The sequence below is a fragment of the Toxotes jaculatrix genome, chromosome 10 (genome assembly GCF_017976425.1).
Source record: "Toxotes jaculatrix isolate fToxJac2 chromosome 10, fToxJac2.pri, whole genome shotgun sequence".
NCBI classification, from domain to species: domain Eukaryota; kingdom Metazoa; phylum Chordata; class Actinopteri; family Toxotidae; genus Toxotes; species Toxotes jaculatrix.
Window position 1 is genome coordinate 19,661,359 of NC_054403.1, and position 72,089 is coordinate 19,733,447.

The 72,089-nt window shown below is 41.4% G+C and overlaps 1 protein-coding gene across 4 annotated transcripts; it reads left to right on the forward strand.

Moving 5' to 3' along the window:
- The first annotated feature begins 2,665 nt into the window (after positions 1–2,665).
- On the forward strand, positions 2,666–55,939 carry pcdh19 (protocadherin 19). Of its 4 annotated transcripts, none has more exons than XM_041048459.1 (5): positions 2,666–5,911; positions 8,495–8,840; positions 31,209–31,267; positions 33,026–33,198; positions 53,282–55,939. In XM_041048459.1, the coding sequence occupies exons 1-5, from the start codon at positions 3,765–3,767 to the stop codon at positions 53,839–53,841; spliced, it is 3,285 nt and encodes a 1,094-aa protein (XP_040904393.1). In that variant the 5' UTR covers positions 2,666–3,764; the 3' UTR covers positions 53,842–55,939. The 4 variants fall into 4 exon arrangements, with proteins under 4 accessions (XP_040904393.1, XP_040904395.1, XP_040904394.1 ...); XM_041048461.1 differs by having other exon boundaries at positions 8,495–8,627; XM_041048460.1 differs by having other exon boundaries at positions 8,513–8,840.
- The last annotated feature ends 16,150 nt before the right edge of the window (positions 55,940–72,089 follow it).

A 72,089-nucleotide genomic window follows, 5' to 3' on the forward strand; every position in this document is an offset into this window, starting at 1 on the left:
AACCAGTTTCTTAAGACGTGAAAAAGGCCTGTTTTCTATGAAAATTACATGATTTTTCTTATTCAGTTTTGCATAAACTGAACTTTTGTTATTTCTTTTTTTTTTTTTTACCTTGAGTGGTTTAACATTTACCTTTGTGCCATTTGAGGTTATTCACTAGACTTGAACTGATTAAATTTCATTAAAACCTTGAAAAAAAATAGGGGTGCTCTAAAACGTATGAGCAGTAGTGTACATTAACAGTAGTGTCCATCTCTTTTTATGTAACTTTTTTCACTTATGCTCTTGTTAATATTTTGTAAATACTATTATTTATCTATTTTATTTTACTTACAACGTTTTGTATGGCATTCTGGGTGAAGAGCAAAGTAAGAATTTCATTGTACAGGGAAACCTGTTTCCTTACTGTGCAAATGACAATAAACCCTTTGAATCTTGAATCTTGAATCTAGTGCCCTAAAATAAGCATCATGAAGCTACTATTACTGATCCTGTGGCGTTTATTAAACAGACACAGGTTAGGTTTTGTATTAAATAAAAACATAAATAAATAAGGTAAATTACTTGCTCGTATTGGGCAAAAATGACCTTATTCTCCTTTCCATATACAGTTCAATCACTCCTTATTGATTAACAATGATTGGATATGGCTCAGAACTAATTCACCTCTTGGACGGCATATTAATTGTGGTCAAACTGCCGACTTCTATTCCAATATAAAGAGGAAATTGATTTGCCAGTGTTTCATTGTTATTCTTGTGCCGCGCTGGTGTTTTTCATTGGGGTGAAGCAGTCTGGGGGTGAAATGGACAAGCTGGAAAAACAGAATTGAGCGGCTACTGCGGACGCTAGATGTCACCCTTGTGACTTTGAAATCGGCCTGCTCTCGACAGGATGTGGCGGCGGTTGTGCGCGCTGGTGAGATGCAGGCAGGCAGACTGGCTGCATGGGAAGAGAGAGAGAGTGTGTGTGTGTGTGTGTGTGTGTGTGTGTGTGTGTGTGTGTGTGTGTGTGTGTGTGTGTGTGTGTGTGTGTGTGTGTGTGTGTGTGTCGGGGGTAGGGAGGTGGTACCGGCTGCGAGCGAGTGTCGCCTCTATCTCAATGAGAAGAGTGAGATTACAGGGAGGGTGATGAGAGTCTGTAACGTGGAGGGCTACCAGCGGAACTTTACATTCACCCCCTTATTCATTGGCAGAGTGCTTTCCTCACTTGTGTAGCTCGACATGTGACAGGAATGAATTGTTCGCATCATAAGGAGCCTCGATATGATGTCGGTCTGAATTACATGGAGATAAGGGAGAAGGGACGCACCGAATAATAGCTAATAACTGATTTGTTGTTCCTTTTCTTATGATGATTAGCGACAGGGTGGAGGTCATAGTCCACCCACATCATTATTAACCTTCATAAATACGGACTCTGCAGCTGACAAACTCAACCGATTTAAAAAAACAGTGAAGGCAGCTTATTAATTCTCATATGATAAAACTATTTCTCTGTTATTAAACACACCACCTTTTAGGCTGACGTCCACTGGCGAGATGTTCAACCAAAATTACTGAGATTAAATTCAGTCCATCATTAACAGTAACAAGGTATGAAACAGACTATTGCTTGTGACCTTAGATAAACTGGAATCAATTACCAACCAACATGTAGTCTTGACATTTTAAAGAATATATGATATTCGGCTCTGTGCCTCCCAGTGTGTTTTGTGTAATTGTTTAGAGTGCTCAAGGGCAATATTTAGTCGGAAAACCTTTATGAGTTTTATTTTCGTGACAGCCAAGAAGAAGAAAAAAAAACGTGAGTAAAGATGCATTGATTTAGCCTATGGCAAGGTTTCTTCCCAGCATGTTGCTACATGGAAACCATAATCTATAATGTTTGTTCATTATTGGGAATTGCCTCACCATGGTGCCTGGTGTTGCCTAAGCTCAAACAGAGCGCACATTAAAGGCAAGAGTCACGTTGGGGTATAAATGATGTAACACAATGCGTACAGTTGCAGCGGCTGTATAGATCAACAGGCCAACACTTGGCTTTAAAATGTGCAGTGTAAGTTAGCGGGAAAAGATGCTGTTTGGTTGTGATGCCATCTGCTCTGACACGGGGGTCACCAAACTTTGACAGGTCACTGAGGATCATACAGATCCATAAAATTCCGCAGATCCCGTTCAAGATCCACACTGAGGTCTGCGCTGTAAAAAAAAAAACAAAAAAAAAAAACTCTTACTTGTTACCTATCATTGGCCGCTGTAGCAGAGGAAATAAGGACACATGGGTGAAAAGTTATCCTTAGCATCTCTTCTCTGCCTCTGCTGGGGAAAATTAGCCTGTTACACTTTTTTTTTTTCTGGTGGGAACCCTCTCTAAGCCCCCCACGGGTCCCCCAGACCACAGTTTTAGAACCGTAGCTCGAACGATCATCAAATACACAGCTCCGTGTTTCAACTTGTACGCTGTAATCGCCCGTTGAGTCGTCCATCTGCAGGAGAACAGGTAGTTGGCCGTGTTTCTTTGCTGTACTTTGCCCCACCCACCAGCAGCTCCAGCCCTCCTGTGTAACCCCTGATTGGCTGAGGGGATTGCGGGTCCTGAGACTGAGCGCTCGACTCGGAGCTGCGCGTCCGCCAGTGTGCACCAGTGAAGCGAGTGGAGCGCTTGTTGGAGTCAACTAGACAGCCTACTGGCAACGAATGATTTCTTTTTTTTTCTGCCTCAACCAGGCTGGATAGGCTTCTGTGCTTCTACTTTGCTGCAGCCCAACATGAAATGCGTTTTGTACATACAGTAGGCGCTTGCTTCGTTTCCTCCCACTGGCTTTTGGCTACATTTTCAACGGATTTTTGTGTGTTGCATGGACTAATGACCGGGATGTGTGCAGCCTTTTCCAAGTGAGATACGAGGAAATTAATTAGTAAGTAAAAGCCTCAAGACTTGCGAAGGGAATGAAAGACTAAATCTGCTGGAAATAAAAAGGTAATCGGGACTTCAGTGATGTGATGAGACATTACAGCAATTGCACCCTTGTTCTTTAGGCAAAGAGAGCCGGACTTAAGCTGTTGAATAATTTTGTGACTGCAGATCCTTTTAGATTTTTTTTCCCTCAGATGTGCAGTTTGAAAGCCAATAGCTGCCGTCCGAAGAGGAAATTTTATCACTGCTTGTAATATATCACGCAGAACAACATGCTTATCCAAAATGCGACTTAAATATTTGCTGGCATCAAGGCGGAGAATTTAACACGGACTTTTGAACCCCATTACTTCATCTGCAGGGAAGATTTAATTTTTTCCCCCTTTTTTGTGGACTTGCTCACAGGAATTGTCATTTTGTGTCTATGCAGTTCCAGCATTTTTTCCTCCTTTCAGTCCTCTTGAAAATGGACAGTTCCTCATATGAGTCATGTGTAAGACCAGTTTGCCGCTTGATAAGAGCCGCACGGATTTACACGGCTAAATCACTGTTGTGAGAAGATTCAGCATGTTTTCACAGATCTGTCGTCCCCAATGTTTCGTCCGCTGCAGTAGACCGGAGGATGTGCTCTGCCTGAGAAGAGTAAAATAGGCTAAGGCACTTGTTAGAATTATAGCTTTCACATCATGATATAATTTGCATACACAAGAGCTATTCGTCACCCAAACACTTTTCTGGACATTTCAATGAGATGATTCATTTGGAACATTTTTGCTCTTTTCTCGTGCATTCTTGTGCGTAATTATCAAGATTTTTATTAGGCAGAGAAAAACTCAACAGGTACAATGCAAACCAAGGAAATGGAATTAATACAATTAATTGCTGTGTTCCTTTTATTTTGTGTCGGGGCTGAGGCTGTAATCAACCTGAAGTATGGAATAAACGAGGAAATGAAGCCCGGGTCAGTGATTGGAAACGTGACAAAGGACGCACTAAAGCAAGGATTTCAGATTGCACCGCAGCCCCCGTACTTAAGGGTGATTTCCAATTCAGAACCACGATGGGTGGAACTCAGTCCAGCCGGAATCCTTACAACCCAAATGAAAATAGATCGGGATGTAGTTTGTCGCCAGAACCCGAAGTGTATTATTTCCCTAGAAGTGATGTCAAACTCTATGGAGATCTGTGTCATCAAAGTTGAAATTGAGGATCTGAACGATAACGCACCCAGATTCCCAACGAGCCACATTGACATTGAAATTTCTGAGAATGCCTCCCCTGGTACCAGGTTTCCCCTAGAGGGGGCAAGCGATCCGGACTCGGGGATCTTTGGAGTGCAATCGTATTCCATCACCCCAAATGAGCTTTTCGGACTAGAAATAAAGACCAGAGGGGATGGGTCCAAAATTGCTGAGCTTGTTGTGCAAAAATCGTTAGACAGGGAGACACAGTCCCACTATACATATGAAATCAGTGCAGAAGATGGAGGAGACCCTCCAAAGATAGGCGCGGTCCAGTTAAATATCAAGGTAATTGATTCTAATGACAACAATCCTGTTTTTGACGAGCCGGTGTATACAGTTAATGTGATGGAGAATTCCCCTATCAATACTTTAGTCATAGACCTGAACGCAACGGATCCTGACGAGGGCACTAATGGAGAGGTTGTGTACTCGTTTAACAGTTACGTCACCGAGAAAACGAGGGATGCGTTTAAAATTGACCCCAGAACCGGGATCATCACTGTCAACGGTGTTTTGGATTATGAAACAACGCAGATATACGAGATCGACGTCCAGGCCAAAGATTTAGGTCCCAACTCTATCCCAGCTCACTGCAAAGTCACAGTGAATGTGATGGATACGAACGATAACCCACCTGTCATCAGTTTACTGTCGCTGAACACAGAGATGGTGGAAGTTAGTGAAAACGCGCAGCGTGGATATGTCATTGCGCTAGTCAGGGTGTCAGATAAGGATTCTGGGGCAAATGGCAAAGTGCAATGCAGGCTGCAGGGGAATGTGCCGTTCAGACTGCAAGAATATGAAAGCTTCTCCACTATACTAGTTGATGGCAGGCTGGACAGAGAGCAAAAGGACACATACAACCTGACCATCCAAGCGGAGGACAGTGGCATCCCTCCTTTACGCGCCACAAAATCCCTGGTAGTCAAAGTCACAGATGAAAATGACAACCCTCCTCACTTCCTCAAGCCACACTATCAAGAGATGGTGATGGAAAACAACCTCCCTGGTTCATGTCTGCTGGCAGTATCAGCTGAAGACCCAGACTTGGGGATGAATGGCACAGTTTCATACTCCATAGTCCCTGGTGAGATTAAGCACATGGATGTAAACACATATGTCAGCATAAACCCATCAGGCCGCATTTACTCCATGAGATCATTCGACCATGAATACACCAGGACATTTGATTTCAAAGTTTTGGCCAGAGACAACGGTAATCCCTCTTTATCAAGTAATGCCACGGTGCGTATCGTGGTGTTGGATGTCAATGACAACACACCTGTTATGACAAACCCTCCTCTGGTTAATGGCACAGCGGAGGTTTCAATCCCAAGAAACACTGGGGTGGGTTACATGGTGACCCAGGTGAAAGCAGACGACTATGATGAGGGGGAGAACGGGCGGCTGACCTACACCATCTCAGAGGGGGACAGGGCTTTCTTTGAAATCGACCAGGTGAATGGAGAGGTGCGCTCCACCAGGATGTTTGGAGAAAATGCCAAATCCACCTACGAGATCACAGTGGTGGCGAGGGACCACGGCAAGCCCTCCCTCTCTGCCTCGGCCTACATCGTGGTGTACCTCTCATCAGACCTGAACGCACAGGAGCCTATTGGACCTGTCAACCTGTCCCTCATCTTCATCATCGCCCTGGGCTCTATCGCAGCTATCCTGTTTGTGACCATGATTTTTGTGGCGGTAAAGTGCAAGAGGGATAATAAGGAGATCCGGACATACAACTGCAGGTACTGACCAAATCTTGTGTGTGTTTTTGTGTATGTGTGTGTCCCTATGAGAGAGAGAGCGAGCCTGTGCGTGTGACCGTGATCGTGCCTGAAACTGCGAGTTGACAGTGCATTGCTTTTGTCATGCAGCATGTAGAGGCCCTACTGTGAGGACTGCAGATTTGGGTTTTTTTTCCCCCTACAGCTGAAACTGTGATAGACCTAAATAAACCCGACTGCTTTAAATCAGACACATTATGCTGAGACCCACTGTTCCGTGTTAGGGAAACGTGATTGATTGATTTAATCCTTCCATTGTAACCAATTGACTCATAAATATGACGGTTCAACTGTCATGTTCAATTTGCTGGTGTGTTGCCGGACAATTAACGTCCCACTGGTTCAATAGCAGTCCCAGACATTTATTATTTAACGTCCACCATGGCTGATTGGCTGTTATCAGCTTTAATCTAGTGTGATTATGGACAGTCCTTCAGGGTTATTCAGATTTACCTCTGTTTTCTTTTCACCAAAGAATATCAGGAACACCTACAATAAAATCAAATAAAATAAATATTTATATATATATATATATTTTTGCAGTTTTTGATTTATAAAATCATAGGAGTCACATTATAGTCATTAACTACTTAGCTATTTTACTGGAAAGAAGCAGATTATTATTTTCAGGACATTGCATATTTTGTTTTGTTCATCAATCTGAACATCAGTTCTGGCTTTGATTTCCCTGTGCCATATTACCGCTATAAATTTACATATAGATTGGATTTGAGAATTTAACCTGAAGCTATAATCATATTTTGCTCCAGACATAATTTTGTTGATTTGAAGTTAAGTTAGGCCGTTTTTCAAGCGTGTAGTCATAAAAAAATATTCGAAAACTCCCCCAGTATTGCTCAGATTTTTGTCTCAGCATTGTTCAGGTATTGTGTTTTTTATTCCGATGTAATGTTTGTTTGAAATGCTTGAAGTGCTTTTCAGCATTTTCTTAATTACATCGCTTGGACATTGAAATTAATTGTGGTTCTCTTTCTAGTAGCTCTGAGGAAAATCCTGTCACACAGCATAATTACTCCAGTTTCAAGCATCACTCTACCTTTAGATTGTTAACAGTGAGAACTCACACCTGCTCAGCGCATACATACTTAAACTACACTAAATGTGTTGTTATTCAAGCCTGATTGGAAATAGAGGGAAGCCAGCATCCTCACATCTTGATCAAAACAGCTACTTTATGCAGTATCATATTTTTAATGTCAGTTATATGTTTTGTTCAGAGAAGAAACACTGATAGACAACAACAAATTCAAAATTCAAAACTGCTCTCAGTACTTTTCTCTCCTAGTGTGAGCCACTCTCCCTGCTGGGTGCTTTAATCAGCACTGATGTGTTCAGATTCTCAGTCGCCACCTCGAATATGAGGAGCAGTTATCTCCAATTTATTGCTTGTCCTCTGTCAGTCTGCCTGACTCTGAAGATTTCCCCTCCCAGATTTCAATTTGGGCACAGAGTAGAGAGACAACATGTTAAAATGATAAATGAAAAAGAAATGGAGTATTTTCTACCCTTGCAGCTGCCCATTTGCTTTCCTCTGAATCAAGGGGGAGCAGAATGGGGGCGGGAGCTGTTTTCAAGATGCAATCTAAAAGAAAAATGAAAAAGACAAACTACAATGGTGCTTCTTAGCCAGTGTGATTTTAGAAGCGACAGAGGATTAGAGCTGCATTTTAGTGAGGAACAGAGGCCAGTGGGGGCTGGTATAGCAGAGACGTTCCAGACAAGACAACAGACAAGAACAGAGACATTCCAGATATTGCAATTTCATGGGTAACTATTGTTTTGTAGTGAGCTTTAATGGGAAATAAACCATATGCTGTATGCCGTAAGGTTAAAAATGGCCTCTTCCAGACTTTGAAGTAATGCAGATCATAAAAAAACATCACGAATTATATAGAGTACGTCTAGAGAAATTTGTAGTCATCACCATAGAGCACATAGCATCTGTTGTCCTGTGGAAAACTGCAAGGCTGTACAAAGAATGGATATTTTCCACAGTGTGTGGATCCTTTGATAAAACATGGCTGTATTGCTCATTTGCTCTTATTAAAGTCAAAATACCCAGTTCAAGTTTTCAGGAGCCACTGAGAGCAGCTAAATGAATTTGAATCTGCAGTTCTCCTGCACTCCGGTTTGCTAGTGGGCTTGCTTGATAATGAAAGAAAAAAATGGAACTAGTGTGGTTTGTGTGCTTTGAATATGATTGCATATACCGGTAGAGGTGCTGAGTACCAGTGTGTTCTTTTGATTTGCTTTTGTGGTTTTGGCATGTTTGCATATTGTCTGCCTGTTTGTGACATGTCAATTGCTGAGCATGCAAATGCAAACAAACAAGGGATGACAGCTCTATTGCAAGCTGGGAGTGGGCAGTCACCTAAGTGTGCTGTTCCACCCCTGGACACGAGCAATGAGCCTTTATCTGGAACCCATGGTTGAACAGCGCCCTAGCTGGCATGGCGGCTGAGCTTTTTGACCATGTGGACAGCAGAGGGGAAGGCAGAACACTGCTTTATTGAGTCTGTTCAGTTTCTTCTACTTGCGCAGGGTGGCGGAGTACTCATATGGCAACCAGAAGAAGTCCAGCAAGAAGAAGAAGCTGAGCAAGAATGACATCCGCCTGGTGCCACGAGACGTTGAGGAGACAGACAAGATGAATGTGGTGAGTTGCTCGTCTCTCACCTCCTCGCTCAACTACTTCGACTACCACCAGCAGAGCCTGCCACTGGGCTGCAGGCGCTCCGAGAGCACCTTCCTCAACGTGGAGAACCAGAACTCACGCAATGCAGCTCCCAACCATGGCTATCAGCACCCGTTCACTGGGCAGGGCCACCAGCAGCCAGACCTCATCATCAACGGCATGCCGCTGCCAGAGGTGAGATACAATCCGCTGTGCTCTGTCCTAAATCCTTGACTGGGCAGCTTTGGGTGTTAGGGTTAGACGAAAAGGGGGTGGTTGGTTTTAAAATTGATACATTTGACTAAACGTGAGGTTTCATCAGCAGAGGAGAGATAGTCAGCTTTGTTAGATTTCCTTCTTCATTAATTATTACTAATAGATGTCATTGATGGTCCTGAATCTAAAGAATCAGTTATAGAGATGCTATGCAACACCTTTCAACACATCTAAAGGTCTAATGATATTTAGCATTCCATCATACCACAGATTATAGTGTCAGTGAAATGTCTGTCTCTTACTGATGGAAGACTGAGCTATTTGAAGTGGCACTTGTGACGTTATGCCAGTCAATCTGAGTGGAATCCTTCGAGGCATTTCAAGGTGCCGAGACACGGAAGCTGACCTGTGACTGAGAGCGCTTTGCCAAGCAGAATTTGGAGGCCTGACAAAGTGGATTATTTGGCCTCTCCAACTCTACTTGTTTACTTTTTTTTATTTGTGTGTGCTGAGCTATTGCAAAAAGAACAGGGGTTTGAGCACCTGCCAGGTGTATTGACCCAACTAATCAGCTCCACCACACGTCATTTCAGGTGCTAGCAGAAAGAATAATCATTGCTTAAATGCTTTATGTGTGTGTCGTCCATTTGGCTGCAGTGTTACCGCATGGCCGCTCTGCACAGCCAGCCATTGAATTACCCTGACATACCATGCATGACTCTAGCAGAGCAATGAAGGTCTGACTTGAAAGACTATTCAAGCTGACAGAGTGTATGCCGACCAGCTGATCTTTAGTTTATAGATTTTCGTACATATGAACTGGTCTATTGGATTCTTTGGGCAACCTCCCTCGCTCTCTTCATGACCCACTTCTCCTCGATCCCATGGGAGAAAGGGACATTTATGTTTGTGTGTGTGTTTGTAGGAGAGAAAATGTGCATCAGTGTGTGTGTTTATATAAGAATGTGTATCATGCTCTCTCCTATAGACAGCAGCAAATAAGCTCCAGCTCCACGCACACACACATACACACACACTTGTAATTGATGACTCCAATCTCCGTTTGACATTCAGTGAGGGGAAGGTGGGGGTGTGGGGTTGGGAGTGGGGGTCTTAAAACTAGAAACACAAGATGGATATTGATGTATTGACTGGATGATCCAGAGAGATCCAGGCACCGATGGATCCTGAGGGGTCAATGAGACCTACTTACAGGCATGCTGATTTACTGGGCCTGTCTGAGCCGGTTCCGACTGAGTGTGTGTGTGAATAACACAGGTGGAAAGAATTAGAAATGTTGTAGGGGGTTGTCCTGTGGTGTTATTCGGTCAGTGGAAGCAGAGGTGGGGGATTCAGCAGGTTCATGCGGTGACCCGTATGCTGCGATTGCATTTGCTGGTAGGTAGGGCTACACAGGTCACCGCCACTCTTTCCTCTGCCAAAAAATGTGGATCTGGCTTCAGAAGGAAACCAGCCACCTTTGTGAAAAGCTCGAGCAGCATCCTGTCTCTGTGGCTTAACCATCCAATAAAAGCACATTTGCCGCAGGATTAGGAGAGCCTTTATTTGTTTCAGCTAATGAAAAAGTGGAGAGGGAGACAAATAGGGTTGAAGATTGATTTTGATTATTCCATATGCAAAGCTTGGAGTTGTCTTGATAGAGCTGTGTGAGGGCAGATAGAGAGATAAGGAAGGAAGAAGTGAGCGAGGGTGAATGAGTCTTAGTGCCAGGTGTCTGAGCCCCGACTACGTTTTCTCATTTTCTTAGAAGCAGTTGATTGGTTTGATAGAGACTGGGGCTGTTTAGCATGCAGCTTCCGTCGCTCTCCGCCTTACACATGATGTTGACAAACATCTCTTTGACCCGGCCTTTGCATATTTTCCCTGGACTGAGAAAAGGGTGTGTGTGTGCGTGTGTGAATGAGAAAATAAGTGAGGAATAGCGGTAGCGAGAGCACGCGTTACCCTCCGACAGAGTTACCCCAGCGCAACAACAGTTGTCATTGTTTTCTTTCCTCCCCATTGTGACATTTGCAAGAGATAGAAGCTCTACAGTTCAAATGTTGCTCTTAAATGAAAAATATTTTCAGTATAATTACAATACCATTTATAGCACAAACAAACAGCAGTGAAATTACTGATAATTGCTTTGTTACAATGAGCAAGCTTGGGCTTGAAACCACTTGACTCCACAAGTCCTCAACCCATATCCCATTGACTGGCTAGGACACACGAGTGGCTGCACTGTTGTGATTACTAAGGCTGCTTTGTCCCAAAAAATTGTTTTCATCCTGAGGGCAACCTCATAATTATCCATGATTCATTTATCCTCAGCCGAAGAGCTTTTTGTTTTTACACCAGGGCACAATGATGTCTCTGTGTTTGTTTATTTTCCAAACATGTAGTTTAAAATTATCATAGCCATCAGAATGTGGGTACGAGGTCAGATTTGGTTTGCTAATGGAGGGAAAGAGGATATGGGCTTGTGTCTCTTCGTAATTTCTGTTTTTGATCAATGCAAAGTTCTCCTCCATTGTTAGTTTATGTGGGGCAGTGAGCATCCTGCCTCTGTCAGAGCAGCTTGAGCCGAGCTTTTCCTGCTTCAGACAAAGCACGCTGGCACGCACACGTACACACACAAACCCACACAGCAGACTTGGCCAAGATAACAGTGACAGGTCTCCCCAAAGGCCTCATACCTGCAATTGCATTGTGTATATTGTATTTTCCCTTGTGAGAATGTGTACCAGTGTATACCTCCCCGCACATTGCTGTCCATTGTTTTGAAAAGCATCAGCTGTGAGATGTTTGTTAGACCTGCCTGTGGTAGCACTAATATGAATGCTCACAGGAGAATAGAGCTGTCTTCCATAGCTTAATTATAGTGAATCACTTGGTGGGGGAAACAATTATACAGTAAAGGAATGGCCTTTGGCTAGAATGTGTTTTTGAATTTGTAATGTGTGCTAAGGCTTCTCACACCTGTGATTCCAGATAATGAGCAAAGCAGAAAAATAAGTTTTCCTGCTTTATTGATTACACTTATTCAGGTAAGAGATTGCAGATTTTCCTTTTACACCGGTGATAAATGAATCAGAAAAAGGTGATAAATGAATTTGGAAAAAAACGAGTTGGACTTTATAATACGTTGTGTAAAACATTCAGTATGCGGTGGAGGGTGCGCTTCACAAGTTAAGTTAATTGCTAATTGATGCAGTCATCTTCCAGATTCTCTCTGCACTGTTTTCTTAAAGATACTGTAGCTACACTCTTCTCTGTGATACTGTATTGTAGTTTATGCCACAGTGTCAGGTTCAGATGTACACTTTGTGTTTGTTTGTTCAGCTCTCACAGTCAATCAAAGGACCTTAAATGAGAAAATGAAAATTGAAACAAAACAACTGACAAGGTATCTCAGTGCACCAGTCTTGCTGTTTTTCCCCGTTAGTAAGGAAGACGTTTTGATATTGATGTAGGAGAGACAACAGGGAGTGGTTCCAGCGAGGCTGCACATCCCTCGCTATCACTTCACATCAGGACAATATGCATGGGAGCATTCAAACGTGTCATATTGAGCATGCAAAGTAGATGTCATGCTGTCAGCGCACACTACACATCTGTTGAAACTGCCAATCTCCCCCCACACACGTACTCATGAATACACACGCACACAGAGTATTTCTTATGGAGCGTCACATTTATTTGAAATATGGGCTGTGACATTATCATTTACATCATTATGACCAACTCAGAAATCTCAGAGAAGGAGAAATGAGAGGCATAATCCAACATTTTCGATAATCAAACATTGTTGTGATTCTGCATTTAAAGTACTCTTTTAATGCTGTTATGATATTGTCATCATTCCCTGGTGTTTAAGATGTGTTTAGCTATAAATGTTTCTAATAATATTTCCTCAATAGTTACTGTCATATTTGTGTTCTAGTGTTATTGAAAATCTTAATCAATTATTACATGAAATAATTGATATGTTTCCCTCATTTTAGCAGCTTTTCAACTTTTTTTTTATTCACGACAACAGTACAGATTTTCAGTGGAAATTCAAGCTTTGTTTTCAGTTTATCTTTACAGACTCTGTCTCGCAGAATCATTTAGTTTTTGTTTGTTTGTTGATCTGCACAGGCTGTGATTGACAGAAAGCAAAGAACGTCAGCTATTGGTTGAAAGTGTAATTGGGAGAGGACAACATGGAAAGCAGAGAAGTGGAAGTAAAACTGTCTCATCTCAGCTTTCACATTATTGCTGAATGCATGCATTTCTGCTACTGGAGACTCTGGTTAGAACTTCCTTCAGAATGTAAAAGTTCACTGAGAATGTAAAAGTGCTGATCTTAGTTTTGCTTTCTGACAGCTTTTGTATTCACAGTTTTCGATGCAGTTTGGAAGTGAATAGTGAAGTGAATGAGTCTGAAATTTTTAGCAACACTAATTAAAAAATATCCTCAGTCATGGGGATATTTTTGAGAATATTAAAACAGGATGAACCTTAGAATTACATAAATGAAATGAAATGATTGATAGTTAATGGTTAAATATTCCATTTAATCATTCGAAATTCAGCATACAGTGCAAAAAGCTACCAATTATGCAGTAAAGCCAATGTCAAAAAATACTTGTGGAAAAAAATGCACAACCTCTTCAACTCTGAACAGTTTGTCAGTGACTAATCATGATGGGAAGGAAACAACGACAGATATACAGATATTGTACAATAAGGGAAGGGATACATATCTGCTTGATCTTAAAAGTCAGTGATTTTTTTTGTATATTTTTGATGTGTTGGAAGAGTAGGAGGTGTATGTTGCATTCTTTAAAGTCTCCTCCTTTCAAAGGATTTGAGAAAGAATCGTTTCATCTCCAAAGGCTTCAGATGCGCACTGATTGAGTGGCAGATGAACCTGTTAATTATTTAGAGAGGTTATTTGTAAGGCAGGTACTTCAGAAATGCTCTGCTTTTCAAGTGTCAGTGTTCATAAGGTGAAATAAAGCCTTGTATGTCAGAAATAAATTAACAGTGTGACAGTGACGCACTCAGTGCCCTCTCTTATTACATACCTTAGCTGGTTCCTCCCATCGTGTTTAACACACAAAACGGGTGAAGCTGTGGAGTGATTTAGTGACATTACTCAACAAGATGGTTTTCACTTCATGCACAACCAGTGCTAGTTTTACACTTGGTTGGGTTTTTATAGCCTTGACCCCGACCCACAACACCCCAGCATGTCATTCTCGATGTTGCAGAGGTACAATGAAATGACATAACTACCCCAGGCAGCCAGTCACAAGCATCCAGACCCGCCGGGCTGCCACCCTCTCGTCGGGATCAGAGCACCCAGCCAAAAGAGCTTAAGAGTCAAAACACATGAGTGACGCCGTCTGATGTACACATGTCACTTTATGTGTCCATAACTACATGTGACTGGTACAGAGCATACAGAGCGAGTAATACTGTAGAAAAATGGCAAGGCCTAGAAAAATGAGGAGAGACAGAGAGAGAGAGAAGAGGGGGGAGAGATATCTATTTATAGAATGCCAATGATTTTCCACAACCTGTATTGCTGCTGCCCGAAACATGTTATTTTTCTCTGTAAAATGTAGTGTTTCAATGAGGAAGAGATTTTATTGCACAAACCACTTCAACCTCTATAATGTCACTTTTCTATTGTTAGTACAAGATTTTTCCCTCCCTTGAAAAAATACAAGGTTTTAGTTTTGCACCAATTCTTTTTCCTTAAAATCTTCACAGTCCAAGATAAAATTGTCAAATGGCTGAACATCTTGAGAACATCAACAAACATTTTTCAGCTGTTTTTTTTATACATCAGTGGGCACACACAATTCCATCAAAATAAAAAAGTAAAATCATGTAGTACTAATCCTCCAAATCATTCATCCAACTTTTGAGATAATTTTACTTGCACTGAAAAGGGAAGTATATTTTAAAATATTGCAAAAGCTCTATCATGTGGAAAGAATTAACTTTGTTTGAAGCCTATTAAACATCAAAGGAACGGAAATTTTTGTGGAGCCAAAAATAGTCACACAATGTCATTAGTAGTTCCACAATTTATGTTGAAAGATTTTTACAAGACACGTACCTAAATGCAAAAAGGGGTATAATGGCATCGGGCTTAGGTTGATGGTCCACCCGTAAATGAGAGAAGGCTAAATGGAGTGAAGGAAATGGACATAGTGATGATGTTTATCGCAAGGGAAGGGGACATCATTATGCACCTTGTTAAGCCCTGCAAGCAATGCTGCGTGGACGTAATTACCCATTTAAATGAGTTTCCCGTGGCGTTGTTTTTTTATTTCTCAAATTAAACTCTCTGACACAAATATGCCGCATTGTGTTTTCATTCATGGAAATCCTTGGACTGTCAAGTTCCAGTGAAGAGAATGTTAATGTGGAAATTCACCATCAAAAAATGGATTTATGAAGATATTTGGAAGTGATCCTATTCAGCCTTTCACACATTTCCTTGAAAAGTTTTTGTGTCAAAATCCTGCACTTTTTTTGTAAAGAAAAGCCAAGGCAGGTCCTGTCTTAGTTGAACCCTGGGTTACCAGACTCGTTGCCACGTTGTTAAGAGAGTTCCCAGGGCTTTCTCCCAAATGCTGATGCTGTGCTTTTTGAGTGACAGGGAAATGGGGGAGGAATTCTGTGAAACATAACAATGCTCGCTGTGAATGGAAACTTTTCCACGCAGCCACCTCTGACACCAGGGAAGAATGACCTTTCCAAGTGTCCTGTTTTTTTGCCTAAAACAAAGAGGAAGCAGGAGGATGTTAGTCAGCATTTCCCCCATCAGATTAAATGTCAACTTCTGCATGCATAATTGTGGAGTGGAACGGAGGAAGACTTGAAGTGAACCAATTTGCTGGTGGATAGATGAATCCTGAGCTTAGTTATTCACTGCATTGCAGATATTGTCACGGTACTTTTCGTGTCATCTGCTCAGACTTTACTGTTTTAATTGTTGTTACATTCCGATCTGTATGTTAGCACTGTACCTGGCTTTACAGTAATTTTAACATCAAGTGAAACTTAATTCAGCTGGAAACAAAGGAATTATCCCATTGTCATGTCTACCTCTTTAAAGTGTGGAGAACAAGAATCTAAAGACGGCAGAGCAGACAAAAGGGAGCAAACGTCATTGTATTACACACACAAATGCTGCATTATACCTTTGTTTTGTTTGCTCCAGCGGTGGAGCTGCCTTTCCTGTTCCTCCTCCTTTCATTTCAGCAAATTCATACAGCGCTTTTGTTTCTAAGACATAAACCTGGATTTGCATTAGGGAGCGCATGTATGGGATGTTTGATGAGCACAGAGGCTGTTGGCAGGCAAGCCACTATAGCAGCAATATCGCCCGCCTCAGAGGCATGCAGCAGTAGGGCTAGAGGAGCAGCAGGGTAGCGTAATTGTGCATTGTTCATCCACAGAACAGAGGCAAAGCATGTAATGAGCTGTAGCATTTTCACCCAGCCAACCTAATGGGCTATGACCGAGTATAGGCCTCTCAGAGAACTCGCGTTCCCTCTGCCCTGTGTGGCCAATGTCTTGGGCCTCTTCCTTTCTTTTCTCCCGTTCTCCCCTTTTTCTTTGCCCGATCAGCGTCAGCCACTCCTTCACCCCTGTTATCCCCCTCCTTTATCTCTGCTCCCCTACCCATTGTCCCCCTGTCTGAGGAGATGGTGGGACCCCTAATGTGTTCAGTGTGTGGCTCCTTTTCTCATTCATGATGTCTGTAAAGCTCTAAGCAGTCAGTCTGATTCAGGCTGACATAAATCAGAAAAGCTCATTGATGGAGCGCCGTATGCTGTGTGATTACATTAAAAACCCAGACACAACGTACAAATAAAAAGTTCAGGAGGAGAATTTGCTGATGTTAGGTGTAGAGGATTTGTTGTTAGAAGTCGGCTCATTTTTCTATCAAAGGCTGTTTTGCATTTTGATTATCTAGGTTTCCTGAAAGCAATTCAGGTGGGCCTGTTTCGCTCAGGTTTGTTTTCCTGGGATTAGGGCTTTTCAGAAAGGGCCCGGACATATTATTTACACCCATATCTAGTTTCCAGAGAGGCGGGAAACCATTTCTTTGCTCGAGTGATACCAGGTCAAGTTGGAAAGACAAGAATGTGTGCCAGGGAATAGATTAGATATCTACTCCGGGCTGAGCGCGGAGGATGAAAACACTACTAATGATAATAGTTATGATTGCCTTGCAAGGGAATTGATAACGACTTCACCCGCCTCTTTGTGCTCTCTTATGGTATCAGAAAACAATATTCAAGGTTCAGTCGGTGTCTGGCTGTGGAGCACAATGGGACGTCAGCTTTGACTTTCCCCTCACGTCCACCGTTTGACATACCACGGCTCAGGCGGCCAAGTTAATGAATGAAAAGCACTTGGCCTCTGTCAGACTGCTCCGAGTGCAGTGCTTTCCCCAGTAACCTCCTTAGTTCAAGATTACTCTCCTGTACCTGTTCTCTATTTGAGAGCTGTTCCCAGTCCAGTCTTGTGGGGAGCTAGTGAGTAGGGAAGGCAGCATGTCTATACTTGTTAAAGGAAAGACTGCTTTTAATCTTTGTACTTTAATAACAGGGGTTGACTGCTCTGTCGGAGAGCACAGCAAGAAGGTCACTATGGAGCTGCGTTTGAGTGCCCTTATCTAGTTCTGGGATTGTAACATCAAAGCAGGCTGTAAGGACTGTTAATACATCGACATATATAGTACAGGCACATGCATGCACACATGGGAACATGAACTCACTGTTTAGTTAGAATACTTCTTTAGAAGCTTTTCTGGAAGCATCAAACAAATATTAATATAAATCATAAAAAATACAAGAAGAAAATTGAATTGCTTGCTTTGTTAAGGAGAGTTAGATGAGATTTTTGCTCTCTGATGTGTTTAGCCTTGCGTAACTGAAAGTGTGTGGGGGGGGGGTTAGAATACTATAATGGTTGAATATTTCCTTAAAAGAAACAGTTGACAACAGGTTTTAGGTTATGACTAGGAGCTGTAACTTTTGGGGAAGTATTTTGATATGTTTGAAAAAGTAGTTATTTGCTTTCTTGCCGGGAGTTACTTACCTCTCTGATAAATGTCCATTTATTGTGAATATTCCTTGGCCGGGACCAGTGACCTACTTAATTGCTTATGTTATGAAACACACAAGATACAACATATTGCATACAAGAATGTGGATTTTTTTTAACCTTTGCACAAAACTAGGATATGTTTCCCTTGCTTTCAGACTTTATGCTAAGCTAAGCTAATCATCTCCTGGCTCCAGCTCCATATTTAATATTCAGACAGTGGGATCAATCTTCTCTTATAAGTCTCAGAAAAAGTAAATAAGCACATTTCTGAAACTCTGAAGTCATTCCCTAAATTTATTGTGTCACAAATATATATTTACCTTAAATATTTTATATATTCCAGGGAAAAAGAGAATCCAGTCTTAGCTTTATTTTTCTAAGCTTTTGGTTTCATCATCAGGCCAAAATGTTGTCCATCCAAAATTTGAATTTGTGGCTGCCCTCTTTTTGTTTGTGTGCGATAGGACACCAGACAAAATACCAAGAACTATGGGGGAGGACGGTCATGGGAGCAGTGTTTTGACTTTTCATTTGTTCACTACCCAGTAATGATCATTTTAGCCTCTAAGCCCCAGATTTGGCCTTGTTTTGCTGTGGGAAGCAGCATCAGTGGGGACAGAGCAGCATCAGTGGGGACAGAGCAGCCTTGCCCTGGCTGAGAAGCTTGTCTGTGGCTAAGCTGGTTGGCAACGAGAGTCAGGTACACAGCATGGAAGACATTTTGAATGTGGTCACAGGAGGTCAACTGGGAAGTGAAAGAGAAGGAGACAGAGAAGGGCTGAATACTTTGAGGTGGGACCAGGTTGAGTTTTGCTACTGTGTTGTTTACGTTTGTTCGCCTAGCGGCTGAGTGAGAGCATTTTCTAATTATAGACCTCCGTCGCTTGCTTTGTTGGCAGCGCTGGTAACAAGCCAGTCACCAGCTTGCATGAGCAACTGCAGAAAGCTGACTTTTGGTTTAATTTGGAGGACTAGCTATAATCCAGACTAAGTCCTTTAAAGCTGAAGCCCCCTCCCTCCACCCACCACTGTTGGATTACGGGAGTGTCTTTAAAAGGATAAGGACCTGCTTATCACTGCTTCCCTCAACACTTGTTTGGGACTTCAGATGTGGGGGAGGACGGTTCATCGTCACCCAATGTGGCCAGTGTGGATATGAGTCATTGAGATTAGGCATCTGACGACTGAGATCAATGATAATCACAATTTACGGTTTTTAAACCCCCGCAGCCACAAATGCATATGGATCATAGCATATGCCTCTGCTCCCACCCCAGTCATTCCACCAGTAAGTTCACTCTAACTGAATAAAGCAGCTAAATCAGATGTCCAGCGGCGCTTTATGATACAGTGCTTGTTGCCTTTAATCACTTTCACACAGACAGACTTATTAACTGTTTGACACGATGGCTTCAGCCTCTGTTGTGGGAAAAATGTGGATTTAAGACCAATGAAATATCAGAAATCATCTGAGTATGTGTCAACAATAAACTGATCAAAGCTACAATTAAATGAATGTGCAAATTTGCCTATATTTAACATTAATTCTACTATTTTCACAAAGTAAAAATAGTATTTGTAATGGCTTGTCTTCTTCAACAAACAATCCCAGTTTCTAGTGCCCGTGGTGCAGCACTATTAATCATTTTTACACTGTTTTTTGTACAGATTTAACAAGCCAGATATTATTTGTTAATTAGTGCTCTTCAGAGGCTCTGGTAGGTCAATTTTGTTTTGTTGTTAGATTTTTTTTAACCTTTGGACCTATCCAGGTGAGCTGTATCACCCTGTCTCCTGGATTCCTAGCTCAGACATGAGAAAGGTTTCAATCTTCTCGTCTAACTCTTGGCAAGAAAGTAAAAGTGCATGTCCCAAAGTGTCAAACTTTTCCTCCAATGCTGTACAGCAATGACTATCAGCTAAGAGCTGCCAAGAGGGCAGGAAAGCACATAAAAAAAATTAAATAAAAAATTAAATAAAAAAAGAAAAAGCAAATTTTTTTGGATAGTAATGTAAAGTCTTCCATTTGTAATAAATTAACTAAATTATCCAAAACACTGGTTTATTCCATTAAGCAGTTATTACTCAGTTCAGGTGATTTTGACAAACAAAGACAGGCAGTATAGAAAAGGTTTATCCTGCCAGTTTGAGACTGTTTGTATCACTCACTGCTAATGAAGTGTTGTTGGGAGCTGGAGGGTTGGGGGGCTGTCAGTGTTGCAAGAGGGAATAGAGACCAATCTAGCACGCATAAGCATATGTGTTGTTTGAGATGCTATATTTGAGTGTGAGGCTGTTACTTATCTCATCGGGGTGTGATGTGGCGAGGTGAGGGAGCTGGAGAATTCCTGGTGGATCCAGGCTGTGAACCCTGAGCTGTCGGCTTAGGAGCAGCCTGGGAGTTACAGAGAGAGCCAAGCCACATGGGGGGAGCGTAGAAATAGAAGTACCTCAGTGTGACTACTTGTTTACCTCGGTGTCAACATTTTTGACTCAGCTCATTAACCTGTGCACTTGGGTGGAGCAACACATCTCTCGCTCTCTGTATCTCTGTCTTTCTCTGTCTTTCTCTCTCTCTCACACGCGCACAATTAATAATGATAACTAATGGTAAGCGTAAACACATTAAACTCAAGCTGATGAACAGATGAAACAACACGGTGAAGGGGCAGCTATCGCACCTCACAGGCAGGGAATCGATTTTAGCTGATACCAGTTCACAGATACACCCTGTAGCACTTTCCTCAAATCTAATCATGGATCCATTTAAACTACGTTAGCTGGGAGTCTACTTGCCATTAAAATTGGTTTTCAGTTTCTATTATTTTGAGAGCATTGGTTAAAAATGAAGCAAGTGCAGATGCAAAGGAACAACCATACGCCTAGCACCTCTGAGAGATGGAAAAGGAGAGGAGTCTCCACATTTACCCGAGCTCTCCCCTCCTCTTGTCGCTCCCCCTCTCTTCCCATTACCCATGCAGCCAGCATCCTCTCTAAATTGTTTTGCATGACCTTTGCTACAGTAGCTCTAATTATTACCATCACACAGGCCCTGTAAGGCACACAGCTAATTATACTGGATTTATCTGAAGGGACATTGGTGCCATTCTTCATAGGCATGTCTTGGCTATCGTCAGTGCGGGTGATCTAAATCCAGAATAAGGGCAATTTGGGTAATACAGTAATAGTAATTAGAGTCACAATAATTACAAGCATAGTTGTAATAACAATGAAGACCAGGCTATTAGTAACAGGGATCCAAATTAACTTGCAACATGTATGCAATACCTTATGTAATTGAGAAGAACAGCATTGCCAAAAAAGAGCGAGGGTGAGAAGTGCTGTGCAATATGCATAATGACATTATTACAGAGCCAGATTGTTGCTGTTTCCTTCCCATTGCTCTGAATCGATGCTTGACAGTGGTAGTTGAAAGATATATTTTCAAAGGCATTGTGGGATTACCCGTTAATGTAGGTACCAGGACCTCTAGTCATTGCATCTCATAAAGAGTTGTTACTAGAGGAAGCAATATTTTTCAAAGCTCGAACATGAATGAAGAGGGGCAGTTGGAGTCGTCTTTTGGCTGGCGGGCAACTCATGTAATGAGCCTAAGAGGGTTCCAATTATTCCACTTGCGATCAAAAAGGAGAAGGAGATTACTTCTCTTGCCTCTTTTTTCTTTGACATTTTACACAGTAACATCTTTTGATAGGGGCTGAGGGAGAGAGGAAAAAACGATTGCTAGTGAGCGCCTGATAGTCTTGAACAGGCTCCAGCAGTACAGTCCTTTCTGTCTAGCAGAGACAAAGCAATGCTTTTGCAGCTCGCACATTTTTTTTCCCTTTATTTTTTGAATGTGTTTGGAATAAAACTACTTTTCCCAGTGCATGACACATTTGCTTTCTCTCAGAGTATGTCACCTGCACAAGACAGAAAGGAAGCTTTCATGTGACCACAGGCTTTAGCTACAGCAGACTTGATGGCTGATCACTGCCATATTTTTCCACAGAGCTATTGTAAATTGCGAGAAGGCATGTCGGGCACTCGCTCACTCACTGCAGTTGTTTTGCCCCACTGCTTAACAGCGTAAGTCATGTTCCACGGAATACAAAGGGTTGTATTCGATTGTGTACAGATTTTTTTTCACTCCTTTTCATTTATTAAATTCCCAGATTACAAGTAAAGGCACATTAGATGCCTGCGGGTAACTAAAAGGATTTCTCCACCATAGGATATCAAACAATATCAGCCTAGGAGAAATAAAACGATGAAAAAACAAAAGACAAATAATATTATGTACCACAGCACTGAGACAAAGAGAACTCCTCCAATCTGCATCAGCACAGATAAACATCCACCCCAAAGATATGGTCTTGGTAGATAACAGCTTAGCGTGTGTATTTGCAACACGCGTACAAACACACAAACTCATATACACAAGTGTACTGAGCAAAGCAGGGTCTAAGTTGCATTTCAATTGGATAGATTTGACTTCATAATATAGGCATAATTAGGGGGGAACAAGATATGTGCTCAAGTGTGTGTGTATGTGTGTAGATGTGTGTGTGCCTGGGGTCTGAGAATACAGGGCCATGCCTTCCCCTGTGGATCCACTGCAGGGGTGGGACGCAGAGATCCGCCGTCTGTTGCTGTTTTCCATGACCCTGTATGTCCCCCTGCAGTGAAAAGCGATGTTTGCCCCCAAAGATGGCCCTAATACAAATTAAATTAAATGAAGTCAGTGTGGCTAATCCCTGTGTGTTTCAGCTGCTGAAACAACCCCCCCCCCCTCCCTCACGAGTGAGTGGGTCAAGCCCACTGCATCTGGCCTCCTCTCCACTGGCCCTGCTCCCAAGCTGCTAGGCTCCCAGTCCCTAACGGAGACGACAGCAGGCCCCCGCTCGGACTTTCTGCCCCACTACCACTGTATGTGTGTGTGTTTGTACAAGAATATGTGTGTTTCACTGTAAATATGCTTTGTGTTAGTCCCTTTCTGACTCACTCAGCGTTTTTTTCTTTTTGCTTGTTTTGCCTATGTGCCTGTGCGAGTGCGTGTGCACATGAGCATTCTTCAAGGAACATTTCTTTTTTGTTTGTGACTAGCTTACACATTTCACGCATATTTCTTGTTTTTGCTGAGATCTAGATTTTTTTTTTATTCTTTTTTAAATTTGCAGTTAAATATAAAATACAGAGGATTCACACTTTCACATCTCACAGACAGTGTACTAAAGAGCAGTGTAATGGAAAACAAACATTAGCATCGGACCACATAGCGTTGGATGTTGTTTTGCTCTGCCTGTGCCCTGATGGCAGCCTGTCACGGTCCTGTTAACAAGCTGGATTTACAGATGCAGTGGTGATGTGCAAACAGCTAATACTCTGCTGTCAATCCCAGCGCTGACAGCTGCCTAGAAAGACCATCCCAAATATTAGCACCAGATGTGAGTCCATTGAAGCACTGGCAAACTGGATCAAAAAGCTAACTCCATAGCTGGATCGCAGATAGGGGTAGCCTTGTTGTGACGTGAGCTTAAAGATCTCATATGCCCATCTGTTTAATAAACAGCTCCTTTTTGTGATACCTACTTTGGCATCAAGCCCGATCGCCCACCCCTGTTTTGGGCACCAGCTCTGATTTGCGATACAAAATGCATCAACTGAGTTTTAGCAGCTGGCGTACGCAGATATTGTATTTAGGGGGTTGTGGGTCAGGAGGACAGGTGGGTTTTTGATGAGCTGGAGTCTGGAGTGTATGTTTGTATATGTGTGTGCGTGGTGACAGTATGCATATTTGTGTGTGCGTTGCGGATCTGAGCACCTGCACACATGCCCTTTGAAAAGCTCCATCACCCCTCCATCCAGCCAACACACAGAGTAAACATGGTTTGTTTGAGCGAGTGGCCTGGGGTAGTTGGATTAATGAGCGCTGATGAAGTTCCACTTGTATCCTGGGTGCTGCCTCCCTATTTGCTGGAGTGGCTGTGATGTGGTAGTGTGTCTGGAGGCGGTGACTCATTCCCTTTACCCAGTGTCAGATTAAGGCATGTCAATAAACAGACCCACTCAATCCATCTCCGAGTGACTGCATCCGCTCACAGAGCCTCCCAGTCTGTAATGAGCTGCTGCAAATCTCCATCCAACTAAAATGTCTGGAAAGATGCCTTGTCACAGTCAGCGAGAGAAAAAGCAATGGGGAGGGAGAAAGAGAGAGAGGGAGAGACAGAGAGACTACAGCGGCACCGACGTGACTGGCAGCCACCTTTAAGCTGCTAAGAGAAAATGTACCAAGCCGTGCTCCACCATGTTGTAGAGTGCAAGCTGATCAGCTCTCCTCACGTCTTCACAGATCTCTAATTTCTGTCATCCTCATGTGCATTGGGTTAATCAAAAAATATTTCCAAGTTTACTGATTTCAAAAGTGACTCAAAGTGATGCTGTTTACTCAGTCACTGCTCTCATGTAAGCATTTAAGGGAAATGTGTTTACATAATCTGTGCTGTTTCTGAATGTTTATTTTTAAGGCCCAGCCCAGGGGAGGTGGGGAAACCTTTGGGAATTCCTTGTGCGCTAAATTAGTGTGCCCCCCTTCCCCCTCCATACTGGCTAATATGGGGCACAAGCAAGAGGGAAAATGCTATCTAGTAATTTTCTCAGAAAAATTAAATGGCTGCTACAAACATATGTTTATAATGCTTATTCCCAGAGGCCTCGGGAACCACAAAATCTACCTGGATTAGATGCTACCTTCAACATTTCCAGAATCTCTTTAAAAAAAAAAAAATCTACCTCTCATGTGGCGCCATATACACATTAACGGATTTTGGGATGAGAGGAGTGTGAAAACTTTTGGGTCTGACATCCAAATTAAAGAAAATCCCTCAAGACTTGCTTAAAGGGGAAGTTCCTGCTATTTGAGTTTGATTGGGCTACACAGGCTTTGAGAAACGTAAGCCGATTTCTTTTAGGAAACAGCGTAGATAGTCAAGCCTTTTTCCTCCCTCCCCCCTTTTTACTATGTAAAACCATGAATTGTAATCTCATTTAGATACTCAGGTTTTCTCTCTGACTTGCAGATAGAGTAAGTCTGAAAACACATGCAGACCTGAACACTGAACAGGTGTTGAATGAAACCCTATCTAACCTTATGTGCCTGGTGACGCGGTACACCCTATTCTTTTCAAGTGGACACTGTAGCTCCATCTGAAAGGATTAAAAGCACCAGCCGTGTCTCTTAAGACAAAGACAAAACAAAAACACCGACCCAGGAAGCCACGCAGTCACCAACAGTTCTAAACATGTTGGGCCTGAGCAGTGATTCCCTGGTAAGACAACAGCTCTGACTTAAGCCTCTTTAGCGTCAGTCGACTCCACTGGAATGCAGACGTCTGCAGAGGGGGCCTATTATTTAAAATCTTTTCATCATGCTGAAAGGGAGGGAAATAGCTTTGACGTTGAGAAGCTCATGAATTATAAATGTTGTTTCTATCAATGTATGTATAATTAATCACATATCTACTAACTGGACTTCTGTGGAGCCTGTAGGCCTGAGTGACATGGAGACTGGTCTGGGCTGTTGTCTGTTTCAGAATAATAGACAGCCGTATGATCTGCAGTTTCCTATGTCGGGGTTGATACACTGGTGGAGCAAGCAGTAGCCTTAGTACTTTGGCCGTTTTCCTCACTTTACTAGAGCAGGGAGTGATTGTTTTGGTTAGCATGGGAAAATATTTGTTCGATTTCACACGGGAAGACAGGGAAGATGAGGAGGAAACGCACGCAGGAAGTGGTGGTGTGTTTACGTATCTGTTTCATTGTGTTTGAGAGAAGCTGTTACTTAGTTTGCTGAAACAATACTCAGCACAAGGACACAAGTGACCTCATTATAGCGCTATATTCACCCAGTTTATTTTTTCTGTCCAGTCACAAAGACTGGAGAAATTTACAAACTACAGCGACGCTGGAAAGCTTTTAAAAACCTTCTCTCCACAGAATCACTCACTTTCATAACATGATTGATTCCCAAATGGGCTACTGGGTTTGGGTTGAATTGATGGGTGATGAAGTGAAATGATGCAGAGAATGTGGCAGGTTATTTGTCACACATGTACCCTTCTGTCACAATTGATTGTGTATAATTTGAGTTTGCAGGGGAGCCAGTTGATATTAAATGGTAACAACTCTCTGTATTCATCACGGCAGGCCCCCTTTAGCAGGCAGAAATAGAAAATGTAATCTCATCCACAACCATGGCTGTGCCTCAGGCACTCTTTCACTCTTTTTACCACTGATCCTCCCTTAGGGGCCTTGCCCTCTCTAAAGGAAGAGGGAAATCTATAATCTAGCAGATGGCAGAGGATCTATGGGAAATTCTATAATCGGGAAGAAGCTGGTGATGATGGTCACTGGGGCAGAGGACAGAGAGGTTGTGGTGGTGAAGGGTCATGGCAGCTCTGGGGTCAAATAACATTTTTTTTCTTTCTGACATGGTAAACAAAATATAAACCCACTCTGAGCATGTGCTTTGGTGGTCTGTGTCTTTGTCGTGGGTGTCACAGAGACCGAATGTGAGCTGCTCAGAGGTGCTGCTGGGTGTCAACCCAGAGGCGTGGTGGTCGGGTGCCAGCACAGCCTGCAAGTCAGGGATTGTTGGAGCACTGTCTTTGTGGGGAAGGAGAGAGTCTGTGTGTGCAAGAATGTGAATCTGCAAGAGGCTCAAAGTGAAGCGTTTCTTTTCATAGACACAGTGTGTAGGGTAAAAAAAAAAAATTCACCAGCAGACACACACACACCTCTACATCCTCACTGCAAAATTAGATGGAGGGTTGCGGAATACATACATGTATAAACAGCCAGTTTTAGACACTGACCATCCTTCATAATAACTTAAGTAACTTTTTTACCCATCACTACTGTTTTAACTTAATCACAGCCAAACCTAGATGGATAATGGAGCCCTTTTTATTTTCTAATTGCACCTGGTCGTCCTGTAAACCCTCTGGATCTCTTTCTTCTCATCCCTTCCTTTAGCAATGCGATATCAATAACAAGGCACATTATGTGTAACATTTCCTTCCGGGACTGAGGGGAATTCATGAGCAAGCTGCAGCAACAATAAACGAAGACTGAGGCACAACCTCAGACTGCTCAAACAAAGAATGAAGCAGCAAAATTCGATCTGACAGTTTTAATTGATTCTGTCTAGTCTGTTGTTCTGTATGTTTAAACTGTGCATTTTAGTGTGGCAGTAAGAGCATTTTGTAGCCATGACAGGCATGGATAGATGTTTTTTGTCATCTAAATTGATGACATTAAAGAGTTGCATCCATGACAGACATGAAACACTCACTTGTGTAATCGATTTTTCTTCTTTTAGATGCTCGTTTTTTTTAGACGCAGTCTTGCATAACTTGCCCCACCCTGCTTTCATACCTTCTATTTTTAAGCAATTTAACTCATATTTAGTGGATACAGCTTATTTCTAATATTAACTTTGCTTAAAAGACTGATCTTATGCGCATAAATCGTGTAATTTAAAAATCACATTCAGTTCTTTGTTTAAAAACAGTATCTGTAAAAGAAAAAGAAAAACAGTTTGTAAATTAAATTCTTGAGTAAGAAACAGATTGCTGATGGCGTCATCTTATGCATCCTTTTTTTAAAATAGCATGTTAGTAGTGCATGTCGCTGCATCTGTCCATATTTTCCCAACTTGCTTCCTTGTTTAAGTGTTGTACTGTGCTGTGTCAGCCTCGATTATGCATACAGTAGGGCAGCTGTGTGACATTTTTTTCTCTCTTTTTCTCTCCTATCTGTGTGACATCTGCTGAACTTGTCAGGTGTTTACTGGTGTAACAACTGGTGTCTTCACTTCCCCACCCCTCCTCTTCTCTCTGGTGCTCCCCATGCCCCCCACACAATGAATACACTTGCATCCAGACTACAGAACCAATTGTCACGCTGGGAGGAAGGCAAATCAAATCTTACGGCAGCAACTAGGCGCGGAGATTGCTTTTCCTCTCAGTGGCAGAGAAGCGAGCCCATCGTCCCTGTGCCTCAGGTTTTACTGGAGAGAAAGAAGCAAAGGGTGAAAAGGGGAGAGCTCCTGGGCTGCAGCAGCTGGACCACAAGCCTCCCGCAGGTCAAGTCTCACCCATTTCCTCCCATCTTCACCCTCTCTCTTACCACTCTCTTTCCACTTCCCTCCCCACTCATCCTGACACTACCTATCAGTCACCCGGCGGCACCAGGGACTACACTCCTCCCTCCAGTCCTCCAGATGAAACGGAACAATAATTATGGGGATAGAGTGGCTCTGGCCGCCAAACTGGGGCCGCTCAGATCACAACAACACATTGTCCAACCTGATTAAGTAGCCATTTGTGGCATCCTCGCTGTAGTTAAGCAGTTCTCATCATCTTGCCTGAAACTTGACCTCCCAGCAAGATATATTGACATGTCCTCCAATTTGAGGTCAATCAGAAATGTGGGGGCAGTCATTACATTTCTTTACAGGAAGCCTGGGCTAATGCATCTGATTCTTCCTCAGAACAGGCACTGTTGAGTGAATCATCAGTGCCCAAGGTTATGCCCTCACATGGGTGTTTGTTTATTTCCACCGACAGTTTGATAAATATAGGAAATGTGGTTATTTCCATTGAATCCTTTGATTAATGACAAGCTGCTGTGCTGAAGATGAGTGGAAGAGATGGTGATGCAAAAACACTGAATGGTGGAATATTATCAAGAGTCTCCTTTGGTTGTACCTACTGCCCACTTAAAAGGGCTCTGTGTAAAAATCCTGAGAGAGAATTGCATTATGGAAAGTACAGTTCCATTTCAGGACTGGAACAGCTTGAAAGCAGGGGCATACTACCTTCCTCTCCAGGCCGTGCTCAGACAGAACCTGCCATCCAAACCAATTACAGGCTGCAGCCAGAGTGACATTCACAAGAAATTTTCTATCTTGTCTTTTAAATGAAGTTTTCCCCTTGTTACTCATGCCTTGCATTTTCATTAGTCTCTCACCGAATGCGCAGCCACTGTAGAAGATGAGGCAGTTAAATTTGTGTTTAGCGGGACCAAAGTGGAGCACAGGTGGAACAGAAAACATATGCATCTACAGTACATGTTAGCAATAAAAAAATGTTACAGACCTGTGGGTTTTTTTAAGGGAAAGATGTTATTCTTTGATGAAAACCCCAGATATATTTTTCTACAATATGGCATAACTTACAAATTAATGGAATAATCAATGTAATTTTTAATTCATGATTAATCTGAGTTGCAGTATGTTGCCACTGCCGCTACCTTTGATATTTAATGGAGTCAAGCTGAACGGGAACAAAAGGAGTCAGGGGTAATACAAGAGAACAAACATGGTGTGCTCCAAATTAAGGGCTAATAATAAAATGTTAATTAAATCCCTTTTTATGAATTATCTTCTCTGTAGTAATGAGTTAAAGTTTAATTAGGGGTAAATGGTAAAAAGGAGACGGAATGATGCTAACCTTCAGCACAAACACATTGCATCAGTTAAAGTTTAATTAGGGGTAAATGGTAAAAAGGAGACGGAGTGACGCTAGCCTTCAGTGCAAACACATTGCATCATGATTTAGCAAAGCCCAATCAGAGGCCTGCCCTTGCATTGTTACTTATTATTATAGAATCTTCCTGCAGAAATAATCAGGAGTAAATGAGGTGAGATTGCAAACAACAGCTTATCTGCTGATGATTGAAGGCAAACCTGTGCACTTCTGAGAATACTGAAAGATAACTACACCTCTGGCATACATAAAAGCAACTGAAGAGACAAGAACAGTGTCAGCATCAGTCAGATAATCATACTGCACAGCATATACACTGATCAGCTACAACATTACAACCAGTTCCCTGTTTTAATGTTGTGGCTGATCGATGGATGTTGTCTTTGAAGCAACGAGAAAATGGCATCAATACCAAGAATCTAAACAAACAAGGACTTGCATTTGGTAGCATTAACAAGCTTTTACATTTTTCATAGACTGCAAACAGGCCATGGGAGATATTTGCCAAAGGTAGCTGACTGAGTTTTAGTCCAAATCTGTAAGACAGCTGTGCAGTGCCACTGTAACCTAAACAACAGGCCTGTCTCAAATGGTGTAACCCACTTGATAATCAGCAGCTACCTCTTTGTGCCTACATTAACCTTTCTTATGACAGGGGTGACTTTTTTCAGTATTGCTTTGATATTGGTACTGTAGACTTCCCTCAGAAGTAAGCCATTGACTCACAGCTTTTATCAGGATACAGTATCTGCGCCGTGGAATTTTAAGTGAAGGCTCTGCTTTCTTTCTACAGAAAACACCTGCATCTTATCAAACATTGTTGAAAGGGTCGTATCCTGTCTTTTCGCAGGACTGGGAAAGTCCTTTGAGAGGCTTTGATACCCTTTGGCCCTCTGACATCTTGCCTAGTGTGAGTAGATGCTTGGCAGATGCAGAAGGGGCTACCTGCTTAGTGTACACTGCCTCCTCTGTCCATGTGCTCTTACTTGTCAGACATTCTCCTTGCTAAATAAATGTTGAAAAAAAAAATGAATGTAGGATGCCTTTGAACTGTGTTCTCTAATGTGGGTCAGAGATCTATCGTATGCATATTCTGAAAGCCTTTTCATCTGCAATTGCGGAGTTAAGATTCCCCTGGTACACTCTTAATTTCATCTACTTCTCTTGCAGTTATTTATTTAATATTTCTACATTAATGTCTTCTCAAACATGGTAAAAGTGAAGAGTTCAGAGAAGAAAAAAGGGAAACTTTTCTTCTCCCTCTGTCTGCATGATAGTCTGTTCTCCCTAACGACTACATTTTAAAGACGGTGGGCTGACCGGCAGTGGAGGGAGGGAGCAAGGGATCGAGAGCGGGGAGGGTGAAGAGGAGAAGAGAGGCTACGCTCACTGCAGCACTCTCCTCAGCTCTCAGCTCCCAGTCAGCCTCTCTGTGTGTGTGCTTTGAAAGAGAATAGGATACAGCCATATAAAAGCCGAGGCTGCTCACCGGGGCCTTTGTGTAAAATAACATTTCTACTGAAAGCCAATTACTGGTAACATTATTTAGGTTGCTTCTGTTATTAAAAGTACCTCTCTCTGTTGCCCCCCATCATCCCTCAACCACAACCCCCCTCCCCCACCCCCCACCCCACGCACTCACACCCCCACCCCCTGCATCGCTCTCTTACAGACGGAGAATTATTCCATTGACTCCAGTTACGTGAACAGCAGAGCCCACCTCATTAAAAGGTATGTCTTGATTAGGAATTGTTACCAGCACCTCGTTACCATTGTTATCTGTAATTGTTTTATCTAATGAGTGCACAGCTACCGCTGCAGCTGCATGTGTTCCTGCATGTTTTTCATTCAGTGTAAGTGCAATGGGAGGATAAGATTTGGGGGATAAATAGCATTGCACCGTAATGCGTTTAGCAGACACTTGTTGAAAAGAGCCACAAACTCATACTTTCAGATTATTAGATTACATAGAGCAGCAGAATCTGCTAGCAGTGATTTTCATATTTACAGATAGGCTTATTACTCGCCTATAATTCAGTTCATTAGCAACACATGTGGCTTATGTACTTAATGATTAAATTATATTCAAGAGATTTCCACTGTTTTTCAAGACAACAGATTCATAAACAGATAATTCGATAATTATCTTATTTTTTTCCTTCGGTGAAGAATGAACACTTTCATTGTACATTGTTCTTCAATCTACCTGAACCAAGATATTAGATAGCTTTGCGGGAATGCAGGGTTGGGGGTTGGGTTGGGGGTCATATAATAATTCCCTCTGGCCATAGAGGTTTTTGTAACCAGGCTATCTTTGAAACCTACAATTCTCCCTTTTTACCTGCAGCTATGGAACATTCCAGGCTTTCTTTTGTTTAAAGGCCATTCCGGCCTTTTGAAAACCCATTATGGCAATTTCGCCCCCCCAAAAAGATTCCCTGCATTAATGTAAACAAAGAGCATTCAAGTGTGGGCCTCTGCAGCACACTACAAAGAAATCCCCTCAGGAGCCAGGGAGCCTATGGTCTGGGACAGGTGCAATTACAGTGATAACATCAGAGAGCCAGCATTACCTCCACTGCAGTCCCTCTCTCCCAGGCTGGAGAATGTGAGGCTTGGGCTGGGGAATGCAAGTACCTTGTACTGTCCTTCACTTCCTCTACCTTTCTTTTTGTTTACACACTTTTGTTCACTTTACTGTCTATTCTTTTCACTCTTTTTAAACCTTTTTCCTCCACTTACATAAACTCATTCATATATCTTTTTCTCATGCAAGAACACATGTTCATATATTCACCCCTATTTAGTGTTGTTTGTAAAGCAGAATTTGTTCCAGTGGGATGGAAATCAAATGAAGGGAAATCACGCTGTTACTGTGCAGCTGTTGATTGTGCCCCCCACCCCACCCTCTTTATTGACTGTGAGCCCCAAACAAGACAGATGCTCAGTTTGTATGCTTCCAGCGTTTCCTACATCCATCTTCCTTCCAGGAATTCCTGATTACTGCAGTATTTGTTTGATTGTAGTGAGTGAGTGCCTCCTGTTTGTTCAGTGCGATGTCCTTGAAGTCAGTGCATCCATCCAAAATGTTCCTGTCTGAAACACCCCGTAGCTGCCGTACTATCTGTGAAAGTAAAAAATGTCCACTTAATCCAAAAAGGCTCTCAACAGTTTTAAACCTTCGCCTTATTTCACGTTTACTGCAAGCGTATAGAGGCTGGAGCGAGACTTTGTCCTTTTCAAAACTGTAGTGTTTAAGAAAGATTCATCCTAAAACAAATTACTATGTGTCTATTTTGAATTCATGGAAATGAAGAATCATGTGAAAGGCTAAAGAATTCCGAGAAAGGACATAAAAGGGGACAGAAGGAAAGACGGACAGCTCGTCACAAACCATCACAGACAAGAGGACGAAGGAGAGCATGTGAGAGAAAGGTGATGTGACAGTTAATCAACATTTCCCTCTCCTCCCTCCTGGCCCCCATGTAGCACATCGACATTCAAGGACCTGGAGGGGAACAGTCTGAAGGACAGCGGCCACGAGGAGAGCGACCAGACCGACAGTGAACATGATGTCCAGAGAGGACACTATGTTGACACGGCTGTCAATGACGTGCTGAACATGACTGTCCCCCCTAATGTTTGCCAGCTGCCAGACCAAGGTAAGAAAATCTGTGCCTGTACGTGAGTGCGTGCCCTGTGTGTTTAGAGGTTTGCAGCATCCTTTGGAGTATGTTTTGGAAGTTTTAAGATAAGACGAATGTGTATTTGTGTGTGCACTTCAGTCCGTTTTTATGCCACCAGAGCATCTTTTAAGGTGCATTATGCCCATTGCTGGCTTCAGAAGTGCAAGTATGAATAACAACACTGTTTTTTTTTTTTTGTCTTTGATGTCCTGCTAGAGCAGCTAATGTGAGGGATCTCTGACAGCTAAGGCTACCCTTTGATACAGGCTTAGGCAACATTATTGACTGATAGTAGCCATGTCTGCTCGTGAAGCCAGGCTGACTTCAGATGTGCTTGAATGGCAGCAATTAGGCTCACAAAGGTAGACAGCGGAAATCTACATATCTCCACGTGCCCTCATCCATTATTCAGTGGGATCATTTAGCAGGGAATTAATGTTGATGTTTCATTTCTGACTCACCGTTTAAAAAGACATCCACTTGGTTGGCAGAAGTCAGTGTAAGGGTCATGTTCATTCTTAACTACTGCCAGTCAGACTGAGGAAGAGAGTGGGTCAGTAACAGGGAGAGAGAGCAGGGAAAGCAGGATAAAGCTGTCTGGAGCAGACCAGGATGTTACTATATGCACCTGAGGGTATTTACTGAGCTCAAAGGAAACACCACATGCGCAGGTGCAACGGCTCAGCAGAGCATGGAAGACAGTGTGTGTGAAAATTGCAGACATTTTAGGATGACTCACATTAGCAATTTTAGTCTGAGTGAGGGGGAAACACCGGACATTTTATTTTAAAAGCACTCTCTTGAGGACAGCAGTTACAGATATCACTTGCTGTATCTGAACTTTACATTTGCGCTGTGCTCCAATTTGGGAATGTGAGCCAAATTTAGTTTTTCTTCCCTCAGTTACATACGACATAATTTTGGTTCCTTTTTACTAACACTGCCCTAGTGAAGCTGTCTACTCTCTCACTACTTTCTTCCTCCTCAGCTTATATAGAGGAGAAATTTTAATGAGCAAGAGTAAACGAAAAGGAGCCCTACTACTATAAAAATGCATAAAGGAATGAAGATTATGTGATTTTTTTTAAAATTATTTATCTATTTTTATCAGTGGACTGTGAAGTGTGTGGGTGTGGTTGAAGAAGCAGTAATAGACATGTGTAGTCTCTTCATTTTCCCTGGCATATTTTACTAACCAGATGCTTCACTTGGATCAGGTTTGCTGTTGATGTTGTTTGACAGGGGAACAATAATATTGGGCGACCTACACTTTATTTTAATCAAGAATGGAGTCATACAAATGAATCTGCCTTCGTGGCTGGTAGTTTATACTTTCAAATAACTTAACTGAGAAATACAGATATACAGACACATATAGGGTCAGTGATTATGGTGACCATTAGAATCAACTTATATTGGGTGTTTCCTCAGCGGCATCAGACGATAATGAACAATGAAAAGTGAATTTGCTGACTATTGGTTGCCAGCTGTAATTACTTCACAACCCAGCAAAAATTCCTGTGCCTCTAAAAAAATGCATGCTGACAGGTCTTCTGGTAGTGGGATCTCATTATTGGAGACAATTAGAAATGATGTACATGAAGAATATTACAAGTGGGGAGAGCTCTCTCAGGCAGTTCTTTTTTTCATTAACACCACCAATGATTGTATCTGTTTCCGCAAAATGGATGCATGCCTCTTGAATGTGTAATGCAGCTCAGCATTGCTGGTAAACAGAGCAAGAGGCTATTTCACAGTGCTGTCCATTGTTTTGACCAGAACGAAAAGATGATAACAAAGTATCTGTTTAGAATTACAATTAGATGGTTTGTTATTGGCTTTTCTTTCTTCTCCTTTTTTTTTTTTTTTTTTTACTGCGGTCAGCTACAGACTCACTTTTGGCCAGCAGTTCTCCTCACTAAGGACTTAACAAAATGGCTTCACTAGAGTCTTTCCTCCCTTTGTTTTGAAAGTCAGTCAGCAGCAGTGGTCACACAAGAGAGTAATGAGAGTTCATAATTATTAAATGAATTGTCCAAAGATCCTTACACGTGCAGAAATGTAATGACATAGCAAATGAAATAGTCCCTCTATTACCATCTCAACGGTCTAATTACATAGTTAAAAGGCATGGTGGGCTGACAGAGATGGGCAGATTCAGCATGAGGTGCACTTGAATCTGTCTCTCCTGTTGTATCAGGATTTTACATCGTCAGACTTTTTTTTTTTTTCTAACTCCTCAGGAGAACACTAGCTTACTCATTTCCCTTCTTCAATTTCCTCTGTGAAAACTGACTTGAGTACAGTGGCAGAAGTAGAACAGCTTAGGTTGGAATGAGAACCGCAGTGTTTACAGTCATGTGATGATGTGGTTTTACTTTGAGCTCATCTGTATTAATTGACAAAAATGGACACTGTCCGCTAGTCCTGAGTGAATGGAAGGAATTGTCAGAAAACAAATAGGCATGTTCACTAAACACCCGCTGCTTAGATGTCTTCTGGGAGTAACTCAGTTGTATAGTGTGCCTCTCCTGCCAGCTAAGGCAGAAAACAAGTTGAGAGACTGCAATTGCCAAAGGACAACAGCACACACAAGCCTTGTTTTTTTGTGTGTGTGTTATTATTGTTCTGTTTTCTTGTGTTGATAAGTGCTGAGAACAAAAGGAAGCTGGAAGGGGGAAGGAGGAAGGGTTAAACTCCCAGGCTTTTACAGTGCAAATGTTTACCATTCCCAGTGCCATGTAAAGGTGTTGTTTGCCCAGGAGACAAGCCATTACCTTTACACAAAGACCCTGCATCCACATCATCTTGTGGGCTTTCATGTGGGAATCCATTTGTGTGATGAGATTCAGCTGCTAACTAACCCAGCCCCATATCACAAGAGGCATTTTTCCTTTCTGTATCAATTTAGGAGTTTGATATTTGGCTTTTGTCCATCACAGTTATGCTTCTTTCTTCAGTCATGCGGTTTCTACAATGCTATTCATTATTCCTGCACCAGCCACTACCAAGGTAACTTTCAGTGAAGTGCTTGTGAAGAGATTTTAAACTTAAATCTGAGCGAATGTCTCTTTGTTGGATCCCTGCCAAGAATCTAAAGAGCCATGTGTGCTCTTTTTGAAAGCCTGACCTGAAATATCCTCACCCAGTGGATTAGATTAGGGAAGTATCTGAAGAACAAATTACGTTAAATCTCTTAAAATCTATAAAGGAAGGGCTATCTTTAACATGTAATGGCTCCCTCATATCTGCCATTAGAATAAAAATGGATGATATTGCCGTAACTATAAACTGAAAAGAAGAGCTATATAAAATGAATTCTTCTTTATCTTTATAGGCATGTCTGTGAAGTTAGGGGGATTTGGTTGAAATGTGCGACATGCCAGCTTTGGCTCTGTAGAACCATTAATGTCAAGGGAGAAGCAAGGGAACAGACTCCGAGGGGGCTGGTGACAAAGAGAGCTAAATCTATTTTTTTCGACTTCCTTTGATTGTCATAGCTCACACTTTAATTCCTCCTGGATATGGATGAGCCATGGTTTTTAAGGATTAAGATTCATGTATTGTTAAATCGCTCGATTTATCTCTGCGGGAGGGAAAGGGAGAGCATGATGTTGTTTTACAGTGTCCGATTTGTGGGTTTAGAGGTTCGTGGTCTTGGATTTGGAATTATTTCCAGGTCAATGTGTGAGTGTTCTCCAAAAAAAAATCCCTTGCTCTTGGCTTATTAGACTCAAAGGGGATCCAAGACTGCTCAATTAGCAGAGCAGGGAACAGGCCTCTTTTATTTCTGACATATTCCTTGGCCTCCACCTCTGGAGAATATCTCTCATCTATCTGTTAGCTCCCTATGGGTGTGTGCCTGAAGCTGGAGCCCAGGAATGGAAGCCCCCTCCGTGGGCCGCAGACTTCTCCATATTCCCTTCTTCCATCAGCAGATCCGCAGGGTCTCGCTGTTCCTAATTGATTTCAGCTCCCCCCACCTTTTCTCTCTCTCTTTCCCTCTCTTTCCATATGACTTTCTATCTTTCTCTTCTGTTTCCATCTACTGACTGCAAACATCTCCAACCCACATCCCCTAACTTTGTGCCAGTCAAGCAGTTCCCTTCCCCTGTTGAATTAAAGAAAGAGTAAAGGCACCTCACATGTTTCTGCTGCAAACTTGCCCTAAATTCAACACGGGAACATTTCTAGTTTGCAGTTCTCTGATCTACTAACGAAAATGCTGACAGGTGTCAGAATCAGGAAGGCAACAGGAACAGGACTGTGCTGACAACACGAGAGAGGGAGAGAGAGTGTGTGTGAGGGAGACAGAGATGGAGAGATGAGCTGAGAGTCTAGTAAGCAGTCTTAGCGAGGGAAAATAAAAAGAGGAACAGAGGAAACAACCTCTCTGACAGGTAGGAGTGTTCTTTTTTTCTTTCTCTCACTCCAAGGTAACTGTGAATGTGCCAGAGAATTTGACTGATTCTCAAGCAACATTTGATTGAATTAAGCTTCGAAACTCTTCTTGTGATTCGGACTGGCAACAACACGTGTTGTGTTATGATATTTTATGATTGGATTAACATACAAGCTCCATACTGGAACCATCCATTTTGATTTTGATTTGTCTAATCTAATGTGGAACCTGTGGTGGAGGTAAAATGGCTGACAGTGACAAAGAGCTCAGTGCAATACAAGCATTAAGGAAGATAGAGTGCACACACTGTATGCTCAAACACACCAGAGAATGCTTGCTAGCAGGTGTAGTGAAATCTGTAATGAACAACCAAGATGCAGATTTTGCCTCCGAGATGCAGAGACTTGAGGAAAAGAAAGAAATAAAATGTCATTTCAAGCTGTGTCCATCTGGGCTCATCTTTTTTATCGTCCTTACATCGCTGAATGAAATTGTGTGACTCAGTGAGGTCTCTGGCTCTGTCTTATTGAAATTACACTTAATATAATATAACAGAGCTGACCAATATTGATTTTGCCCCTGGTTAAGCGGGCAAGACCTTTATCACTTAAGGGGAAGATGTGATTTTTACATATTTCACTGTGTAAAGCAAGTGTGTTTCTGCTCAAACTACTCTGCTTTTATGTCAGTTCTAAATTTTAAAAATGGTCTGTGGCCTCTTGGTAGTATTTGTTTGCAGTGCTTCCGTAAGTAAACCAACAAAATCATGTGCAAGCCCAGTAGTTGTTTAGTTAATTCCAAGAGGGAATAAATTAAGAGATGTGAAGAAGGACTTAAACAAACTTGACATGTTTTGATTCTCTGTTAAGTTTTTACAAGCATTGCCTTTAGCTGCTCTTCCTCAACTGCACACACTAACACAGACACAAACAAAAACGCATGCAAAAGGTCTTCATCTCCAGCCCAGACTGAAAACATATAGTAATGTTATAATACTATAATGGCATCCCCTGAACCCTCATTCTGCCAAAGCTCTCCTGAATATACCCAGTGTATTTAATCAGCTCAAGAGGGGACTGCTTATCTCTCTGCACTTGTCATGGATAGCGTATTGAACATATCAGAGAGAGAAATGGGAATAGTTCATTATTTTCTAGGGCTCACAATGAGCCTGATGTATCTCATTGCAGGCCCTCCACTGACAGCTCATTTTCTAGACAATCCTGGCATTCAGTTCACATCGCGGCAGGGCAAGAGAGAGGGAGAGAGAGAGACAGAGAAAGAGGGAGGAAACAGAGAGACAGAGAGAAAATAGGGCTCCGGATCTCCATTGCTTATTCATGACGCTGTGGCATGCTAGGTGTGTTAATAATCTCCGCAGAAACCAAGTGAATCACAGTTGTTTGTTGAACACCTAGCCAAGCTGGGCCCCAATCGACAGCAGATGGGAAAACAGGGGGATCAGGATGATCCCAGACAGAGGGAGGGAGATTAAGAACAGGTAATATGCTGAAGTTGATGGGGGCCGAGTGTGTATTAAACAGAGAGGAGAGAGTACCTGAATTTTAAATCTGTCTGAAAATGTGTACACAGTATGTTGTGTGTGTGTGTGTGTGTGGCTGCAAGTGTGTGTCTTTAAAGGTTAATCAGAGAAGGAGGGGAAAAGAGAGAGAGGGAGAAAGATAAAGAGATGGCATAAGAGAAAAATACTGTGGGTAGGGGGAAATTCAAGTAGCAGAGCTATAGCATTGTCTCCAGTCTACTTGCCTTTTGTGGCTCCGATTGATTCTGGTTCTCGTCTGAGGAACCGAGGCAGTGGACATTTTTTCTAACCACACCACTGCGTTTTTAATTCTTTAAGGTCACTGTGTGGGCACAGCAACTTCTCCATTGTAATACAGAGCAATCAGTAATAAGACTGTGGGTTAAAACAGAGGGCTATGGCTGGTAGTACTGCAGCCTCCTTTATGCTGAGATCACACACACCTCATTTGGCCTGTTGGGGAGAAATTACTCAGGAAAAAAAATCCATTTATAATTACTTATTGATCTTAATGAGATACACCGAATTTGATTATTTTACTCTTTGTGTCTTTTTAGTTTCTCTCGAGATGTCCCTACATCACGCACGTCACCTTCCACTTAGTTTTGGAAGACAGAGAAATTATATTGTCCTGTTAACAGTGCTGTATGACTGTTTACACCAGAGACCAGGGTTAGAGCGGCAGGAGTCCTGCCTGTGGTTAGTCAGCAAAAACACTTTGGTTAAGGTTAGGGAAAGATTGTGGTTTTTGTTAAATGTAAATAAACACATTGTGACTGAAGTCACTGTGACTTAAACAAAAAGCGTAATAATGCTGTAGTCACTACAGATTTATACTGTACTGCAAGATTGCATACTTTGGCCAAAAACAAATGCGTTGTCTGTGAAGATTTTACTGATATGTTCATAATCAAAATACTTGCGACATGCCAAATATATGAATTAACAATATATCCTCATTACTTTTATAGAACATGTAATTTGGTCACTATTACATTTCCTACAAAATGCATTTGCCATTACAGTGTATTTATATAAAAACATACTTTCTAGGAGACTGAGTTTGGTCCTAACATCAGAATTCTAAGAGTTTTAATGAAAATGAGGGAGCGTGACTACTTTATTAACTCTAATGGCTGCAGGTCAGCGGAGAGAAAGATTTTTATTGCAGTGCCAGCGGAATGCATCCCCAACTGATTAGCCATTGTTGTCTGAATTGTCAGGAATACAATTTGCACGTGTAACAGTAAAGTTGGCTGCTATAACCACTCTGCCCCTAAGACAGTAAATAGCAGATAATGTAACTCTCAAGAGTCACTAATATTCCTTTACAAAAGCATGACTTACCACAGCCTTGTTGCTGAGATGGTATGACTATAGACTGATACCATGTGGAGTAAACAACCTGATGAGGACATACTATACACATAGACTAACTCAAAGGAGTCTCAATGTGTGGCTGGAAGTGGGCAGGATAGTCACCGAGTGACTGCCAAAGCAAGGCTTGTATTACAGGGATCCCAGGATATCAGACACCAGGCGGCCTGTGCTCCCTCCAGGCAGGGCAAAGTCTGGCAGCTGGCCCGTCGCCCAGATAGCTATAATCAGCTCCATTACCTGTAGCACTGACTCCCATTTAGGAGCCCTCATAGTGGAACCATGGCTATACTGCAGGGATTAAGGATGCTGTGAAATTTAGGAAAAGTACAAATAACACGCAGTTGCACATGTTATAGCTACACCTGCTGTAAACACATACATCGTACACACAGGAATATATTGGTAGCTGCATGCCACGCATACGTGTAGTGAATGGGGAGAGATTTTCTGGGCATTATGTGTCTTGGCATGAAGCATTTGTTTTATCTCCTGCCTCTGTGAAAGGAAAGATTAAGAATATACTCTGCTCTGTTTAAGGGGAAAATCAGCTGTCTTCTGACAAGTATATTGTAGCCTGCAGTTTTCTGTCCAGAATACAAAGAGACATTTATCACTGCAGCTGGGGTAAGGGAGGAAGAAGGGGGGGGGGGGGGGTCTCCTGCGCTGCAGCAATGTGCATTTCTTTTTTTAACCCCTATTACTTCCTCTCTGTGGGAAAAAAACACTATACCTCCATCCTCCTTAATCCATTTGAGATTTCCTACATTCTATTTTCCTTTCATTTCACAGTGTCCCCCAGTGCCTTTGTCATCACCATCCTGGTTTTTATCTTAGTTCTCATCACCTTGTTTCTCCTGACAACATTATAACTCAGATGGAATATGTAGCAGAAATATGTAAAGTTATGTCGTCCTCCTCAGTTGTGGCAACAAAAGGTTACTACCTCAGGCACAGTGCTATAATATTTCCATATTTTGCTCTCCTCATGTATATTCAGTGAGAATGATTTATTCTGTAACATTTTATAGCCGTTGAAATGCAGAATTTCTCTCGCAGAGAGCCTGCTCATACTGTAAAACACTGCATGGCAGAATGTGCTCTTTGGATTTGTACTCAGCAGAAGTTAAACAGAGGTTAAAGAGAAGTCATCCAAACCACCTCTATCATTACAATTTTTCATTCACCAATTAGTGTCAGTGTTCCTCGCTGTCCCCTAGATGACCTTGCAGGGATGAGCTCACTACGTTGTAATTCAACATTTTGAGAAGGTCTCAATAGTGGGAGGCACGTTGTGGCTGCTAGTGACCCAGATTATAAACTATTGATGAGAGAGTGAAGGCACAGTAACAGAGAGGAGGGACCCGCTGAGGCTTGTGTGGACCCAGGGAGCCTCCTCTGACCTTTTCTTGGCCACTGATGTCCACTAGACCTTGCTTAAATTTTGTCTTTCAACACGTCTTCATATTCAAGAACTTCTCTGTCTTTTAAACCTCTGTGTTCTGTTTATTCCTTATCCAGTGACTTACAATGCACACAAGTAATTCAGATAAAGAAAACACATATTCCTACTGAACATAACAGGGTTGTCTTAGTTGAATAAAGATCAAAACACCACAGCGTGTACTAGTCCTTCTGAATTACTGTGGCGTACATGCTCTGTAGTCAGATTTCTGCCTGTTTTGACTCCATTCATGTGTGAGAAAGGTCAAAAGCTAAAAAGGATGCAGAGTGGTGTTTCTACATTGTGGCGTAGCTGGCGGTGGTGGATAATCAAATTAAAGTGAATTCATCAACATTAGAAACATAATTCACAAAGGCCCTCCATTCTTGTATGGTGCTGCTAATAAGATGTTTCCTTTAGGCTAGCACACATCTTTCTACGCATTAACTTAATTATCATATCACATTAGTATATTATATAAAATCTGGTTAGTGTGAACCATGTAAATACTACAGCAACTATTAGATTAATCTGCGCATTTGCAAAAAAATTAAATAAAAATCATAACATTTCAGGAGACTTTAATGTTATTGCTTACATGTATAATTAACTGAGGGACAGAATTCACTCAGTGGGTGCATCTTGATAGACAAATTTTACTTTTCAAACCCCACCGGTATCACACCCTTAAAGCTGAGGGAAAAAAGGGAAAAAGGTCGGCTGTTAAATTTAATGGCAAACAGGAAAGTCTCAGAATGGAAATGGAAATTCTCAGAATTTTTAATGATATGCCTGTTCTCATGCAATCCTCATTAAAGATGAGGCCAGAATGCACGCAGAGGACAGGGAGGGAACTGTGGCCAGACGCTGCACTTCCCCCCAACATCCATCTAAGATCTGCAGTGGGGGTTTAAGGCTCCATTGTGTGTTCTCCAGCACATCTTAGAAACCCTGTGCTCCTTCTGTATTCAGCTCACATTAGCATCAGAAAATAAATAAAGCAAGCAATCAGGCCGTGACCTCTTATATCCACAGTAATGCCAGCACCCCCTGCCTTTCTCCTCCTCCTCCTCCTCCAGCTCCTCCGCTGCACTCTACGTAGGTTTAACTAGCTTGGATTTGCAACTGAATGTCAAGCTTGGTGTTTGGCTTTACCACAGGGCAGGTTGTTCCTCAGCTGTCTGCAGAGAAAAGGAACTCGAGGATCGAGAGGAGCGGGGGAATTGGATCTTTGACACCTGTCACTTCCACTCTGCTGCACCTTGCTCCCTTGCCACACATAAGGACTTTTCATGTCACAGCTCAGCATGTTATCATGAGTGGGCACAGGGGCCTGAGAAATCCAATTACTACCACTGTGTCAGACCCCTGCCATCATCCTTATGTATGCTATAGTCATGTTCCTCAAATCAGAAAAGATGTGGCTATTAGTTCCTTCTCTTTTCTTCAGTCCAGGCTCCCACCTCCATTTCAGTCTGTGTGTCTTAGATACGAGCTGCAGCTCTTCTCATGGACTGCCTCGCTGCTGACAGTCCTCTATATAGTGTAGCAGTGGATGGTGGGTGGCTAATGCTACGGACATTGGTTCTGACTGTCTGATATTAAGTGGTATCATGGTGCAGACCTCACTGTGGTGAATAATGGAGAACCTGGGAGAGAATCAAGCATGCCTCCCTGATGCCAGCCAGAATGGCCTTTGTGACAGGGAAATAGAAAGTGTTAGAAGGGCCTCCCTCTTGCTTTTTCCTCTGCCCAGCAGGTATAAATCTAATGCATCTCCACACAGCAAGGGCCTCGCTGTGTTTTCCTTATTTCTTTTAGTTGCTGCTCGTCCCAGAGTGACGCTGTCAATCTGGTTCAGTGGGAAACAGGAGGACTGTCTTTTCAAACCATGATCGTTGTCCCAAGGTGGCCCACCCACTCATTCTGTATATGTTTCTGCACGCTGAGCTAAACCTGCCCATCACACCACATACCACCACACTCGCCATGTTAGTGTCCTACTTCCAGAGGTTGTTAAAACTGTCTGGAAAAGGGACAAGTGGAATTTTTAAAGGAAGAAAAGGCAGAAAAAAAGAAGAAAATGAGAGAGAGTCAGAACCATGCTGGTGCTTCTGCGGCAAGATAAAATGGAATATAAAACACACAGTCCTGGCTGACACAAAGTGAACATGACTGAGTGAGAAGCCACATTATATTAATTATGTAAGGCCACTCTTTTGAGGCAAAGCAGAAGCTCACAGTGAGCAAGGAAATCCTAAGATACTGGTATGCTGCCCAGTGAGCTGTCCCCAGCTGTTTGAATATCGACACATGGACAGGCACTGAAATGTTGTGCTTACATAATACATTGTTCAGATTCATTAAATCATAAATCTAGTTTCCCACACTTGATTAATTGGGCTTTTTGACTGTAGGGATGAAAATGTGCATTCACAAAGAGAAATATTGGTGTTGGTGAAACAGCTTTAATTTTTCATAGATATATTTGTTTATTAAGGAAATGCTCAGTGCCACACAAAGCATTGTTTTCTATCTACTTCCCTGACATTTGTGGTTTGTATTTTCTCCCATGCCCACTAGAATTTCTGAAACCCTTACACTTGTTTAATAGGGATTAATTGCAGCTGATAACACACCTGTTGATTAGGTTTGGGAATATATAATTGTCACTCTTGGTTTACTCCGAATGAGATACAGCGACCTCAGTGACTCACCTGACATAACCACTGTTTTTTCCTCACACTTTTGACACCAGTGATCACCAAGCCAACTTTCGTCCTCACCGTTGTGTAGCTTTCATCTACCCCCCCAACCCCAATCACAGATGTAATTTAAGTGTCTGTTTCTGTCCCCCTTGCTTTTCCCAGACTCAAGGGTTTAGGAGCAAATTAGCTTGCTAGCTCGGTCAAGCTTAAGCACAGAAATGCTGCATTTGTTCCAGTGTATTTAAAGATGTCCTCTGCCGAAGCATTGTAGAGGAAACGAGCCAAGCAGACAGAGGCAGGCAGGCGGTCTGGCTGGCTCGGATGGCAGAGCGGGCAGGTCTGCATCTGGGACACCAGCGGCCTGCTGTGCTGAGTTTTGGGAGTGCATTGTACTGTTGTTGTGGGCCTGAAGTGCCAGAACGCAGGTTAATTTGAAGCCCATCATTAGAGGGGCAATTTGGGTTCTGAGAATCGACAAGGGTGGCATTTCCTTTGTCATTAAAATGAAGTACATCTCATCACAGTGCTACACGACACTTGAACCTACTACCTCGATCAAATACAAAGCTAGGAAGTAAATTGTTGATGCTGTGCCAAATTTAATTTAATTAGTATATCTTTGCTTTTTTAATCTTTTCCAGCAATTGTTTGTATTCTTCGGACCATTGCTTAACTATTTGACTTTTATTTACCCTAATTAAATACAGTATTTGTATCACAAAAATAGTGCCTTCAAATCATGAAAGAAAGAATGATAATTCTGGAATAAATAGAAGTGCCTTTGGACACTCTTTATTATACATTATATTAAGTGTCTATTACCTGTTGAATTCCAGCATGATTATTGCTAGAAAGGGCTGTGAAGGTCAAGAACTCAATATTCTGTAAAGGCACCAAAATAGCAGTAACTCTACACCTGCATTTTGCCATAGTTCCCAAAAAGTGAAAAAAAAAAAATCCTTTGTTTAATATTTAAAGCTTGTGTTGTAAGCGTGGAAATGGCTACAACCAATAATAGAGTACCAAAGCTGTTTTTTTAACAAACAATGCCCCTGCAGTCGAATAAGATTACCATTCTTTCCAATTTACCTTAGGACACTTTTCAATGGTTCCTCCCTGCATGATGTTTCACCACAATTTCCCACTTTAACTGGAAATATATCAAATTATGTGAGTAAGATGAGCTCAAGTTGCAGTTTAATTTCGACTTTAATTGCCTTCTTTTTCATCCTGTATCTTTCACATTTTAAAATAATTATCCCTTTAAAATACTTCTAACCCAGAGATGAATTTCCTCTGATGAAATTCATCACTGAATTACATCCCTGATTAGTTTTTCTTGGAAATGTTATATGTGGCCACAAAATTATCTAATTTACTACCACAAAGTTATTAAGCTGATTTCTTGTCCCAATGACAGCGATATGTTTGGCATCATTATCTTGTAGCAGAGGAAAGCACATACGTATTATCTTATTATTAAGTTCTTTTACAGTTTGCAGTTGCTGTTTGCTTTAGCTGTATGTACATAAACCCACACTGATGTCTTTGTCAAATAAATATTATTTATTTTTTCATAGTTTCCCATCACATCCAATTGCAAAGCCACATCCCAAAAACCTGTAAAACTATTTCAAAAATTAAAATCTGACCCCTTCTGGGTGGAATGGTACAGAGATTTCTCTGGCAACAAAATAAGCAGTTTACTCTAAGCGCAGTGATTTGACTCAAAGAGTAAAACCTCAACAGACTCTGTTCTGTAGTTACTTTTCCATCAGAATTACACACAAGAAGAATGCTGTTTTCCAAGTCTTTTTTTTGTTGCTGGATTGGCAGTGTGGTTGAACAGTTGGGCATTGTTCACTCCGTCATTGATAACAGCCTCCCCAGCCCGGACGCTGTCTCGTATTTTGTGGACACATTCATACATGTGTTGTATTGGTGCTGGTGCATATCTTCCTGTTTAGCCAAGTTCAACCACATGCAGCCAGGCTTAGGTCTCTGTGCCTTTCTGTCTGGGTTAAATCCAGTTCACAGTGCCTGTTGAGAGAGTTAAACAGTCACTGGCTCATCCAAAGTATGAAAATCACGGTATGTATTATGATATTGGCCAGTATACAAACCTACATGTCCCACAAGATCTGACCATTGTAAATCCAGCCCCTCCAAGCATTGCACATGTCATGATAGGAGCTGAAGATAATGGTTCTAGAGCCTTAAAAAACTGTTCCTGACCTGCTGCAACCTCAAGGAGCCAGTGATCGTGGGAGCAGGGCACAATAAGGTGAGAGAATCTTCTCAGCAAATAGTATTTGTTCCCGGGGCATTGAAACCAGCCCACCCACGTATGTCATCATGACAACCAGCTCTCATCGTTTCCACTACATCAAGCAGTCCATTGGCTAGTGGTCCTGCTTTTGAACAAAACAGCGCTCTGCGATGACATAGTGATTTATAAAACAGCATAGCGATTGCTTTTTTTCCTCCCGCTGCTGTTACACAGCTGTTAAACAGATGCTGTTTGTACCAATTTAGAAGCTAGTTCATTGTTTGTCAACACCAGTTTGGAAATTCATTCTTTATACCAGGACTTGCTATAAAATGCACAGGCTGGGCTGGATGGGCCATCAGTGTGGGTGGAACAGAGACAGTGGAAGTAAACATTTGCAGAATTTGGTTTGAACTGTTGTTAGCGTTTAAAACAATTATTGACAAAAGCTTATAAAGAACAGTGAATGAAACACTGGCTCAAAATGAAGTTAACTTGCCATTTTGCATCGGCTTTTGAGAGGACACAGGCAGGCCTGGCAGAAGTGACAAGCTGTCAGACACCCTCTGCAGTGCTGGATGGATTAGACAGTGAATTTGTTCTTGATGAATTGACTGGTACTAATGCACAGAAATAGAACCACGGCCACATGAACCCCTGGCTTCGCCAGCCATATGACAGTACTAACAAGGCTGCCCAGTGAGTCTAATTTCCACGACAATTAATATTTGACTGCAAGAGTAGAAGGAATTCTGTCCAGATAGGCAGAAATGAGAGCAAGAGATTTGGGGGTGAAGGATTTATTTAATTACACCAATGTACGTGAGACAGCAGTACGGATGTGATGAAAGAGGAGGACAGAAGGAGGAGAAGCATAAAGGATGGGCTTGTGTGGGGAGCTGCGAGGGATGAATCTGGGAGTGTCGGGGGGGGGGAAGCTTGATGTGACTGAACCAGATGCTGTGGGGAGAAGGAGAGGACTCGGTGCTGTGTAGAGAATGATGGCTTGCGTGGTGCAGTAAGGGTGCCCCTCTACTGTTTGTAAAAACAAGACCATCACACTCCATCTTGCCGCTCCCGCAGGAGCCAGGCCTCCAGGCTGATTTATGGCCCACAGACTGAATTGGCTGGCTGGGATGACAGCAGAGCTTGGACTCTCCCTGGTGAGTAGTGTAGGAGGCTGCTTGGCCAGGCTTTAGCCTCAGCTGGCCGTAGAACTGTCCTCTGCTGTAGTTAGGGCAGACTAGATGTTAAGCTTCATCCCCAGTGTTAGGATCATGCAGGGCCAAGCCTGTTAGGTCTCGAGCATCGTTTGGACTCAGCGCACCAACCAACCACAGACAGTCACCCTCTATTCTGCTGTTGCCATATTTTCTGAATTTTCCTCCCTTGTGATACTCCCATCAGCTTCTGCATCACAGGCTCCATCAAGACTCTGTAGTAGCAATTTAGATTTAATCAATCTTTGCCATGTGACTGCCAGGATGGAAAATTAATATGGAGAGCAATTAGAAAACAGCCATCTCACTGTCAAAGATACACTGGAATACCAAGATGAGAGCGGATAAAACTGACGACATTTTAGCAACAAATGAAAACCTTCTGTAAACCACTCAGACGTGGCAGAAAGTGTTGGCTCCCAGGCTGTCCTCAACAAGGGTCAGCAGGATTGCAGCCACATTTATTTAACTTCCTGTAAATTGAATTCGTTTGGATTTTATACCAGTCGTCTCGCACAAAAATGAAAGGAGACACAGTGACAGAGTTGCTGCAGGGTTTTTCAATCACCAGAGCTGAATAATGGTCTTTTCAGACTATAGACAGGCTACATTTGATAGCTTTGTCACATCATTTTGATAGTGTTTAAAATCAGAGACAGTGAGGAAAAAAAACGGGAAAGCAGGAGAAATCAAAGAGAATCGGTAAAGTCTATGCAGGCCACAAATAAAGTATATCAGGATTTAAATTGTTTTAAATTATTTTCTTGCATAACAGCTACATCACAGTAACGTCTACATTAAACTGCCTGGATGTCTGTTCAGGAGTATCTATTTTCATATGACAAGCAGAATCAGGACATTTATTGTTACTGCTACAACAAAAATGTCAGCATACAGAGGGAATACAAAAAAGTAGTTTAAGCCAAAAGTGGCAGACTTTCTTTGTAAAATGATTTATCATGCCACACCGTTGTTCCAAATTCTTTTTAGGGTTCATCATGCTGTAAAACCAAACTGACTGAATTGTGTCATACTACAAGTCCCCATCGCCTCGCGGCTGCAGTTAAACTGAGACATACAGAATGAAGATTTTGTCACCTGAATGCGGGTTCACATCGACTCAACCCTGTCTCTTGCCCTCCAGTCTGGCCTTCTGTTTCTTGTGGCTGCTTACACTCATTTTATAGGATTACATCATTGTTTTCAACCTCAAGTCTCTGTGCGCTAGTTTTGGAGGGAAAAGCGTCTGTGTTTTCCAAGCCAGGCCCCATGTGTTAGCCAAACAGGACGCAAAATAGCTGGCGAAAGCTCAGAGAGGTTTTCGGGGAGTTGCCTCTCTCAGTGAACACATCTCTTCCCTTTTGTGTCAGGGGATTTTAGTCTTTTGCTGATTCCTCTTTTTTGCTACATTAGCAACAAACAAATAGCACCTCCAGCTGTATGATATCAAGGGATAGTTATGTACATGCACAAGGGTAAATTGAGCAATGAGCTTGTCGGATTGTGGGATCCCCATGCTGAAGCTGAAGATCTGTCTGCTGTAACTTGAAGTTAAGACGCCTTCATCTGATTGAGAGAAGCAGACAGGATTGAGTCGGCTGCTGGCAGGCTGCAGATGCGAGATGAAATGGCAGGGAACGTGTGGGTTTTCTCCCCATGGTGATGCAAAGTGATGCTATTCCAGGTAACTGCAAACAGAAAAACATGGCCAGAACTATCAGGAGAATTTTACTTTTGTATTTGAAGTGGCAATATTTATTATTTTCCAATACCATGCACATCAGTACATTCATATTTAAAGTGCTCCCTAGCGCCTTTGCCAGTCTTTGGACCTTAATTCAGAATTAAAGTGCAGTATGTCTGATTTGATAGCAGCGCTGTGCTACTTGATTCACAGATTTTTTTTGCCTCCACTGGCATTAGGCTGTTTGTATTTTCAATGTGGAAGACTAAAAAACACAGGCAGCCTCCACCTGCCGATGGAGCTCCCTTAGTAATTAATAGGTATTAAATTGTAGATAGGAAATGTTCCCAATGACATCCTGCTCTGTGCTGTACTTTAAGTCTGTTCCTGGAACTGATTGGCAAGCTTATTTTCCTGATGACTTTGAATACACATTCACAGCAGGAGGTGCCTTCACTGTCTTTTATTCAGTAGTTGTTGACTTCCAAACCTATCTGCTGCTGTAAAAGCCATTAATTCATCTCTCACCATTACAGTTTGCTCGTTTTTTGGAAAAGGAGGAGATTGTGTTTTGTTAGAGGTCGATGGCCTGTCACTTTTTTTATTTAAATTTTGTCTCCTCCATTTTTTGTGGGTCTTTTAGAGCAACATCTGCGTTTTATGAAGCTCTGAGCAGAGGCAGGATGTGTGAGTGTTAATGGCACTTGGCTTTCATAACAATGTCATTTACAACCCAGTTGCTCTCCCATAGACCCCTAAAGGAAAGGAGAGAAAATGGCATTCACTGCATATGCATGCACTGCTAAGCAGAGAGCATACAACTTGTGTATATTTCTTTGTGCCTTGAGGCTTTTCATGCTTTAGAAAGTGCTTCAGGCCATAGAAAAAAAGCCAAAGTATTTAGAGGAAATTGCATTCATTACCAAGATGCTTGTAAATCTTTAATCAGTGGAGAAAAAGATCTACTTTGTCAAACATGTCAAACAAGATTTAGGGATAAATTTCAGATTACTAAATATAGAGATGAGGTCTTGCACCGTGTGTTTAAATGCAAGTTTGAAATTTATGTTACAACTTTCAAATGCATATTACTTACAGTTTTTCAATGCCAACAAGTACTAAGATACAATCTTTGCAAAATGTACTATACGTTGCTACTATTACTGAAATATTGACTTTTCAAACCATCTTTAATGTCTGCAATACATCAAAGAAAAGGCCAAAAAGGCAAAAAAGGTTCAAAATACAGTTAATGAAAAAGCCGTTACATAGGATTAAAAAAAGAACATGGGATTTGAAAGGGGTTTAAAAATACTGCGGACAATCTAATCTAGTGTATGGGCATGTTTTTTTTTTTTGTTTTTTTTTTATTCATCGCTCCCCATTATGTTCCTAGTACCTGGTAACGACTTTCTGTTGTGATTACATTATTACACTCTGATTGGATCCCTTCTGTTCAAACAAAACCTCCAGCTTCATGCCTTTTGTCTCCTTGATTGCCGCCAGTGCAGTTTCTTGGACCAATCAGCATTCATGCAAATTTACATACATACAGGAGTGCAACTCGTGGAAAATATATTCAGTTTGCTCATTCTTGCTTTTCAGCCTCGTCAAATGATTTTATCTGTATAGAGATTTTATAAAACTGCTTATTTATTCCGCATGGATAATGTGGATAATAGTATGTAATAATAATTCTAAACTTTATCATTTTCACCCTGCAAGAAATTGTGTAAGATGTTAACTTGTGCATTTACATGGGTGTTGTAAATGTAGACTACGTTTGAGATGCTTATTACAATGCTGTCCCTTGTAAGGAAGAGGGTGTCTGAAGCTGCATTTATTGGAGAGTATGCCATGTCTGTGTGTGTCAGTGTGTCTCTGTGTGTGCATTCAGAGACACATGATGAAACAATGATAATTCTGTGCCGCCTCTGTCACACCATGAAGGATTCATGTGGACATTGGTCGCTCATCGTCTGCAGTCTTAGTGCTGGTGTTTATGTTTTCTGCCTTCAGGCAAGATGATTCCTCCAGAATTCCACTTCCCATAGTTGGGTTCAAACAGCCCATGATAGCCTTTACTCATTCATTCAGTCATTTAGTCATGTTGTATGTCAGTTTCATCAGATTATACTTTATGAGAGACAGCTCTGGCATATCTGGCCCTGAAAAGCCTGTCTCCAATCTTTAAATATCGATCCCCAGGGCCTAAGCAGAGGTGCCTCTCATGAGTGCAGGAAAGAAGGGAGAAAAACAGATCATTAGTGATTTTAATTAGGTGATCTGTCAAGCTGCGATTGCCAGATGTAAGCGTATGCATCTGGGTCGATGGCAATCCCTCTCACAATCCTCTCTTGTCACCTTGGGCCTCTGGAAGAGAGGATGGCTCTTGCTAGAAGTGAAACAACCAGTAGGAGAGCTCAGAAATGTGTCATTTCATATCTGTGTGGCAAGATCTTTCTCAAGAATGGAGCTGGTGAAAAACACAACAGCACTGTGGCATAGAGAGATTTTGGAAAATGAATTGTTATGTTTTTGAGGGCTGAATAATTTTGAAAGTGTTTTCTATTAATCTTTCTATTCCTGATCAACATTTTAGACCAGTGAAAGACAAGTGAAATAATAGTTTAATGATTTTTTAAAAATCTAGCACAGAGTTCTGCTTTTTGGACAATTATACATGTGAATTAATAACAAATGGGAAAACAAAAATTATTTCAGCATTTCTGTGTCAGTAAGAAAGCCTGCCACTTTCTTTGACAATGCAAAAACTCGTCTTGAAAAGCCTTCCCCTCCAACACAACACAGTACGAAAGAGTGCAGTTATACAGACTCAGACAAATCTTTTTTTCACTCTAGCGTTAAACATCATTACATATTTATAACTCGGCGCCAGATGACAGAAACAGAAAGAGAGAGAGAGATGAACCAGGCAACAACACCGCAACTCGTCTGGTGTGTCTCTGCGAGATATCTGATTGCACTGTTTAAACCTGCCTTTCATCTAATGTTGCTACAGAAAACCCAATTATACAAGAGCTGCAAATGGACTTTTGATTTAACAATACATAATTTAATTGGCATATTATAAGTGCCCCAAACATCCAACTCTAGTTATCAGTGAGCAGTGTTAACAGGACTGCAGTCTTGAGACATTCAGAATGCAGGAATGCAATGCAAGTGCAAGCAAATCATTCAGTAATGCTTAACTTGGGCTGTTTTAATTAAAACAAAACGCTGTATTGTTTTTCTTTTCATTTCATGTCAGATTTGGCATACCAAAATCAAATGAAGGCCATATGGGAGAATTAACATTATGAGATCTGTATGCAAATGAGCATAATAGTTTAAAATCAAGCTGGTTTAACAAACAAAGCTAACAATAATATTTTCTTGTTGTCTCCTACAGATCCCGGTGAGGGCTTTCACTGCCAGGATGAGTGTCGCATCCTAGGCCATTCTGACCGCTGCTGGATGCCTCGTGTTCCAATCCCAGCGCGCGCCAAGTCACCCGAGCACGCCCGTAATGTCATTGCGTTGTCTATCGAGGCCACCACAGTTGATGTGCCCCACTATGAGGATGGCACCACCAAGAGGACTTTTGCCACCTTCGGCAAGGATGGGCCTGAGGACGTGGAACGGGGAGAGATAAAGGGAAAGCGGACTCAGGAGTCTCAGGTGTGTAGCCCCAAGGCCAATGGAGGGGCTGTCCGTGAAGCTGGCAACGGGCGTGAGGCAGCCAGCCCCATCACTTCCCCTGTGCACCTGAAGAGCCCAGTGTCCAAGCCGTCATCTGCCTACAACACACTGAAATGCCGCGACGCGGAGCGAATCGCCAACCACAGCCTGCTGCGGCAGCCGGAGGGGAAGGACAGTGAGCCGGCTGTCAGGGAGATCAACACACTTCTCCACGATGGCCGAGACAAGGAATCCCCCAGCAGCAAGCGCCTGAAGGACATTGTGCTTTAGCGAGCTTCTCTGACACACACCAACATACATACACACATACAGTGTAAACTCACATATATATACCCCGCAATAGCTGTGTGTACACAGAAGAAAGTCAGGCTGTGGAAGTAGAAAGACACACCCATTTGCAGTATACAATATTCAAGAACCAGCTTGGGCTGAAGATGATGAACTGTAGTATGCTGCAGCTAGTTGTGTGCTCAAGCCGAGGTAGTGGATGTGGCTTTGTTGTAGTCGCAGTACTTTTTCCTTGTTTGCTTTTTGTTCAGTTTACTTTCTATCAGTCTGCAATGAGTGGACAGGCAGGTTACTGTTGACAGCATGGACATGGCCGGTGGAGCTCTCCAGCCCTTGCGCCAAAGCAGGACACTACATGTTTGGACACCTGAGGTGCCAGTTCATAAGTACAGTTATGCCTTTTGAACTACTTTTGTATCACAAACTGATATTTGCCTTTGTTGGTTTTGCAGTTTGTTCTAGCTGCCAAAATCGCTCTTTGTTCCTTTGTATAGTGAGCTCCGTCAATGTAATAAACAACAACAGTCATACGCAGGATTCAGCTAAAAATATCCTCAATTTACTCCAACAGTTTTCAGTGCATTCAGGAGAAGGAAAGGGAGACTTTTCAGTCTCATTTGTCCCTCTCCTTGACTAATAAGAGAAACTTTCTCTGCGTATCCCTGAGGACATCCTAGTGTCATCAGACTGTGAGGTCTTTACAGTATTTATATTTTATCACGGATGGAGCTAAATGAACTCTCTCTATCTGCCCAGCCGCTCTGAACACTGGAAGTGGGACAGACAGATCTCATGTTCAAATTGAGTTGTGTGAAAAAAAGACTTACTGCTTTTGAAATCTCCTGTGCCCAACCTTGATTGTAGCCAGTGGAGCACAAATTAGAACTTTGTGCTCTGGTCTTGTACTTTTTTTGACTTTTGACTATGGGGCTAGGATAGAAGGGATCGTCACTCATGTCTTGCTATGTGAAACTCTGTATAGGGTTTACTATTATCATTTTTAATAACCTGTTGTTATGTGACAATCCCTTTAATGTTTTGTTTCAAGAGAAAAAAAACAAATAAACATTGGTGTTCAACTGAAGCTACAGTAGCGTTTGTTACACAAACACAAAAATAAAAAAAACATATGCCAAAATATATTTTATAAATAATTTAAAAATGTATAATGAGAATATTTAATGCTGTGTAGTTATTTTATGAGTAAGTTATACTTGAAATTAACTTGCTTTTGTTCATTTGTCTTTTGCTTTTATATTGAACCTGATTTGTTTTTTATTTTCAAAATGAACTTGGATTATTTTTTGTTTACTGTGTGACCCCTGGCAACTGTTGACTTGCAGTCTACCTTGTTGTAAAGAGTTTCTTATTGGTCAGTTCTTGTGCCATCAAGTTTCTGTGTGGGCTACTAGAAAATGTAAAAAGACAAAAAAAAAAACAACAAAAAAAAGCGATTTCAGCACCAACATTAGTGTGTCAGTTCAATGAGCTTAGAGTGAGATAGCAAAAGAAACCAAAAAAGATGCAAACAAAACCTTAAAGATTGCAGGATGTTGCTTAATCTTAGTATCTAGGGAGGAAAAAGAACGGCTCCCAGTGTTCTTCAAGCTGGTAACGGGGTTCCACCTATTATATCTGTCTAATGAGTCAGCTTTCCTATCGGGCCCAATCAAGTTTAAACAAGGCTTTTTCAGCTTCAACTGAGGGCATTCGGATGTGCAGAATAGCTTTGCTCAGCACTGCTGTCACCCTTTGCCATCTGTGTTCACTTGATCTCAAAGATAAGGTTGAGACCAGAATGGTATAAACAGGGCTCTCCCCTCCTACGAGCGCCACACAACAGACTGGGTGGAATTGTGTTTGAATGAACTAAGGTCTTGGAAGAACCGTGTTGCACATCGGCAATGTGGTTTTATGTTGCTTTGCAGTAAACTATGTACAATGTGGAAAAATATGAATGAAAATGGACAAATTGCATACAACAAACTAGATCTTGTAGCTGAATGTTTTGCTGGTCTCACCCATGGCTTCTGGCAACATGAAAATCGGAATAATCACTGAATGTATACAGCAGCTTATAATTAAACTATTAAATGTTCTCTCCTTTGTTTCCTTGTCTTTACTCAACTTACGTCAATTTTAAAGTTCTCTTCACTTTTTGTGTTATATATAGTGATGCTGCAACTATTGTATTGAGAGAACACCTTGACCTGAAAACAAAGCCATTACTCTTTGCATCATGAATTTTTAGTCCATGGCGCCTGTGCAGTGCGCTGAACAATTTGGACACAATTCTTGATGCTAGAAAATGTTTTTGGTTTATACGCTCAACAAGTAATTTTCTTTTCAAGTGAACAAGTGCCATTTTTAAGTCCAGTATGCAGACCTTACAATACATATACATCCTAGTCATTTCCCCCCCTTTTTTCAAGAAGCCTACATAGCATTGGTTGTGTGTCATTAGCATTTCAAACAGTCTGTCCCTTTCCAACAATTATCATTTGGAAGGATCCATTGTTCTATTGAGTTTGTATTTTACTCCAAAAGTGGAAGATAGCAAGCAAAATAACTTCCACAGGGAAAATGGAGTTAGTTGCTAATGTTGGCACTGCTTCCCACTAGACATTACAATTTGTTCATGTTATTGCCACAGTAAGACTTTCGTTCTGTAACGTCTGAGAACTTTTCTTGAAAACAGCATGATCAGAGTGGGCTCCACTTGGGAGCACCTGTGCCCCCCCCCCCCCCCCCCCCTTTCATTCACTGTGCCCCATCATTTGTATAAAAGCATGTCAATGCCTTCTGCGTCATCAGTGCACATCTAGCAGTGACTTCTGAAAACTGTACCAAACATGAGAACGCTTTCTCGTGCTTTCAAACCAAACAGTGTCGAGAGTCAGCACATTAGGCCTTCACACTCAGCACTTGCACACTTACTTTCCTGGGGAGTAAACCACTGACTGGTTTCACTGTCACTATGCATGACTGCCACTTGCCAATAATTTTGTGCCCCCCTGCTATAAGGCTCATGCCCCCCCTTGGATATTTGTTCTACCGCCGACTCTGAGCATGATAACACATGGAGTGATGTCTGTTATATTTGTTTTGTTATTTGTCATGATAAAATGGAAATTAACAGTTTGAGCCAAAGCTGGCTTCAACACTGCATTAATATTCCATGCATTCACTGTTGCTCTTTCCCATTATTTCCAAAGTGTACCTTTGGGACTCTTCCAACATGTGAGGTGAGAGTAAGCTTGTGTCTATTTCTGATGGTTGTGCTCTTTTCATTTGCTGGAGTGGGTCACAGATGCCATTTCTGAGACATTTAACATCCCAAATGTCCCTCAAAATACTACAATACAGACGCTGATCATGACCATGTAGCCTGTCACTGAGACTCACATATGGCTGGCGGTTAATGTCCTTTCACAGCCAACAGTATGACGTCATTAGAACACCAGATTCCACTTGAAATATTGATTTATTAGTCAGCTTTGAGTGGAAGGGTCTAAAAGCTATGAAGTAAGTTGAAAGGCAAAACAGAGCCTGATTCTTTCTCTTCTAGTCTGCAACAATTTTTATGACATTTTCACACAACAGCAGCCTCACTTTGCAACTCCCCCATACACAGCAGATCTTTCTCTTGAGTAAGTTGGTATGGACTGATGAAGAAAAGCAGAGAATAGATGTAGAACAGGATACATTCCTGTGCTATAGACAGAGAAGAAGAACAAACACAGCTGCCACACAGCTGCCCTCCATGATAAGAAAAGGAGGTTGGCTTCATTTCTATAATTAATTTGCCATTCCCTCTTTACCCTCTGGTGGAGCCAACATGAAAGCTGGTCTGAAAGCGCTCTTGCTAACACATCCATTAGTCTATAAGGAGGATCTTGTTTCTTCCAGCTAAGTTCTCTTCTCTTGGGCAATACCACAACTCTAGCTCTGCCCCACTCATATGAATTACTCATGCCCTTTCTGTAGTGTTTAGGCGCCTGGGTCTCCATAACAAATTCGTCTGAACCAATAGTACAGTCCTGCCTCCAACTGAAGGACAAATTAAGCATTTTAAAATCCATTTTAAAGAAACCAGTCTCATTATCATTAACTTGAAAAACTGATTTAGTGGCAGGATATTGTTATAGTTCTCTGGAACCTATATGTTAAAACCTTTGTTTTCCAAATCAGCAGCATCCCCTTGGGCCAAACCTTACTTGGAATTCACCAACCGTATTTGTAAATCCCAAAAATGGTGCTTGTCCACGCATATTTAATTACTCCCGATTCGCGGTGGTCATGGAGAATATTCTCCATTACAGTGAGATTTATATCAAAGGTTACCAGGACATACATCCTATTAACATCCTATTAATGTTTCAATTATCATTTTGCAAAATGGTGAGAGAGGGAATCAGAGAACAATTAAAATGATTTATTTTTGACACAGACACGCACTGAAAAAGAACAGGAGGGCCTGCAGCCTTGCATTCCTTCAATACAAAATAGTTCATCTCGTGTTCTTTTGAATGAGACCCCCTCAACCAGCCCCCAATCAGGCGCACTGATCTTTGTCGCTCCAATGACCTCATTCTATCAAAAGGGGCTTGCAGCTGCTCCTGCCTCATTATGACCAACTACGCCATTCACTAACCTCTGGTGGAGGTTCACCATGGGATTAGGAGACAGCCAACATGTCAGACAAAGTGAAGTACCCCACCAAATCTTGCACTGTCTTGCTTCCACAAACCCTGTTGCAACTTTTACTAGAAGTTTACCAAAAGAGACAATTACCTGTCAACTCATGTGGTCTAAAATGACAAATTTTAAGGCCATTTGTAGACCTTGTTTTTGTCTGTGGCTACAGAACAATGGGCCAGTCTGGTTTTATTTCAATGACTGCACCCACAAATACAGTATCTACAGATGAGAATTTTCTATTCCACCACAGTTTGCCAAATTCATTTTATTTCAGGGATGCAAATGAGACACCGACTCTGAGAACTTTAGGGTCACATCTCTTCTCTAATTTTCTTACACTGAAAAGCAGGTGAAGTGGTCAAGACTTCCGAGTCACAAGGTAGAGAAGTTTGGTCAAATGTGAAAAAGAATTTTTTACTTTGACAGGTTTTTTTTTTAGTAACTCACTCAAACTTGCAAATTCAAAACTATTAGGTGTCTTCAAAGAAAAGTGCAATTATTTTTTAGGCTTTGCTCAATCATGTGCTTTTACATCCTCTCTAGGCCAGTTACCAAACAGATAATTCTTTGTTCCACAGATCCACACCTATCACAAAACGATTATCATCACTGCTGGAGAGAAATCAAATCGGCCCAGAGCTGGGTTCACCTCGCCCTGTATGTGTCCTCACACCACATTTGCACAGGTCTCAGTCTGGGCCTGAGTGGAGATTTGAGGTCCTCAGTGCACTGTGGCTGACAAGTTCAGACTTTGCTGCTGTTAAGGCTTTGCTGCAGTCACAGTCATTTGAAAGTGGTGAAGTCTTAGAATGGGAAATTAGCTCGAGACTATAATGTGAGGCCAGAGAAAGTTTGTAGAAATTATGACGACTCTCAGGGATGTATTTTTCCTGGCCTAAAGGCAAAGCTATCCAAACAAGGAGAATAACCTTTTGTTATAGCTGTTATATTGTATTGAAGAGGTTAGTCTTTGTCACAATGAGAAGTGGCTGGTCATTGCTATCAGTAAGAAGACTGATTACCCTCTCCATCTCCCCACCACAACTACATATCTAATAGGCCTGGCCAGTGGCCACTTCCCTTTGTAGTAGTCACAATGGAACTTTGATCGCCACTGGGACGAGTGGCTCAAACAATAGTCCACATTCACTGACGACTGCTGGGTCCTCAGTGAAATGGAGAGAAGCAACCGCCACATTCCCCCAGCAAGCTTTAATTGGAAGTGATGCTAGACAGATCATATCATAACCATTAGTGATGCCCTGATAAAACTGACCTGGGAGCTGCTCTGTAAAACCTCTTTGTCTGAGAAGGGTCCGATGAGCCCCAGGACCCCTCAGCCTGCCATCTCCAGCAGCAATCACAGCGTGACCTCAGCCACCTCTCTCAGCCCTTAATGCCCAGGATGCTGGCTCTGGGGCTTTGGAACAGGGGCAGTTGACCTCCCCCTCTCTGGAGGATAAAAACGCTGATAGCAGGGACTAGAAATTAAAGACTGTGGCCTTTGAAAGCCTCCATTATTGTCAGGGGGAGCACGGCAATGAATCTCACTGGCCCTCTCCATGGACATGCATTATCGGGGAGGTGATTATTTGACCTAAAGTCTCTGTTTGCCAATGATTTATTTTACCCTGGCACAGGTACGTTCCCTGACCTCTCTGCCCTTTTGGAGGGAAACAGAGTGCCAGAAAATGCCTGAATTTTGTTGGACTTTGGATCATAAGTGATACAAATGTTTCAAGATTTATTAGGAACCTTTTTTAATCAATTGTTGAGTACATCTCAGATATGTTTTTCTGTCTCTGTGGAATGAAGCCTTTTACGGGAATTTACAGGGAACTAAAAAAATTGGATCAATTGTTCCTCTGCTACGGTAATTCAGAAAGATGGATTGCAGTCCAAAGTGAGAAAAAAAAAGTGCTGTGAAAAGCTAAAACCAAAGGAGCATGTCACTTCAAATGTCAGTTCTCATGGCTACTGAGGTATGCTCACAGACAAGAAAGTAGTTTTCTAAAATATGCAATATCTTCAAAAACCTTTGCGGCAGAGAGAGGTCTTTATTTTCTGAAGTGTTTCTAGCTGTTGTTCTGTTCCTTGTGATTTTTTTGACAACAAACTTGTAGTTTAAGCTTGTAGCTTGAAGATTTTTAGACAAAATATAAACTAAGACAACACTGCAACATATTTTTTTCTTTATTGATAATGTACTATGCATTTGATGATATATTCATTTAAATCTTTTTGTTTTTGTTTTACATATGTAGAGCATTGCACAGTTTACACAGTTCAGTTCATGTTTCTTGGCCCTCCATTTTCAAGTGGAATTCTTGGGGAAATAATGCTTCCATTGTGTGGGAGTAAGGAAGAATGCAACAGTGAAAACAAGTTTCACGATAGGCAGGCCAGTAAAACTCAATACTCTGCAAGCACTGAGCTAATGGTGAATGAAGATGAGCACTTTAGAGCCATCGCACACCAGTTTCTGCAGGGTGTGTCCGGCACTGTTGTCTCCTGTTGGCTCTCATCAGCAGTCACTTGGCGGATTCAACTTGTTGAACTGAATTGTCAATTGTCTGACTGGCTGTTCAGCCTAGTAAACCAACAAGTCCTCCAACCTGAACAGCCATATATGTTGTCCCTACCCTCTGATACGATCCACAGGAGCGTCTCCTGAAATAGTGCCCCTGGAGTGGCAGGTTTACTGGACCTTTGTCATCATGCTTACAATAAGAAACATTTCACAGCCACTAGAGGTCGCCTAACAAAAAAAGTAACTGCAGGTTGTAATAAACTGCTTGCACAGACAACCTGTGAACTCGCTCTTTCTGTTCTTCCTCCAAAAGCAAAAGACCACTGGCTGGCAACACTAGTTGTAATTTTTTTGCAGCTTATTTGACAATGGTTTCTTCATATTTATTCAGATTTTACTGACCAGTGACTGTTTTCTCTTAACCAGGAGCAGAACATGTGTGACTGTTAGTTGTCAGCTGGTAGTTGGCTGTTTTCTTTGAGGACTGATCAATTAGCTTTCATAGAAGTGGCTGTGACGATGCAAAGTCTCTGTCAACACTAGCTCTTTGAAGCCAGCTTGCTGTGCCAGGGCCCCTGCTTAAATAACCAGAAGGTTGGGACAGTAACTGTCTGGGCATAAATTTCAACTACGGTGGCTGTCAGCTCCACTGCAAAAGTGACTGTAAATTAACACATACATATACCATCCACAACTTTAGTTCTTGTTTTTTTCCCCTTTCCCAACACAAGATCATTCAACTACATAAAGGAGTATAAAAATGTGTTCCTCAGTGATAAAGTCATAAAACATATCTCCTAACAAAGTTATTACTTCCTCACCTGTGACCTTGCTTACCTATTATGACAGGTAGTTTTTCTTTTCAGCTTCAATACGGCTGCTTCAGTACTGCTGTAAGCTACTGACAATCACAGTGTTCAGTTTCCCATTGCACCATGACCCTGCAGATACCTAGTTACTGATGCTCATATACAAGACATATAGAGTTTAAAGATATGCTGTATTTTCCTACTGAAATGGCAAACAAAGTGATTTAAACAGTAGAAAGATAAAAGTCTGGCAGCTGAAATATAAAAAAAACCACTTGTTTTGTCCTGCATGTCACCTAATTAAATTGCCTGTGATGTCCCATTGTGACAGAACAAGGGTGTTTTTTTTTTTGAGCTGCAGTAGAAAACAAAAATGAGTAACATCTGATCCAAAAAATATTAGCTATAAACTATTATAATTTATTCATTATAGTTTTTATTGTTAACACAAAATGGTGCTTTTAGATAGTGATATCGACCTTTGGTGATTCAGCTGTATTCCTAAAACCAGTGGCAGTATATGTAAAACCACCCTTCCGCAGCATTTCAGTTAACTCTAAAGATCATATTATGATATTTATAATCAAAGAATCTTTACGTGTTACACAATTTTTAGGTCAACAATCATTCAAAACGCCTCATGACAATACCTGTGGTATTCTCAGTTAGCTCTGCTTTTGATTGTATTTAAGGAACGAAAAGCACTTTAATTAAAGCACGAAAAGCACTTTAATTAAGGTTGGGGAAGATGTGTTTTCAGTTACATATTAACAATGTAAATATAGTTTATTCTAAATCCTATATTCCTCACAACAAGTTGGTTGTGCATCAGCTCCCAACAAGCCAGTTTGATCTCACAACAAATGCAAACCTGGTCAAATTAATGTTACTGTTCCTTATTGCAAGTAACCCATAAAATGTCAGTTTACAAAAGGTGGAGATGTGAGGGAGCATCATCTGTTTATGTATGTTTTCAGTAAGCAGAGATACATAAACATACACTGTGAATACATACTATATGTGTATACTTATACAAACTGTGTCTCAAATTATCAAACAAATGAAGTTAAATTAAAAAGTTCAAATTAAATGCTTGCATGAATTACCTGCAAATAAAATGTTATTTACATATGCATAATGTTTACACAACACTGTTGTAAATAGATGCTATTGTACCCCTTATGAGAGCCAGTGACAAAAAAGGGTTGAATGGATTTCACTATTCTGCAGAGAAGAATACGAGATTACTCAGAGAGCTGAAATTGGAACTGTGTGTAGAGTGCACGCTACTTATTGTTCTCTATGTTATTTAAATCTCTGAACAAAAGTGAATGGATTGCCTGGAGCTTTGACTACAGGTGTGTGTAGTTTCTAGTGCAGCTGGTAGAAGAAATTGGACATGGTTTTTGTTGAGCCTAAGTTGTAGAAATTGTTCCAGACAGATTTCTCCACAATACAAAAGAGGAACATGAAATAGTGTCTGGAATGAAGCGTTAGAATAGAAGGAGTGCGCTCTGGCCACGTTGGCGAGTAGCTGCATCATCACAAATACATCTTCACAGATTTCTTGTGGGTGGTTTATGTAATTTCTTACTTGACACAGGAATAGTCAACACAGCAGTGTATATATCTCCATGCTGTGAGTATTGTATCAGTAAAACCCTCCAGTTCAGCATACAATAGCTGAAGATTTACCAGCACTTGTGGCTACACTTTTGATTTACCGTGTCTGCAAGAAATCTTCATGTGCATTCAGCATTGATCATGTTTTTGTTGTCAAATGCTATTGTTAATATTCACACTGGTTTAATTTAAATTCTCCATATTCAGTGCTCGTGGCTGGATTCAAATTCATGTGTAAAAGTCTTTTTTCCTCTTTGGAAAGTTGCATTCTGACTCACCTAGCCAAGGCAGTTCAGTCTAGAAGTGTAATGCTTTTAGAAGTCACAGAATACCCTGGAGAGCAGGTGTCTTTGTTTAATGTGACCTCATGAAGAATAAGTAGCCTGGTGTGAGGTTTTCCACAAATCACTTCAACAATGGAAGGCCTGGGTGATACCACCAACACTGCGGGAGAGGGAGAGAGGGTAAAACCTACCATGGATTCACAGTGACAAACTGTGAGCATTAGAAACTTCCCTCCCCCATCTCTGGAGATTCTTTTGGCTTCTCTCCCTGACTCACTTGGGAGCTTATTCTCAAATTCAACAGGATAGCTTCTAATGAATCTGCACCTCAATTTCCAAAGCAAACTAGCATTTTTATGGAACAGTGTGCCGCCATTACGAGAGGGTCCTTCAGGGATTGTCTATATTACAGCTTCAGTGGTGCAGTTCATCAAGTCCCTAGATCAGAGTATAGAGCAGGCTGTTGCAATGGAAAAGGGAAGGTTATTGGTAACAGTAATAAGGACAAGCCAAAGTTGTTTATTGTCAGTGATCATTCTTCTTCAGGTTAGACACTAGTATGATTATTACTGACAATCATTTAGCTTCTATGTTTTTTGTTTTGTTTTTTAATTCATAATTAGGCAACTTAAATAGTTACTGATTGTACCATGTACTCACAAAAGGTCCTTCATATTTTGCTCAAGACAGATCTGTTGCCTTTTCCATGACAGGGTGATGCTACTAAATGATTTTTCAATGCATTTGGAGACTGTAATTGAGGCAACAAGAGACAAGAATTGTTTTTTTCCCCTTCATATCACCAAAATGTTATGCTCCATTCAGACAAAAGCCTTTTCAGTTTGTAGAGCAACAATCTGTCAGTCAACAAGACATCACAGATTGCAGTGTAAGGCCTCAAGAATAGGCAACAAATAGATCATCAAACCTGCTGCATCACAAAGGGAAAAACATAGTTGTTTTAGCCACAAAACAATGAATGAGTGCATGAATAAATTATACGGGAGATAAAAGGTCAAGTGTAATTTGAGGCAGTGTTTTCCCCCACAAACACAATTCTCTCACAACCAGTGTATGAACCTTAATAAGGACATTTTATTTCTTACGTACTGCACAACACTGGATATTGCCAAGCATCGGAAAGATAGGACCCCTGCTTCTGCATAATGTTGCCATAGTAATATGATTATTCTAATGATTATAAATCAAACAGAGACCAATGTCCTTGTGCCGCAGTCATTTACATCATTGTTGGGAAAAAAAACAAAAAACAAAGACTACAAAAAAGAATATCTGATCACCCTCAGGGCTTTATTTCGCTCTTGTTGCACCTTAAAAAGATCGTGGGAAAAGAGCTAATGGTGTAACAAAACAATTTGTAAGATGCCAATACTTCCACTAAATCAAGCAAGAAATGGGCTTTTAAAATGGCAGTACCAGTGCTTCAACTGCATGTTTCCCAGCCTTCTCTTGCAATGTGAAAAACAAGGGTGGCTCAATGATTAATTCAATGTTAAGACTGAGCACACTGGCTTATAAATATCTATCAGTGCAAATTTGCCAGATTTCTTTTTACCGCTGCCCTCACAAATGAGCAGTGATTATAGCCAAGGCCTTTCAGATTTGAATCACTTCTGTTGTAAGCAAATACATAATATGAGCCTGGTTGGGCAGCATCATCTGGATACCCTTGTGGTGAGGTCAACAGTGCAAAGCTTGTGACTATCGAAATACTGTTGAGTGGAAAAAAAAAAAAAGAAAGGAAAAAAATCATCATTACAGTCATAAAAATCTCACTCTGGTCTTGCTGCAGCACCACAGCCTTTGCCCAGAAACAAAGAGCGTTATTGGGCTGATGCAGGCATTCATTAAAATTGGTATTTGGTATGATTAATGATACTTGCAATTTGCAAGGAAGAGTACAGGCTCTGTTGAGGCTTGGGGAGGAAAATTGGACTGCATTGGGTAAAGGGGTGGGTGGTCCTGGGTGTGGAAACCCGCTTGCTCTGTCATGTTGTGCGGTGCTGCAATGCCTCTTAGGGACCAAGTCTCTGGAACACAATGACTTGATTTCCTTCGACGAGTAGTCTCTTAATTTTTTTCTTTTTTCTTTCTTTTTTTTTTTTTTTTTGGCCTGATCGTTATTTCCTCATTTTGCATTCGTTTCATCAGAGATAATTTATCTCTGCCTGCTTTAATGAAGTGATAATTCCATGATAATTAACGTAATCCTGCACCAAAGCAAATTTGCCTAATGACTGTTGTTTTGATAGTCAGAGTTGGTGCATGGGAGAATGTCCACACTGGGAGGAATCAAGGCTCTGTGCCAGGCAGAGGAAATAGGAGAAAGCAGAGTCAGGAGCCAAAGGACAGAGAAAAGTACCAGAGATCTTTGCTTTGTGACCTTAACTTTCTGTGGTGGGTTGAAGGGACCCCCAGCACTTTCCATTCAGCAGTTCAAATAATAGGGTGCTAATAGGTCAGCTCAGTGAAAGAAAGCCTGTTTGGTCTGCTCTCTTATGTCTGACTACAAATATGACTGCCTGAAGATGATGAGCCAGGTGTGGGAGGGTCTGGGCCAAGGTATTGTCCCTGACATTTCATTTGTTCAGGGGTACCAACTTTGACATTTCATTTGTTTGATATTTGTTTGACTCACACACCAGAAAAGTTCAACCTTCTCAAATCCTGGATTAAACATCCATGAATACCCCTTTAGAGTCACATTTAATAGACAAGCATTGGAAAAGGTGACATCAATTGATTATGGCATAAAGATGTGCATGCACAGCCCCATACATATACAGTCTGTATACCAGATTTTGGAGAGATCAGTAATGGCAGCCAGTGCTTTTCTTACTTTCAGTCCACCGCTACCGATGAGTATAGGAAGTATTTTTCTCATGAATATAAACATTTGTGCAGCCTCTGAAACTTTCATAGCTACAGTGGGTGTTTTTCTCTCAAAAATTGCATCTATGTCAATTAACTTCACAGTAATTTGTCCATCACTTTTCATATTTTCTAGGTATTTTATATTCTGTGCAGACATGTATATTGATATAGTAGAGAGAGAAGAGATTCAACCATGGGACCATACTCTAACTCTAAATATGTTTATAATATATGTGGCTCTTGAACCTGGCTCTTCACACTACTTTGCATAAATGGACAACAATAGAGTTTGAGTGCATAACTCATACATATTCACACTCTGCATGAACTTAGAATATGAAACTAGGTTTATGTAGGTTTATTCAACATCTTGACTCCTTTGGTTTAATGTGATTTGGTTTGATCTGAGAAGATAGAAAATGCATAAAAATACATATGTTTCTGTTCCTGCAGACTAATAGATGAAAGTCCATCCAACTTGTTTTGCTCCTCATGCGTGTTGGGCCAACAGACAGGTAAGAAGGAATCTCATTTTGTCTATATCATACAATTGAGGTACATTTTGTGATGTAACTTCATCTCAATTTGAAGTTGAATTCAAAGTTTAGTCACGTGAGGATTTGTTTTTATTATTTTATTGATTACTTCATTTTAAGTAAGTTAATTTGTTTCTTGCATTTTTTTCTTTTTCTTTTTTATTATATAAGGAGGCACATACTTGATGAACAGAGGATTCACAATGATTATGTATACGCCTCATTAAAATGTTTACAGGCAAGGACCAAGAATGTGTGGGTTCAATTTGACACTGCCAGAAGGAGAATATTTCAAAATCCAGCATTCAGTGAAAATGACATAAATATATAGTGTTTTGGAACTGCCAGCAAATTAAACAGATTGGGATTTTTTTTTTTATTTCCATCAAATAACAACAAAGCAAAAGCACAAAGACAGGCCTGGATTAATGGCTTTAAAGTGAAAGTGGAGCTGGAACATCCAGCTGGCTTGATCAATCCACTGGCTCACCCTGGATGTGGGGAAGACTGGCAGCCAACAAATCACCACCATGTTTGTGTGTTTTACATGATTAAGCATATGGAGGGAGCATTAAATCACCCTTACCTTGCTTGACAAAGTGACAGCTGAGAGACCCCCTTCACTTCTCTGTGCATGTATTGACAGGAGGTGTTTTCATTCAAAAAAGTAAGATTAATTGACCAAAGCAAAAACATGACCATTACCCATGATAACAATGAATTAATAGCATCCTTTAGCGAAGTCTCAGGCCTCTGAATGGCTTCTTGATCAGCAGCCTTTAGCACTGTGTAATGTAATGTAAATCACTGGTGGTTATTATCAAATGAGTTATTAGCATATATACAGCTTTTAACATTACACAATCCATGCATCATTTAAAATGCTTCTATTATTGTTTTCTCATGATCATAAATTGATTTAGTTTTATCCAGACAGTATATCAACAGTATTGCACTCGCTCATTTCACTTAATAGACGAATGGCTTACAGGTGAGCTCTTGCACATTGTAACATCCTGTGAAGAGGTTTGTAGAAGTTGTATGACGTCCATCATACTGACACATGCTGATACTCTCACCCTAATGAGACATTTTCATTCTATCAGTGAGGTGACAATTTCTGCTATTTATTTAGTTCTAATTTACACAGTGGTATGAGTAAACAGACAGCAGCAGATGGCCGCTGAAGAGTAAGCATAGAAATGTTGCAGCAATTGGCCCATACAGGAGTGTACTGGGGAGCCGCATGAACTGGCAAGCAAGATGCAAGTAGCTCTGTAGTTAAGCAGCTGATGAGATTTGGGTCAAAACTGATTATGGTGGTAGATAAGCAGAAAAAGGGGCTCAGGTCAAATTGTTATTGTTATTTTTATTTTTTTTTTTTATTTGTTATGCAACTAATTATAATAATGTTAGCACTGGGCAGCTCTGGAGGCAGAAAGTGATAGAAGGAGAGACAAGAGAGACAAAAAATCACAAATCTACAAAAGACAGAAGATACTGAGTTAGTAACGCGAATTAACGGGATGTGAAAGGGACATGAATCCCTGGCATAACTAGGAGATGGTGAGCTTAACTTTAAGCATTAAAAAAAAAAATGTTTGCACTAAAGGAGACAAGAAATCCATGGTCCATGAAATACCTTTTAAAAATTCACCTGACTCTCCCTCAGACAACAGATGAAAGCCATGACAGCCATCACAACACCCAAACAACAATGTGTACACTGTATTTTGGCTGAGGTATGATATTTGAGAGCAATTGTCCCTTTAAAGATCTAAAGATTATTTTCAAGAAAGTGTAGCAATTATGCTGTTATGTTATTACCTACGCACCATGGCGCTCACAAATGGCCTTCTACTCACTTTTTCCTCTCTGGTCATTGGTCTTTCAAGTCCTTCAAATGTTCGGTAGATACCCCTTGAGGAAAAAGACAGAGTAGAATTACAGCGTGATGTCTGAGGCAAACAAAGTTGATATGTTATTGATGAGGTGATTATTTTACTCAGCATATTTAGGCTTCTACACGGTTGCCAACTTGCACACGGGGTTACTTTTGCAGGGGATCTGCAAAATAAGAAATCTATTTAAAAAGTACTGAAGTTAACTAGTATTTATCTCCCCAAAATGTTGCATGTGCTTATTGGTAATTCCACATTGGTGTGATATTGAAGACACCGAATGATTTAATGGTTGTGACAACTTGGAAGTGATAGAATTCACAAATCCAACATTATTTTGATGAATGCATTTAAATCAGGCCTAGTCTTTTTCACAAACATAATTTAATTAGGCTAATTTGAAAAAACATTTGTGCAGAGTAACAGAGTGTTGTTACTGGTGTAAATAATTAGTAAAAAGAACTATTAGGAAACCTTTTAACTGAGAACTGATCTGGTACTGAATTGGTACAGCCCATTTACTGAGGAAACATTATAAAAGGTCTTTAAGACCCTAAAGTCCAGCTGTGGATAGCTGAGCTGAAGACAATGTTGGAGGGACAGAGTGGTCGCTCGTTAAAAGCCTCCAACATACTGGGAGAAGAATGGCAGTGGGCCCAATAGGCTTTTGCAATGCTGGGGATCTGCACTCCCTTTCACAGCGGTGTGTGTGTTTGTGTGTGGGTGTATCAATTAAGGAGGCTTGTTGGGTTTCTCTCTTCAAAGTACCTAAATAATTTAACCATCAGGGGTCAGATCCTATTAACCAGTGTGACATCAGGTCTACATTGTGGCAGTGTTTATTGAGCTACAAATTATTGAGGAAGCTTAAGAGAAATAGGGTTAAGAAAGTGTGACACTACATGATGCAGCCTCGCACACTTTGTCTGACAGTGAAAGGGTACCACTGTAATAACTACAAGTATCTGATACTCTCACTCACTACGAAGGTGGGAGCCGTATAAATTGGCTCTGCTGATTCTGTAACTGCTTCCATCAAACTAGATTAGGAGGGTGAGCCGGAAGATGGACCCCTGATGGTTAATTGAAGTTTTATTAATGCTGCTGAAATTCAACTGGAAAAAGAGCCGATATGACCGCAGGGCTAGTGGGGAGCCTTCCACATTGCAGTGTTTTAAACCAATTATAGGTATTTTCCAGTGTCTTTATCCTTACATAGTTGCCTAAGAAACCTATTTTGTTTGACCTTGAGTGTCCCTCTGCGGTTGTCTGCTCTGAGGATACAGAGTGGCTCCCTGGTGAGAATTCTATGTATTCCATAATTAATAATTCATCTGCTCATTGCTAACAGATAGCAGTCTGGCGCAGGGACTGACATATTAGTAGTTTGGGGCAGTCTCTTCTCTCAACCTTAATGAGGTGTTTATACTTGATTATGTAACAATTCTGTATTCAACATGGACTTTTTTCCCCCCTATTCTACGACTGTCAGAATGATCAGAATGATCCACATGACTTCTGCTCAAAAAGTAAATCCTTCAGTAAATCCTTCCTGCATACACTGTTCAGATTCTCTCCATATGCAGTATTTTAGTTTATAATTATCTTTGAACAAGAAGAATAAATTATGTAGTTTTGAGACTTCCTTAAATGATTAGTTAAAGCTGATAATCAGCCCCCACTGAAGTAATTCACCCTCTGAAGTTCACACATGGCTCAGCTTCTAAAAAAGAGTGTTGCATTTCACATTTGCTTCCTGAAAAATGTAGGCACTGACTGTAGTTTTGAATTTGTGGGCAGAAGCAGTTAGTCTGGACAGCATGAAGCAGAATCACACTGGACAACTGGATGTTAAAGGAACAAATGGACATTTTGGGAAACGATGCTGAATTATTGGTAGTCTGATTTGGTTCCTGTTGGGCAGTGCAAGGCTAGCGATTTCCCCCTGCTTCCAACCTTTATTCTATGCTATGCTAACAGTCTCCTGGCTGTTGCTTCATTTTTAATAGAGAGAGTGATACGAAAGTATCGATCTCCTTTTCTAACTCAAGAGAGCGAATAAATGTTTCCCAAAATGTCAAACTATACCTTTAAGTGTCAAATGTCAGAGTTTTTTTCAGCAGTTATTCTAGGATCTGTGGCTCTTCTCCACACGTGTGTTAATAAATCAGAAAGACTCAAAAGTGTTTTGAGAGATTCTCCGATTTCTGATCTAATCTGTGTCCTTCTAGCAAGTTCAGCAGCTGCAGAAAGAGTACACGGTGCTGCTGTCTGTGGCTGTTTACTAATATCTATGGATGAACTGACACGTCCGCTGCTGGTGTTGCTGGTGTCAAGTAAATTGAAAACAGGCAGTGGTAGCTGTCATAAATGTTTCTGTGGTGGTTCCAGGCACTTTACTGCCTGCCTAAGATCAAGGTTGGAGGAGTGGAGCTACTCCAGTTGCCCATGCACACACAGTTTGTCATATTACTTCCCTCTGCACCAATGGGTTCCATAAATGTATATTTACACTCACAAATTTTCTTGTATTATGTTTCCACTCAGAATTAGGGCATGGAGTTTGTTTAATGTTTGAGACCTATGTTTCCAAGGGATTAACAGTTGGACAATTTTTCCAAATATCTCCTGTGCATAGTATTGAAAACAAAACAAAACAAAACAAAACAAAACAAAACAAAACAAAACAAAACAAAACAACACCAACATCAAAAAAAAAAAAAAAAAAACAGATGGTGTTTTTGGCATTTCTGTCTTTTTGACAGTGACAGGAAAGGAAGGTGAGAGAAGGGCAGTGACATGTAGTAAAGGCTGCTGGCTGGATTCAAACCCAGGCCACTGTGGTAAAAACATGAGCCTTGATTAACAGTATGCGTCTAACCAGGTGAGCCCCCAGTACATTTGATTAGGTGCACCATGTGCCATGATCCCCTGTAGACTAGGAAATAAGG

Coding starts and splice junctions, on each gene's coding strand:
- pcdh19 (XM_041048459.1), top strand. CDS start 3,765: ATGCAAACCAAGGAAATGGAATTAATACAATTAATTGCTGTGTTCCTT. Junction 5,912..8,494: donor ATCCGGACATACAACTGCAG/GTACTGACCAAA, acceptor GAGTCTGTTCAG/TTTCTTCTACTTGCGCAGGG. Junction 8,841..31,208: donor ACGGCATGCCGCTGCCAGAG/GTGAGATACAAT, acceptor GCTCTCTTACAG/ACGGAGAATTATTCCATTGA.